The 72089-nt window shown below is 46.7% G+C and overlaps 2 protein-coding genes and 1 pseudogene across 3 annotated transcripts in view; 1 reads left to right on the forward strand and 2 right to left on the reverse strand.

Annotated features, from left to right (window-relative positions):
* Positions 1–3876, forward strand: part of LOC106572963 (plexin-B3) — a 17824-nt gene extending 13948 nt beyond the window's left edge. Inside the window, exons 6-8 of the mRNA XM_045696114.1 lie at positions 1029–1104; positions 1677–1751; positions 2472–3876. Coding sequence (XP_045552070.1) covers positions 1029–1104; positions 1677–1751; positions 2472–2576 — 256 coding nt within the window. The 3' untranslated portion in view covers positions 2577–3876. The remainder of the gene's footprint in view (positions 1–1028; positions 1105–1676; positions 1752–2471) is intronic.
* A 9707-nt stretch (positions 3877–13583) lies between these two features.
* Positions 13584–31229, reverse strand: LOC123727379 (transketolase-like; annotated as a pseudogene). The gene is made up of 13 exons (XR_006759377.1): positions 30927–31229; positions 25355–25472; positions 24901–25014; positions 24633–24730; positions 23223–23414; positions 22993–23120; positions 22271–22467; positions 22004–22169; positions 18976–19132; positions 18731–18859; positions 18018–18198; positions 15663–15782; positions 13584–15545 (listed from the first exon to the last, which is right to left on the reverse strand). The product of XR_006759377.1 is annotated as a transketolase-like (transcript).
* A 6601-nt stretch (positions 31230–37830) lies between these two features.
* LOC100380727 (transketolase) lies at positions 37831–55752 on the reverse strand. The gene is given in 14 exon segments (XM_045696558.1): positions 37831–40004; positions 40131–40250; positions 42504–42684; positions 43219–43349; positions 43466–43622; positions 46630–46794; positions 46898–47094; positions 47617–47744; positions 47852–48043; positions 49238–49335; positions 49503–49618; positions 49953–50022; positions 50024–50069; positions 55500–55752. Coding segments are annotated over 14 exon segments (1881 nt in total). The 5' UTR covers positions 55607–55752; the 3' UTR covers positions 37831–39831.
* Between the last annotated feature and the right edge of the window lie 16337 nt (positions 55753–72089).

Genomic DNA, 72089 nt, shown 5'->3' on the forward strand with positions numbered 1-72089 from the left:
ATAGTGTTCTGTGGGTATCGTTCCAGGTATTATAGTGTGTTCTGTGGGTATTGTTCCAGGTATTATAGTGTTCTGTGGGTATTGTTCCAGGTATTATAGTGTGTTCTGTGGGTATTGTTCCAGGTATTATAGTGTTCTGTGGGTATTGTTCCAGGTGTTACAGTGTTCTGTGGGTATTGTTCCAGGTGTTACAGTGTTCTGTGGGTATTGTTCCAGGTATTACAGTGTTCTGTGGGTATTGTTCCAGGTATTATAGTGTTCTGTGGGTATTGTTCCAGGTATTACAGTGTTCTGTGGGTATTGTTCCAGGTATTACAGTGTTCTGTGGGTATTGTTCCAGGTATTACAGTGTTCTGTGGGTATTGTTCCAGGTATTATAGTGTTCTGTGGGTATTGTTCCAGGTATTATAGTGTTCTGTGGGTATTGTTCCAGGTATTACAGTGTTCTGTGGGTATTGTTCCAGGTATTATAGTGTTCTGTGGGTATTGTTCCAGGTATTATAGTGTTCTGTGGGTATTGTTCCAGGTATTACAGTGTGTTCTGTGGGTATTGTTCCAGGTATTACAGTGTGTTCTGTGGGTATTGTTCCAGGTATTATAGTGTTCTGTGGGTATTGTTCCAGGTATTATAGTGTTCTGTGGGTATTGTTCCAGGTATTATAGTGTTCTGTGGGTATTGTTCCAGGTATTATAGTGTTCTGTGGGTATTGTTCCAGGTATTATAGTGTTCTGTGGGTATTGTTCCAGGTATTATAGTGTTCTGTGGGTATTGTTCCAGGTATTATAGTGTGTTCTGTGGGTATTGTTCCAGGTATTACAGTGTTCTGTGGGTATTGTTCCAGGTATTATAGTGTTCTGTAAGTATTGTTCCAGGTATTATAGTGTTCTGTGGGTATTGTTCCAGGTATTATAGTGTTCTGTGGGTATTGTTCCAGGTATTATAGTGTTCTGTGGGTATTGTTCCAGGTATTATAGTGTTCTGTGGGTATTGTTCCAGGTATTATAGTGTTCTGTGGGTATTGTTCCAGGTATTATAGTGACATCCACAGTGCAGCGTCTGGCTGTTACCAAGAGATGAACTCTACTCTAACAGAGCTGTCTGGGGTGAGTGGATTTACTACCTCTCCTCTCCTCCCCTCCTCACCCCCTCTCCTCTTCTCTCTTCCCCTCCTCACCACCTCTCCTCACCTCCTCTTCTCCTCTTCTCTCCTCCCCTCCTCTCCCCTCCTCCTCACCACCTCCCCTCTCCCCTCCTCCTCTCCCCTCCTCACCCCCTCTCCTCTTCTCTCCTCCCCTCCTCACCACCTCTCCTCACCTCCTCTTCTCCTCTTCTCTCCTCCCCTCCTCTCCCCTCCTCTCCTCTCCTCACCACCTCTCCTCTCCCCTCCTCCTCTCCCCTCCTCACCACCTCTCCTCTCCCCTCCTCCTCTCCTCTCCTCTCCCCTCCTCCTCTCCCCTCCTCACCCTCTCTCCCCTCCTCATCACCTCTCCTCTTCCCTCCCTCCCCCATCCTGTCCTCCTCTCCCCTCCTGTCCACTCTACTCCACCTAGCTCTGCTCTACTTTACTGTGAGATTATTATGGAGTCTATGCAGTTAAATATACATTATAGATCATGTTGTTGTGATGTCCAACACAGTAGATTGTAACATTGTGTTTCCATGTCTGACTTTTCAGAGTTTTGGATCAGACATGAACAGTCTGGTGGCTCTGCTTGAGTTGTATAAATACATCAACAAATACTACGACCAGGTATATATATATATATATACACACACACACTACACACACACTACACACACACCACCCCACCACCCCACCACCCCACCCCACCCCACCACACCACCCCACCACACCACCCCACCCCACCACACCACCCCACCCCACCACACCACCCCACCCCACCACCCCACCCCACCACACCACCCCACCCCACCACACCACCCCACCCCACCACACCACCCCACCACACCCCACCCCACCACACCCCACCACAGTCCACCCCACCACCCCACCCCACCCCACCCCACCACACCCCACCCCACCACAGTCCACCCCACCACCCCACCCCACCCCACCCCACCACACCCCACCCCACCCCACCACCACCCCACCACCCCACCCCACCCCACCCCACCACACCACCCCACCACACCACCCCACCCCACCACCACCCACCCCCCACCACACCACCCCACCCCCACCCCACCACACCACCCCACCACACACCACCCCACCACCCCACCCCACCACCCCCACCCCACCCCACCCCCCACCCCACCACACCCCACCCCACCACCCCACCCCACCACCCCACCCCACCACCCCACCCCACCCACCCCACCCCACCCCACCACACCACCCCACCCCCACCCCACCCCACACCACCCCACACCCCACCCCACCCCACCCACACCCCACACCACCCCACCCCACAGTCCTTTCTAGGTAGTAATGTTGTTGTCTCTGTAGATCATCACATCTCTGGAGGAGGATGGAGCTGGACAGAAGATGCAGCTGGCCTATCGTCTACAGCAGGTCGCCGCCCTGGTGGAGAACAAGGTCACTGACCTTTAACCCCTGATCTCTGACTCCTGGCCTATCGTCTACAGCAGGTCGCCGCCCTGGTGGAGAACAAGGTCACTGACCTTTAACCCCTGATCTCTGACCTGGTGGAGAACCACAGACGGACAGAGCTGCGTTTAGTACCACAGAACGTTACAGCAGAGAACGCGAAACACTCAGATCCACTTCCTCTCATGGGGTTCTTTTTTTTTCTCCCCGGGGCGGACCCACTCTCGTCTGCATATTGCTCCCGCCCGCGGAGGGGCTGCCTCAGAGCGAAACATCTCACGGGAAAAATAAATTCTGTTAAGGGGCGGAGTTGTTTCTGCGCCAGATATTATGGAGGAACTGAACTCAACGCGGGGAAAAGCACACTTACACAGACCATTTAAATAAACTATCTTCCTCATCCACCGTATATGCTTTATGTTGTGTGTGCGTGTGCGTGTGCGTGTGCGCGTGTGTGTGTGTACATGGTTCTGATGTTGCTTCCAGAGGCAGTTTGGAACTCGGTAGTGAGCGTTGCAACCGAGGACAGATGATTTTTACACGTTTCAGCACTCGGCTGTCCCGTTCTGTGAGCTTGTTGTGGCCTACCACTTTGTGGCTGTGCCGTTGTTGCTCCTAGACATTTCCATTTCACAATAACAGCACTTACAGTTGACCCGGGCAACTCTAGCAGGGCAGAAATGTGATGAACTGACTTGTTGGAAAGGTGGCATCCTATGATGGTGCCACGTTGAAAGTCACTGAGCTTTTCAGTAGGGTCCATTCTACTGCCAATGTTTGTCTATGGAGATTGCATGGTTGTGTGCTTAATGTTATCCACCTATCAGCAACGGGTGTTTCTGAAATATAATCCCCTAATTTGAAGGGGTGTCCACATACTGCTGTCATGGGTGTAGATGTATGTTCCAGGGCGTCTGTATTGCAGTCATGCTGCACAGATGATAACATCTGACACGGCCTATATTAACCCCCTGAGCTGTACAGGTCGACTGCAACGTGGACGTCCTGTAACGAGCCCACAGTCTAGTCTTAATGACAGTCTATAACCACCGTTTGGGGGCCTCCGCCCAGCAGCTCTCCAGCCTGTCAGACTCTCTCAGTACTCTACCTACAGATGGACGGTTTTTAGCAAAACCTTTCTTTATTAACAGTAGTTTTGTGAACATCTATATCCTTGAATACCAGGAAATACAAGCTCAATGTCTGGTGGTGTTGTAAAATGTTTTATTCCCACCCTCTCCCCCCTAATGTCTTGTTGTTTTGAAATCCATTTTCCAATTACACACTGAAGATTTTAAAGCAATTTAACCTGTGTGTTCTGTGCTGTCTTGTAGCTGACCACTGAACTCAAAACGAGATGTTTACTGCAGAACAGAGACGTCTTGTTGTTGTTACACATTTTCACCTGTTTCACTTCTCTGTTGGGGTCTGAACCTAGCCTGAGTACCAGTCTGTTGGGGTCTGAACCTAGCCTGAGTACCAGTCTGTTGGGGTCTGAACCTAGCCTGAGTACCAGTCTGTTGGGGTCTTTAAAGTGTTGTCTTGCCAAACAGGTGGAGCTGGAAATTACAGCCAATCCCTTCGAACACAACCCCCTGGTCGAACCGTAATACTGACTGAGTCTTAGAAAACGCATTTCTGTTTGATATAATCAAAGTTAAACCAAATGAACAGTTAATATACTACTACTTAGGCCAAATAGATTTCACAACAGGCAGTGGACACTAAATGTACAGCAATAAGTCTCGCAGGTACCATTTAAGGTTGTAACCGGCAACACCTGGTGTCGCCAGCAGAGGGGGGCTGACGAGGAGTTGAGACGAATTTGAGTCATTTTAAAACCAGCGTCTAGCAGGTTTGTTCTGTTGAACAGACTGACACTGTATAGAAAACTAACTTATTCTCTGTAAATAGTGCTTATTCATAATCCACACCAACGGTCTGTCGATGCCATCCTCCACTTTATTTCCTCTGAGGAGCCTCCACTGATAGCAACCAAATGTGCCTTCTTCTCGTAACTTTGTAAACGACTTACTGTGTAGAATTTGTTTTGGGGGAAGTTGGAAAACGTTTGCCAAATGAACTGACGTGGCAAACTAGTTTTGAATTTGTACTGTGGATGTGTAAAGGGTAGAGAGGTAGGGTAGAAAAAAAATTCCTGGAACTTTTAATACATCCACTGTTTTTCACCGGGTTGGAGGATTCCTGGAGTCAAGAAGTAAATAAGCATAAAATCCCCAAATCCAGGATTTAAACAGGGAACAGGTGTAAAAGACTGCAGTAGTTCTGCAGAACAGTAGTTAGACCCCCTGATCTTTACTGTTACAGGTTACCTAACAGCCAGGGTTGGGGAGTAACTGATTACATGGAATCTGATTACAAATAACAAAAATATGGACCTGTAATCAGTTACATTACCAGCAACAACAACAAAAATAATTATAATTTGTAATCAGATTTCATATACTTTTGGAAAAACTCGATTACTTCTTGGATTATTTTTTTTAAAATTCAGAATAGGCGTTTTGTGGGATAAAAGGGGCGAGTTTGATCCACCTGAGAGTCTGAGCACAAAACCACTATGATGACTCATCAAATGATGACCACCAATCAGAAACCACGATGATGACTCACCAAATGATGACCACCAATCAGAGATCACTATGATGACCACCAAATGATGACCACCAATCAGAGACAACTATGATGACTCATCAAATGATGACCACCAATCAGAGACCACTATGATGACCACCAATCAGAGACCACTATGATGACTCATCAAATGATGACCACCAATCAGAGACCACTATGATGACACACCAAATGATGACCACCAATCAGAGACCACTAATGATGACCACCAATCAGAAACCACGATGATGACACACCAAATGATGACCACCAATCAGAGACCACTATGATGACACACCAAATGATGACCACCAATCAGAGACCACTATGATGACTCACCAAATGATGACCACCAATCAGAGACCACAACGATGACTCACCAAATGATGACCACCAATCAGAGACCACTATGATGACTCACCAAATGATGACCACCAATCAGAGACCACTAATGATGACCACCAATCAGAGACCACAAGGATGACTCACCAAATGATGACCACCAATCAGAGACCACAACGATGACTCACCAAATGATGACCACCAATCAGAGACCACTATGATGACTCACCAAATGATGACCACCAATCAGAGACCACAACGATGACTCACCAAATGATGACCACCAATCAGAGAACAACAAACCTGTGTTTTTCCGGATCCTCCTTGTCCTCTTCAAATGCCTCTTAAGGGAAAAGTAATCTAAAAGTAACTGAATTACGTTACTGATTACAATGTTTTAAACAGGTAACTAGTAACTAACAGATTACATTCAGAAAAGTAACTTACCCAACTCCGCTAACTGCAATATTACCCGTCGGTCTCCTCTGACCCAGCAGGTTCAGTATCGCTATGGTTACTACGGCTACCCTTAATGGTTCCAAATGGCCCCCCTGTCCCCTACATAGTGCACTGCTTTTGAGCTGATCCCTAAAGTGGTCTCTTGTGGAAGCCTTGTGTTCCCATAGGGATGAATATAATTAACATATGCTATGGGCCCTGGTCTAAAGTAGTGTTCTATATATAGGGAATAGGGCCCTGGTCTATATAGGGAATAGGGCCCTGGTCTATATAGGGGATAGGGCCCTGGTCTATAGGGAATAGGCCCCTGGTCTAAAGTAGTGTTCTATATATAGGGAATAGGGCCCTGGTCTATATAGGGAATAGGGCCCTGGTCTAAAGTAGTGTCCTCTATATAGGGAATAGGGCCCTGGTCTATATAGGGAATAGGGCTCTGGTCTATATAGGGGATAGGGCCCTGGTCTAAAGTAGTGTCCTCTATATAGGGAATAGGGCCCTGGTATATATAGGGAATAGGGCCCTGGTCTAAAGTAGTGTTCTATATATAGGGAATAGGGCCCTGGTCTATATAGGGAATAGGGCCCTGGTCTATATAGGGAATAGGGCCCTGGTCTAAAGTAGTGTTCTATATATAGGGAATAGGGCCCTGGTCTATATAGGGAATAGGGCCCTGGTCTAAAGTAGTGTTCTATATATAGGGAATAGGGCCCTGGTCTATATAGGGAATAGGGCCCTGGTCTATAGGGAATAGGGCCCTGGTCTAAAGTAGTGTCCTCTATATAGGGAATAGGGCCCTGGTCTATATAGGGAATAGGGCCCTGGTCTATATAGGGAATAGGGCCCTGGTCTAAAGTAGTGTCCTATATATAGGGAATAGGGCCCTGGTCTATATAGGGAATAGGGCCCTGGTCTAAAGTAGTGTTCTCTATATAGGGAATAGGGCTCTGGTCTATATAGGGAATAGGGCCCTGGTCTAAAGTAGTGTCCTCTATATAGGGAATAGGGCCCTGGTCTATATAGGGAATAGGGCCCTGGTCTAAAGTAGTGTCCTATATATATATAGGGAATAGGGCCCTGGTCTATATAGGGAATAGGGCCCTGGTCTAAAGTAGTGTCCTCTATATAGGGAATAGGGCCCTGGTCTAAAGTAGTGTCCTATATAGGGAATAGGGCCCTGGTCTATATAGGGAATAGGGCCCTGGTCTAAAGTAGTGTCCTCTATATAGGGAATAGGGCCCTGGTCTATATAGGGAATAGGGCCCTGGTCTATATAGGGAATAGGGCACTGGTCTAAAGTAGTGTCCTCTATATAGGGAATAGGGCCCTGGTCTAAAGTAGTGTCCTCTATATAGGGAATAGGGCCCTGGTCTATATAGGGAATAGGGCCCTGGTCTAAAGTAGTGTTCTCTATATAGGGAATAGGGCCCTGGTCTATAGTAGTGTCCTATATATAGGGAATAGGGCCCTGGTCTAAAGTAGTGCACTATATAGGGAATAGGGCCCTGGTCTAAAGTAGTGCACTATATAGGGAATAGGGCCCTGGTCTAAAGTAGTGCACTATATAGGGAATAGGGCCCTGGTCTAAAGTAGTGCACTATATAGGGAATAGGGCCCTGGTCTAAAGTAGTGTCCTATATAGGGAATAGGGCCCTGGTCTAAAGTAGTGTCCTATATAGGGAATAGGGCCCTGGTCTATATAGGGAATAGGGCCCTGGTCTAAAGTAGTGTTCTCTATATAGGGAATAGGGCCCTGGTCTATATAGAGAATAGGGCCCTGGTCTAAAGTAGTGTTCTCTATATAGGGAATAGGGCCCTGGTCTATATAGGGAATAGGGCCCTGGTCTAAAGTAGTGTCCTATATAGGGAATAGGGCCCTGGTCTAAAGTAGTGTTCTCTATATAGGGAATAGGGCCCTGGTCTATATAGGGAATAGGGCCCTCGTCTAAAGTAGTGTCCTAAATAGGGAATAGGGTGCTATGACACGTTGATCATTGACCTTTGACCCCTGCTCCTGGTTTGAAGACGCCAACATTTAGTTAGTGTACATAGAGATCATTCATGTATTTATTTGTCTTGGGTTTGTAAAAGTGATTGTGTAGTTTTATATTGTTGAATGGTGATATTAATTCATTTTAACCCCTGACACGGAGTCTTGTTCATATCCCAGCATTTGTAGCTCTGTATGTATGGCTTGATTTAAATGGCACCCTATTCCCTATATAGTGCACTACTTTTGACCAGAATAGTGCACTATAAAGCGAGCAGAGTACCATTTGGCACAGATACAGTGTGATGTTAAAGGTTGGTTTTTTTTCCTGAAGCGTTAGTGTGTAAGACTTCCTTTAACAGCTGTATGAAGTATTTATCGGATTTCTGGGAGTTTGAGTCATGTTTATTATGTTGTCCTCCCCCCCACTTCTAACCCTTTCACACCTTAATAACACTTTGATTGAAGCATTTAAAGGTTAAAAAAAAAAAAAAATGTACTGAGGCAGTATTCAGTGTTCTGCCCTTATCGTGTGGTCTGAGGCAGCATTCAGTGTTCTGCCCTTATCGTGTGGTCTGAGGCAGCATTCAGTGTTCTGCCCTTATCGTGTGGTCTGAGGCAGCATTCAGTGTTCTGCCCTTATCGTGTGGTCTGAGGCAGCATTCAGTGTTCTGCCCTTATCGTGTGGTCTGAGGCAGCATTCAGTGTTCTGCCCTTATCGTGTGGTCTGAGGCAGCATTCAGTGTTCTGCCCTTATCGTGTGGTCTGAGGCAGCATTCAGTGTTCTGCCCTTATCGTGTGGTCTGAGGCAGCATTCAGTGTTCTGCCCTTATCGTGTGGTCTGAGGCAGCATTCAGTGTTCTGCCCTTATCGTGTGGTCTGAGGCAGCATTCAGTGTTCTGCCCTTATCGTGTGGTCTGAGGCAGCATTCAGTGTTCTGCCCTTATCGTGTGGTCTGAGGCAGCATTCAGTGTTCTGCCCTTATCGTGTGGTCTGAGGCAGCATTCAGTGTTCTGCCCTTATCGTGTGGTCTGAGGCAGCATTCAGTGTTCTGCCCTTATCGTGTGGTCTGAGGCAGCATTCAGTGTTCTGCCCTTATCGTGTGGTCTGAGGCAGCATTCAGTGTTCTGCCCTTATCGTGTGGTCTGAGGCAGCATTCAGTGTTCTGCCCTTATCGTGTGGTCTGAGGCAGCATTCAGTGTTCTGCCCTTATCGTGTGGTTTGAGGCAGTATTCAGTGTTCTGCCCTTATCGTGTGGTCTGAGGCAGCATTCAGTGTTCTGCCCTTATCGTGTGGTCTGAGGCAGTATTCAGTGTTCTGCCCTTATCGTGTGGTCTGAGGCAGCATTCAGTGTTCTGCCCTTATCGTGTGGTCTGAGGCAGCATTCAGTGTTCTGCCCTTATCGTGTGGTCTGAGGCAGTATAACTGCCTCATGATCGCTTCTGAAACTACAGGACACAGTTCCAGGTCAACTATATTGCAGTCGATGCATTGCATTAACATGAAATCTGGCGTCTGAAACATAGTCAGCCTGGAACGCGTCCGTTCAGTCTTCCTGTCAGTGAGTGTTGTGTTGCCTGTATTTTTCCTGAAAGGTTTTCTGCATGCGTGTGCTTTTTTACATCGTCTGGTCGTGTGTTTATGAACGTCTGATTCCTTAAAAGACTACAATCAGAGCAGAAACGCACCCTATCCCCTATATATATATATATATATGGCACTACTTTTGACCAGAGTCCTATGGGCCCTAGTCAAAAGTAGTGCACTATGTAGGGGATAGGGTGCTGTTGGGGATGTTGCAGCTCTGTGTGTGTGTGTGTGTGTGTGTGTGTGTGTTAGAAGGAAACATGACATTTGAAACATTTGCATGAGAGTGACAATTTTTGATAAACTTCCTCTTTTAAAAAAATAAAAATACTTATCCGAGAGGATTTGAAGTCCCGATGAAACTAAACACTGATTTGTTTCCTGACTCTGGGTGTCCTGATGGCAACCTATTCTCTATCTAGTGCACTACTTTTTGACCAGAGTCCTTATGTGCCATGGGTTGAAAGTAGTACACTTTTATTTTATTTTTTTTTTAAAAGGGAATGGGGTCCAATCAGCATCCAGGATCGAAACAACCAGTTTTATAACTGTTGTTATTCTACTTGTACAGTTTTATATTCCTTCCTGTTCTGGGTCGTAAACAATAAACATCAACACCACTGAAGAGGACCAAATGGGACCCTACTCCCTATCTAGTGCACTTCAGTTGGCCTGATCAGGCTACGGAATAGGGTGCCATATTCAGACTTTGATAAACAACAATCCAACTCCAAAATGTGACTCTTTATACAAGGAGCTGGAAACCAGCCTAATGTATTTGGTGAGTGTGTCGTTATAGTTTGATACCAGATGTGATAACGTGTTTGTAAATACATTATGAAGACAAATCGGTTGTTTCTCAACTTTGGAATTTAAAACTCTATGCTTTACAAGATGAAATTTTGGGAGCCAAAATGTGTCTGTTATCAAATGAACATTTGTATGGGGGGGGGGGGGGGAATAAAGTTATAATTTTAACATTGAATAGGCTTTGTGTCTGGCTGATTTTGTGCTCGTTACATTTTTCTATAGGAGATGTGCTGGTGTGGTTGATTGGGTAAAAACTGTACAACTGTCTTCATTAGGATCAATGTTGATAACCAAATGGTTCCTTCCTGCTCTGCTCCGATTGGACCGTTTCTACTCATCCTTCTTAAAGGAATCCAGTCTCAGGTTTGAATATATATTATATATTTGTATATTGCTCGATTCCAAACCAAATTTACTGAGCTTCAGCACTTTTTGTGTTGGTTGACTATTATTCTAAATTAATTACAGCTGGAATTGTTGCCATTGGTCACATATTTAACAGATGTGATTGGTCCATACACATTTAACAGATGTTATTGGTCCATACACATTTAACAGATGTTATTGGTCCATACACATTTAACAGATGTTATTGGTCCATACACATTTAACAGATGTTATTGGTCCATACACATTTAACAGATGTTATTGGTCCATATTTAACAGATGTTATTGGTCCATATTTAACAGATGTTATTGGTCCATATTTAACAGATGTTATTGGTCCATATTTAACAGATGTTATTGGTCCCTATTTAACAGATGTTATTGGTCCCTATTTAACAGATGTTATTGGTCCCTATTTAACAGATGTTATTGGTCCATATTTAACAGATGTTATTGGTCCATATTTAACAGATGTTATTGGTCCATATTTAACAGATGTTATTGGTCCATACATATTTAACAGATGTTATTGGTCCATACATATTTAACAGATGTTATTGGTCCATACATATTTAACAGATGTTATTGGTCCATATTTAGCAGATGTTATTGGTCCATATTTAGCAGATGTTATTGGTCCATATTTAACAGATGTTATTGGTCCATATTTAACAGATGTTATTGGTCCATACACATAATTAGCAGATGTTATTGTAGCGATATGCTTGTACTAACTCTGGGGTGTGAAGAAGTACACTACATGACCAAAAGTATGTGGACACCTGCTCGGCCAACATCTCATTCCAAAATCATGGGCATTAATATGGAGTTGGTCCCCCCCTTTGTTGCTATAACAGCCTCCACTCTTCTGGGAAGGCTTTCCATTCAGCCACAAGAGCATTAGTGATGTTGGGCGATTAGTCCTGGCTCGCAGTCGGCGTTCCAATTCATCTCGAAGGTGTTCGATGGGGTTGAGGTCAGGGCTCTTCCACACAGATCTCAAAAAACATTTCTGTATGGACCTCGCTTTGTGGCCGGGTTGGGCTTTCTCCCAACCTGTTGCCACAAAGTTGGAAGCACAGAATCATCTGTCATCATTGTATGCTGTAGCGTTAAGATTTCCCTTCCCTGGAACTAAGGGGCCTGAACCATGAAAAACAGCCCCAGACCATTATTCCTCCACCAAACTTTACACTACCTGCCCAAATGCATAGTGCCCTCCTGTCATCTGCCAAATCCAGATTCATCCATCAGACTGCCAGATGGTGAAGCGTGATTCACATCACTCCAGAGAACACATTTCCACTGCTCCAGAGTCCAATGGCGGCGAGCTTTACACCACTCCAGCCGACGCTTGGCGTTGCCCATGGTGATCTTAGGCTTGTGTGCGGCTGCTCGGCCACGGAAACCCCATTCCGACTAATAGTTGTGCTGACGTTGCTTCCAGAGGCAGTTTGGAATCGAGTGTTGCAACCGAGGACAGGTAATTAAGGGCGATGTGGTCCCGTTCTGAGAGTCGTCGTTGCTCCTAGATGTTTCCACTTCACAATAACAGCACTTACAGTTGACCGGGGGCAGCTCTAGCAGAGCAGAAATTTGACAAACTTACTTGCTGGAAAGGTGGCATCCTGTAACGGTGCCACGTTGAATGTCACTGAGCTCTTCAGTAGGGGCCGTTCTACTGTTAATGTTTGTCTATGGAGATTGCATGGCTTTGTGCTCAGGTATAGCTGAATCCTCTAATTCGAAGGGGTGTCCACATACTGCTGTCTGGGTGTAGACAGGGTATGTTCCAGGGCATCTGTATTGCAGTGTCCACGTCTGGGTGTAGAGACAGGGTATGTTCCAGGTCATCTGTATTGCAGTGTCCACATACTTTTGACCATGTAGTGTACTATTCTCCTCCCCTCTCTGTCATTACAGAGTCACTACAATGTTGTGGATACCATCCTCAGTTAATACTATATCTGCATCTGGACAATCAAGACAGCTTAAATTTTTCTAAATACATTTTTTTATTTTATTTTTTAAAGCTATTTAACTTTTACATTGAAAATGTGGAGCTTAAAAATCGAGATCTGTAGGACAAAAATTAGAAATCCTTTAGATTAAAATTTGAGGCAGCAAACTGTGAAAGGGGCGTAGACTTCCACTAGGCCCCGTCTTTTACCTAAAATGTAATCCCGCTTGATAGTAAAACAAAGGCAATTACTTTTAAAAAAAATGTGTAAATGCAAAGGTGCCCATGTACCTTCTCATACTTCAGATTGCCTCCTGGAGACTTCGAACGGCTTAGACTAACTTCTACACAGACCCAAAAAAATTTTTTTTTTAAAACGCAACAACTCCCAAAGATTTTAGTGAGTTAGTTCATAAGGAAATCCTGTCGGCACAGTCAGCGCTGGGAAGAAAAGACATGCATCTGTGGGGATATGAGTTCATGAAGAGATGTCAGAACAGAGTTGGTGTGTAACGTTTGCTGCTAACCGCCAGGGAAATTAACGTGAGCATCAACGTGAAGCAAATTGTGCAAATTAGCTGGGTGACATTGTAATTGCTACTCTTTCTCCAATACTTTTTACAGGAAAAACATTGCACCTGTAAAGTAGCCTAAACCCAAACTGCAATCCAGTGTATTGGTGTCTTCACAAGGTAAAATGTATTCTGGTGGCCAGATATAAAACCTTTACCAGTTCCACTTGGTTCTGACTGGCCTGCAGGGCTTTATAGGGGAAAATGTGACGTTGGTCCAGATATATATATATATTTTTTTTAAGAATTAAGAAGATTCCAAACAAGTAACATTGGGTCAAGTTGTAGTTTATTATTTTAGCATTACCATGGCAACGCAAACCAACCAACCATTGACTGGCAGCATCAGACATGACTGTGCAGAGATACGAGAGGTCAGATAATACCCAGAAAGCAACACGAGCCAGGTCATCACCACAACCAGCCTAGAAGAACACAGTAGGTCATATAGCAGTTTAAAGTTTACAACAAGTCATTACATAGAACTCAGGTCCATTGAATGTACATTTCCTGCATCAGTTTCACTGCTAATTAAGGCTATGAACCATTCAGTTCCTGGTGGAGCTGGCATGGTGTCTAACAGCGCTACGGAGAGGTTCATTATCAAGCAGGCGGAACCATTAGAACACGTGGAACGCAGAACCATTAGAACACATGGAACGCAGAACCATTAGAACACGTGGAATGCAGAACCATTAGAACACGTGGAACGCAGAACCATTAGAACACGTGGAATGCAGAACCATTAGAACACGTGGAACGCAGAACCATTAGAACACGTGGAACGCAGAACCATTAGAACACATGGAATGCAGAACCATTAGAACACATGGAACGCAGAACCATTAGAACACGTGGAACGCAGAACCATTAGAACACGTGGAACGCAGAACCATTAGAACACGTGGAATGCAGAACCATTAGAACACATGGAATGCAGAACCATTAGAACACATGGAACGAGATGAAGATGACTGTTAGCAGCTGGAATGTAAAAGAGACCAACCGAGAAACAGAAAGATGTGAACAGAAACACATTTAGTTTCATTTGAAACAGAGAGTTCAGCATCGTCTGGACGAGCAGAGAACACCACAAGCTCAAAACAAACCTCCTCCTATACCCAAGATGGGCCCCAGATCCACTTCCCTAGATCGTGAACGGTACGCCATATGGGACTGACCCCTACAGTAACCGTCAGTCAGCTACATCACTAACATCAAGGGGGACTAGAAAGCAGGTGGTCGAGCCCTGAAAGCCGTGGAACCAGACCAATATACCACAGCTATGATCAAACATGTCATTTTACTGTTATATTAATAAACAGCAGTAAGACCTCAGGGGTTATGATATATGACCAATATACCACAGCTAAGGGCTGTATCCAGGCTGTACACTCTGCAATATGTCGTGCCTAAGAACCGCCCTTATCCGTGGTATATCGGCCATATATCATAAACCCTTCAGGCCTTATTGCTCCATTACAGTTTAGCAGAAAACTAAATTAGACGGTTGATTAGAAGGAGGATGCATTAAGGTGGGTAAAGAGTTTATCTAGAAACATTACTGCATATTACCATCCACTTATCCCTCCCCGCTGAGAGCTGGCCTATTGGCTCTGCTGCTGCAACACTATACAGTACAGCAGGACAGAGCTGCACTCTGCCTTCCAGCCACAAGGGGCGCTAGACAGCCCTGTTCTGTTTAACACTAGTGGTAGATGGGAGGGAAGTAGGGGGTTTGAGACACAGAGAGACAGAGACAGAGAGAGACAGAGAGAGACAGAGACAGACAGAGACAGAGAGAGACAGAGAGAGACAGAGAGAGACAGAGAGAGACAGAGAGAGACAGAGAGAGACAGAGAGAGACAGAGAGAGACAGAGAGACAGAGAACATGAAGTTGGTAAATGTGTACAGACTTAAGGGAAAGAGACGTCCCCCAAATGGCACCCTATTCCCAATCTAGTGCACTAGCCCAAATAGGAAACCTGGTCAAAAGTAGTGCACTACGTAGGGAATATAGGGTGCCATTTTGGGAGACAAACGATGAGACGACCACCGTCTCAGTTGGCGAAGGTCTGGCGCACGGAGTCGACGATGTGTTTGGCGCTGATGCCGTACAGGTCCAGTAACTCCTGAGGTTTTCCACTCCGTGGGATCCGGTTCACCGCCAGGCGGGTCACTACGATACCAGGCTCCTCCCCTACTGCAGACAGCACCGCCTCCCCGAGACCCCCTGGACAGAGACACAGGTAAGACGTTGCACACCACCCCCCAGGGTTAGGGGGACCCCCCACCACCAAAGGGTTAAACACCGGATAAGAACGGTTAGCTGAAACAGTTCACCACCCACCCTCTCTGTAGTGGTCCTCGACGGTGATGATTCTCCCTCCGGTGATGCGGGCGCTCGACACGATGGTGGCAGCATCCAGGGGCTTGATGGTGAACGGGTCAATCACACGGATGTTCACTCCTACACACACGCCAATGAGCACAAAGTCTCGATCAAATGGCATTACATTATAGGATTTCATTATTAAAACCATAGGGCCTATCTATATCCATTTGATACAGTTCCTACAGGAAGTACTCATACCTCTGGACTTAAGCCACATTTTGTGGTTAAAGTCTGAATTTTAAATGGAATAAATTCTCATCCATCTACACTCAATACCTCAAATGACAAAGTGAACAGGTTTGTAGACATTTTTGCCACTGTTGAAAATGAAATGAAATTTACATAAAAATTCACACCCCCAAGTCACATCTTTGGCAGCAATTCGAGCTGTGAGGGAACCAGTACAGAGGCTATATACAGGGTATTACGGTACAGAGTCAATGTGGAGGCTATATACAGGGTATTACGGTACAGAGTCAATGTGGAGGCTATATACAGGGGGTACCGGTACAGAGTCAATGTGGAGGCTATATACAGGGGGTACCGGTACAGAGTCAATGTGGAGGCTATATACAGGGGGTACCGGTCCAGAGTCAATGTGGAGGCTATATACAGGGTGTTACGGTACAGAGTCAATGTGGAGACTATATACAGGGGGTACCGGTACAGAGTCAATGTGGAGGCTATATACAGGGGTACCGGTCCAGAGTCAATGTGGAGGCTATATACAGGGGGGTACCGGTCCAGAGTCAATGTGGAGGCTATATACAGGGGATACCGGTCCAGAGTCAATGTGGAGGCTATATACAGGGGATACCGGTCCAGAGTCAATGTGGAGGCTATATACAGGGGGTACCGGTCCAGAGTCAATGTGGAGGCTATATACAGGGGGGGTACCGGTCCAGAGTCAATGTGGAGGCTATATACAGGGGGGGTACCGGTCCAGAGTCAATGTGGAGGCTATATACAGGGGGTACCGGTCCAGAGTCAATGTGGAGGCTATATACAGGGGGGGTACCGGTCCAGAGTCAATGTGGAGGCTATATACAGGGGGGTACCGGTCCAGAGTCAATGTGGAGGCTATATACAGGGGGTATCGGTCCAGAGTCAATGTGGAGGCTATATACAGGGGGTATCGGTCCAGAGTCAATGTGGAGGCTATATACAGGGGGGTATCGGTCCAGAGTCAATGTGGAGGCTATATACAGGGGGGTATCGGTCCAGAGTCAATGTGGAGGCTATATACAGGGGGGTATCGGTCCAGAGTCAATGTGGAGGCTATATACAGGGGATACCGGTCCAGAGTCAATGTGGAGGCTATATACAGGGGGTACCGGTACAGAGTCAATGTGGAGGCTATATACAGGGGGTACCGGTACAGAGTCAATGTGGAGGCTATATACAGGGTGTTACGGTACAGAGTCAATGTGGAGGCTATATACAGGGGGTACCGGTACAGAGTCAATGTGGAGGCTATATACAGGGAACCGGTACAGAGCCAATGTGGAGGCTATATACAGGGGGCACCGGTACAGAGTCAATGTGGAGGCTATATACAGGGGGCACCGGTACAGAGTCAATGTGGAGGCTATATACAGGGGGTACCGGTACAGAGTCAAGGTGGAGGCTATATACAGGGGGTACCGGTACAGAGTCAATGTGGAGGCTATATACAGGGGGGTACCGGTACAGAGTCAATGTGGAGGCTATATACAGGGGGTACCGGTACAGAGTCAATGTGGAGGCTATATACAGGGGGTACCGGTACAGAGTCAATGTGGAGGCTATATACAGGGGGTACCGGTACAGAGTCAATGTGGAGGCTATATACAGGGGGTACCGGTACAGAGTCAATGTGGAAGCTATATACAGGGTGTTACGGTACAGAGTCAATGTGGAGGCTATATACAGGGGATACCAGTACAGAGTCAATGTGGAAGCTATATACAGGGTGTTACGGTACAGAGTCAATGTGGAGGCTATATACAGGGGATACCAGTACAGAGTCAATGTGGAAGCTATATACAGGGTGTTACGGTACAGAGTCAATGTGGAGGCTATATACAGGGGGTACCGGTACAGAGTCAATGTGGAGGCTATATACAGGGGGTACATGGACCAGGGAGACCTGACCCTGGGTCAGCAGTCCTACTCTTGAGACACAATGTCAGGAAGCCCAATTACTGTCAAAAGTCCAAATTGGGACAAAAAGATCAGATTAGTCCCACCTGTGTAAACAGCCTATGAATAAAGGCCCTGGACACTGTTTGTGGTGTAATTCCCTGCCAGGCCACCAGGAGGAGCTCTTACCCTCGCTGGCCAGCTGGTCAGCAGCAGCCAGGGCTTCATGCAGTGTCACTCCAGCTCCAATCACCGTCACCTTGTCGCTGTACGACTGACGTACCACCTTGGCCACGCCCACCTCGAACTTCTCGTCGGGGTCGTAGATCACTTTCAGTTCTGGTCTGGTGATGCGAATGAAACAGATTCCCTGAAACATATATAGACAGACACAAAGAGGCAGTCCAGGTTTATTAGTTCCCATGTATATTTCCCATGGATTTGTATAGTGGTGTTTTATCTACAGTGTGTACTGTATGTAGAGGCTATAATGAAGGCTGATGAATATATTCCTGTATATTCTGGTACTTGATATTAAAAATCAGCTGCACAAAGTCACGTCTCTTAACAACTTCAGTTGGTACGGGCAACAAACTATTAAAGCTCACATTGTATATAGACTTATTTTTCTACTGTATGTTTGTTTTACTCCATGTGTAACTGTGTTGTTGTTTGTGTCGAACCACTTTGCTTTATCTTGCCCAGGTCACAATTGTAAATGAGAACTTGTTTTCAACTTGCCTACCTGGTTAAATAAAGGTGAAATAAATAAATAAATGTGGTGTGGATCTGTTGGTGTTATTGACTACAGTGTTGGGTTGACAGTCGCTGGACCCGGTCCGAGTCCAGGTTGGGGATAACTCCCCATAATTCCCTACGTTGAATAGGTGTGTGGTTCTTACCTTGGTGTTAGCAGCCAACTCCACAGACCTCTCAGCAGAGACGCCGTCGCTGGGGTAGAACACAGTGCATGTTGGGATAGCGGAACATAGCAATGTCCTCCAACGCCATCTGGGAGGGGCCATCCTCACCTGGGGCCAGGAAGTACAGTGTGATTGGTCAAAGGAAAGGGAAGTTTGATTGTTGGAGGGAAAGGCGGGACAGGTGAGATTTGAGACGCAGAGATCGACAGACACACAGTACTGACCGATGGAGACGCCGCAGTGAGAACCAGCCAAGTTGATGTTAGACTCCGAGACAGCGGCCATTCTGATGTGGTCGTAGGCCCTGGACAGGAAGGCAGCGAAGGTGCTGGCAAACGCCACTGTGCGGTCTCTCGTGGCACAGCCAATCGCCACGCTCACCTAAACAATTATATGGATGGATGTGAGAGTAGTGGTCTGAGGTAACACACTAAATGTATTGTAGATATGAGGTAGTAGTGGTCTGAGGTAACACACTAAATGTATTGTAGATATGTGGTCTGAGGTAACACACTAAATGTATTGTAGATATGTGGTCTGAGGTAACACACTAAATGTATTGTAGATATGAGGTAGTAGTGGTCTGAGGTAACACACTAAATGTATTGTAGATATGAGGTAGTAGAGGTCTGAGGTAACACACTAAATGTATTGTAGATATGAGGTAGTAGTGGTCTGAGGTAACACACTAAATGTATTGTAGATATGTGGTCTGAGGTAACACACTAAATGTATTGTAGATATGTGGTCTGAGGTAACACACTAAATGTATTGTAGATATGAGGTAGTAGTGGTCTGAGGTAACACACTAAATGTATTGTAGATATGAGGTAGTAGTGGTCTGAGGTAACACACTAAATGTATTGTAGATATGAGGTAGTAGAGGTCTGAGGTAACACACTAAATGTATTGTAGATATGAGGTAGTAGTGGTCTGAGGTAACACACTAAATGTATTGTAGATATGAGGTAGTAGAGGTCTGAGGTAACACACTAAATGTATTGTAGATATGAGGTAGTAGTGGTCTGAGGTAACACACTAAATGTATTGTAGATATGTGGTCTGAGGTAACACACTAAATGTATTGTAGATATGTGGTCTGAGGTAACACACTAAATGTATTGTAGATATGTGGTCTGAGGTAACACATTAAATGTATTGTAGATATGAGGTAGTAGAGGTCTGAGGTAACACACTAAATGTATTGTAGATATGTGGTAGTAGTGGTCTGAGGTAACACACTAAATGTATTGTAGATATGTGGTCTGAGGTAACACACTAAATGTATTGTAGATATGTGGTAGTAGTGGTCTGAGGTAACACACTAAATGTATTGTAGATATGTGGTCTGAGGTAACACACTAAATGTATTGTAGATATGAGGTAGTAGAGGTCTGAGGTAACACACTAAATGTATTGTAGATATGTGGTCTGAGGTAACACACTAAATGTATTGTAGATATGTGGTCTGAGGTAACACTAAATGTATTGTAGATATGTGGTCTGAGGTAACACACTAAATGTATTGTAGATATGAGGTAGTAGAGGTCTGAGGTAACACACTAAATGTATTGTAGATATGTGGTCTGAGGTAACACACTAAATGTATTGTAGATATGTGGTAGTAGTGGTCTGAGGTAACACACTAAATGTATTGTAGATATGAGGTAGTAGTGGTCTGAGGTAACACACTAAATGTATTGTAGATATGTGGTAGTAGAGGTCTGAGGTAACACACTAAATGTATTGTAGATATGTGGTAGTAGTGGTCTGAGGTAACACACTAAATGTATTGTAGATATGAGGTAGTAGAGGTCTGAGGTAACACTAAATGTATTGTAGATATGTGGTAGTAGAGGTCTGAGGTAACACACTAAATGTATTGTAGATATGTGGTCTGAGGTAACACACTAAATGTATTGTAGATATGTGGTCTGAGGTAACACACTAAATGTATTGTAGATATGTGGTCTGAGGTAACACACTAAATGTATTGTAGATATGAGGTAGTAGAGGTCTGAGGTAACACACTAAATGTATTGTAGATATGAGGTAGTAGAGGTCTGAGGTAACACACTAAATGTATTGTAGATATGTGGTCTGAGGTAACACACTAAATGTATTGTAGATATGAGGTAGTAGAGGTCTGAGGTAACACACTAAATGTATTGTAGATATGTGGTAGTAGAGGTCTGAGGTAACACACTAAATGTATTGTAGATATGTGGTCTGAGGTAACACACTAAATGTATTGTAGATATGAGGTAGTAGAGGTCTGAGGTAACACACTAAATGTATTGTAGATATGTGGTAGTAGTGGTCTGAGGTAACAGGACAGACTAGGTTATGGCTACTCCTGGACTGAAAGATGGCTTCAGTCTTACTACGTTACCAGTCTCTTCAGCGAACATTCAACTCCTTGCCGAAGAGTCTGGGTTTTTCAGCTGGATTTACAGCAGGGTTGCTCAATGGAAATGACAATATTGTCCTTGACAAGATGTGGAGCCTCAAATTTAGAATTATAACAGTTTAAAAAAAAAAAGAAGCATGTTGTATTTTTAGGTTTAAAACTAAGCGGTTTTGTGGTTGTATGTATTTACTTTGAAGTCAACTAGCTACTTTAGACAGACTGGTTTCATCTGGACAAACGGTTGCTTAGCAACTGATACCAATGTGTTCTGTGGAGGGAAAAAAACAATAAGATTTCCAATTGGATAATCATTGTGAGGGGATAGCAAATCAGGATCGATTTTCTTCCTCTCTCCGTCCCTCCCTCCCTCCCTCCCTCCATCCATCCATCCCCCATGTTCTACCTCTCCCCTTCATCCATCCACCCTCATGTTCTACCTCTCTCCCCCAGTATGTTCTACCTCTCTCCCCTTCATCCATCCCCCATGTTCTACCTCTCTCCCCCAGTATGTTCTACCTCTCTCCCCCAGTATGTTCTACCTCTCTCCCCCAGTATGTTCTACCTCTCTCCCCCAGTATGTTCTACCTCTCTCACCCAGTATGTTCTACCTCTCTCCCCCAGTATGTTCTACCTCTCTCCCCCAGTATGTTCTACCTCTCTCCCCCAGTATGTTCTACCTCTCTCCCCCAGTATGTTCTACCTCTCTCCCCAGTATGTCCTACCTCTCTCCCCCAGTATGTTCTACCTCTCTCCCCCAGTATGTCCTACCTCTCTCCCCAGTATGTTCTACCTCTCTCCCCAGTATGTCCTTCCCCTCCCCCCAGTCTCTCCCTCCATCTCACCATGTTTTGTTCAGCGATGAAGCACTCCACGGAAGCGTTCAGGGAAGGCCTTGTGAAACATGTCAGAGAAGGTCGAGTTCTTCATGTCAGCGTCCAGAGCGACCACCCTCTGACTGGACTGACCCAGTTTAGCCAGGGCCACGCCATACGCCTTACGAGTAGCCACCTAGGGAGAGAGAGAGAGAGGAGAGAGGGGTTAACTAACCGGGGGCCCCTCTCTACGGGGGAGATGGGGGGCCCCTCTCTACGGGGGAGATGGGTGTTCACCTTATCCCCAATCTTGTAGTTAGGCGGGGAGGGCAGGCTGATAGGTGAAAGGTCAGCGGGGGCGGTATCTTCTTTAGGAAGCTCGGGGCAGATGGTCTTGTTGGGGTTCTGAATCAGAGCCTCCAAGTCTTTAATCGCCTCCTCGGCCCGGTCCTTAGGCATGGGTTTACCATGCCAGTACTCCATGTCCTCAATGCCTGGAGAAGAATCGACAGACTTAATGAAATAAATGTCAGAGACACAGAATAACAGGTGTAGACATTACCTTAAAATGCTCAATTAAAAGCCCTTATTAACCAACAATGCAGAGTTTAAATAAAACAAAGGGAAAAATCTTAACAAAAAAAGCGGTGCTTCCTCTAAAACAAACACACCACTCCTTGACACAATGACCACTTAACCCGGAAGCCAGACGCACCAATGTGTCGGAGGAAACAGTTTACATCTGGAGACCGTGTCAGCGTGTACTGCGCCCCGGCCCGCCACAGGAGTCGCTAGAGCGCGACGGGACAAGGAAATCTCGGCCTGCCAAACCCTCCCCTAACCCAGACGAAGCTGGACCGAATTGTGCACCGCCTCATGGGTCTCCCAGTCACAGCCAAGGATCGAACCCGGGTCTGTTGTCACACCTCCTGTCACACATCCTGATTGGCACAGACCACTGTGCCAATCAGGATGCCTCCCCAGGCCCCTCCCCTTGCTCCCCCAGGCCCCTCCCATACCTTTGAGTCCTCTACCCTTGAAGGTCTTGGCCAGGATCATGGTGGGTTTTCCCTTCACCTGCTGGGCCTGCCACAACGCTTTACACAGCTCCTCAACATCATGACCATCCACCACATACGTGTTCCACCTGCACAGTTAAAGAATTAGAGACAGGGCAGTGTGGAAGAGAGTGGAAGAGAGGGGAGGACAGGAGGGGACAAGACAAGAGGGGACAAGAGGGGACACAGACCCAAATGCTTCGCAGCGTTTGCGGTATACGTCCATGTCGTGTTTGAGAGGAGCAGCTTCACTCTGTCCCAGGCGGTTCGCGTCGATAATAGCCACCAGGTTATCCAGGTTGTAGTGGGAACCAAACGCCATGGCTTCCCAGACAGCCCCCTCCGAACACTCCCCGTCACCCAGCATGCAGTACACACGGTAACTAGGGGGATACAGAAATTACTTTTTTTTTTTTTTACATATTCGGAAACAGATTGTCACTCAAATGATGTTCAAGATGGTACCAGTCATTAAAAGTCTTCATTCCTGCACCTCTGTTTTGAATGTTTGGTTTCCGGTCGACCTATTATTTGGCCAGATCCGATAAAAGTAGATTTTCAACCCGGGCCTGATATTCTAAGAGCTGATTCAGGTTGGCTTATGGTTTGCATAACATTGTAACTTAATGTTTGAGACCAAGACGTGGCCATGGCTGAGAGAAGACTGTACCTCTGACAGAACTAGATTCATCTTCTGTGATCCCTCCCTGCTCTGATTGACATGAACCTACAACTCCTTGTTCCAGCGTTACAATTCATTTATTTCCTTATAGAGTCATAGCCGTACGAAGGGTACTGGACGAGACGCAGAACCCCCTTGATTAATCCAAATACATTTACCAAAGCCAGAGAGAATAACTGTCTGTTCAGAAAGAGTACACAATGCTCTTTTACCCTGACCTGTTCACCGGACGTGCTACCTGCTGGAACCCTGACCTGTTCACCGGACGTGCTACCTGTCCCAGACCTGCTGTCCCAGACCTGCTGGAACCCTGACCTGTTCACCGGACGTGCTACCTGTCCCAGACCTGCTGTCCCAGACCTGCTGGAACCCTGACCTGTTCACCGGACGTGCTACCTGTCCCAGACCTGCTGTTTTCTACTCTCTAGAGACAGCAGGAGCGGTAGAGATACTCTCAAAGATCAGCTATGAAAAAGCCAACTGACACTTACTCTTGAGTTGCTGACTTGTTGCACCCTCGACAACTACTATGATTATTATTATTTGACCATGCTGGTCATTTATGAACATTTTAACCATGTTCTGTTATAATATCCACCCGGCACAGCCAGAAGAGGACTGGCCACCCCTCATAGCCTGGTTCCTCTCTAGGTTTCTTCCTAGGTTTTTGGCCTTTCTAGGGAGTTTTTCCTAGGGAGTTTTTCCTAGCCACCGTGCTTCTACACCTGCATTACTTGCTGTTTGGGGTTTTAGGCTGGGTTTCTGTACAGCACTTTGAGAATATCAGCTGATGTAAGAAGGGCTATAGAAATACAATTGATTTTACAAAGTCAACACCCTCTGTGGGTACCCCTTAACCTTCTGAGAACATCACAGCTGGGTGACAGGTTTTGGAGGATGTGTGTGTGTGTGTGTGTACCTGGACTTGTCGAAGTGTTTCCCGGTGTAAGCCATCCCGCAGGCAGCCCCCAGCCCCTGTCCCAGAGAACCCGTTGCCACGTCAACAAACTCCAGTTTCTGTAGAACAGTCAGTCAGAGTTAGTCAAACCTGAGCTGGACAAAGTGCATTAAGGCGTCGCCAATGAAAACATTTCAAAACATTTTTTTTTGCAACTACAGGAAAAACACAAGGTAGTCCGATTCCCGTTTATCAGTTCTTCAGTACATTGGGGTCAGGGGTTACTTACAGGTGTGGGGTGACCCTCCAGGTCAGAGTCCAGCTTCCTCAGGTTGACCAGGTCAGCCTCCTTCACAAAGCCCGCCTCCGCCCAGGCAGCGTACAGGATTGGTGCAGCGTGACCCTGGAGGAACGCAGCAGCCAATCAGAACACCGTAAACGACGCAGAGGAGAGCATGGGAAAATGTAGTGCAAATGGAAGAGAAGCCTTGACAGGTGAATCGTGTGTGTAAAGTGTGCGAGTGTGTGTGTGGGTTGGGGAAGGCATGTAAGTGTGTATGGAAGAGCGCGGGCGGGCGGGATCACCTTAGACAGCACGAAGCGGTCATTACACTGGTTACGTGGGTGTAAGTGTGTATGGAAGAGCGCGGGCGGGCGGGATCACCTTAGACAGCACGAAGCGGTCATTACACTGGTTACGTGGGTGTAAGTGTGTATGGAAGAGCGCGGGCGGGCAGGATCACCTTAGACAGCACGAAGCGGTCATTACACTGGTTACGTGGGTCAGCAGCTTTGTACCGCATCGTGTGGAAGAACAGCACGGACATGAGCTCTGCTGCACTGCAACATGTGGTGGGGTGACTGGAGAGAGGGAGAGAGAGAGAGGGGGGGAGAGAGAGAGGGGGAGAGAGAGAGGGGGAGAGAGAGAGGGGGAGAGAGAGAGGGGGAGAGAGAGAGGGGGGAGAGAGAGAGGGGGAGAGAGAGAGGGGGGAGAGAGGGCAGTCTGTTAGTGAAACATGACATCACAACCAGCTGTAATGGCAACCCAAACCACTCGTTAGAGTTGCATGCACAGTCGCAAAGTATTCAGACCCCTTGACTTTTTCAACATTGTTACGTTACAGCCTTATTCTAAAATGGATTAAATAGAAAATGTCCTCAATCTACACATAATCCCTCAATGACAAAGCGAACAGGTTTAGAAGTTGTACAAATTTAAACATGGAAATGCCTTTCCATCAGTATTCAGACCCTTTGCTAGGAGACTAAATTGAGTTCAGGTGCTTCCTGTTTTCATTGATCATCCTTGATGTTTCTACATCTTGATTGGGGTCCACATGTGGTAAATTCAATTGATTGGACATGATTTGGAAAGGCACACACCTGTCTATATAATGTCCCACAGTTGACAGGGCAGGTCAGAGCAAAAACCAAGCCATGAGGTGGAAGGAATTGTCCGTAGAGCTCTGAGACAGGATTGTGTCGAGGCTCAGATCTGGGGAAGGGAACCACATTTTATTGCAGCATTGAAGATCCCCAAGAACACAGTGGCCTCCATCATTCTGAAATGGAAGAAGTTTGGAACCACCAAGACTCTTCCTAGAGCTGGCCGTCTGGCCAAATTGAGCCATCGGGGGAGAAGGGCCTTGGTCAGGGGAGGTGACCAAGAACCCGATGGTCACTCTGACAGAGCTCCAGAGTTCCTCTGTGGAGAATGTGTCTTCAACTCTGAAGCATTTATTTTGGGCTGTAATCTGAGGTGCAGTTAGTTAACTAATGAACTTATCCTCTGCAGCAGAGGTAACTCTGGGTCTTCCTTTCCTGTGGCGGTCCTCATGAGAGCCAGTTTCATCATAGCGCTTGATGGTTTTAATGACTGCACTTGAATTAACTTTCAAAGTACTTGAAATTTGGGCACAAAAATACATCTGAAACATCCACAAAACGGGACCAAATACTTTACTACACAAGTGAATTTGTCCCAATACTTTTGGTTCCATAAAATGGGGACTAAGTGCAAAAAGTCCAAACGGTTCACCCGATTTGGATGAAAATATCCTGAAATTAAATCTGACAGTCTGCACGCCTTTTCTAATCTAAAGCGCTGGTGTACAGAGACAAAACAAAATGTCACTGTCCCAAACACTTGTTGCTCACTGGATATTTTCCCAGTGAAGACAACACTGATCACAAGCAGCAAAGCCCTGGACTTCATGAGGGAGACAGAGGCCTCATACCCAGGAGAGACTTATGACTCAGCAGGACAGTCTCTCCACAGTGAAGCCAAGCAGCGTGGTAACAGTTATTTGCAGGAGGACAGTGGTGGTTAAGAATTACAAAATCTGGTCGTTTTAAAAAAGCCATGCATTGACTAATAGTATCGCCACTTCCTGTAATCTCATGCGTCGTTGACCAATAGCATATCTACTTCCTGATAACCTGAACATGTCAACACTCCAGTCCCTATGGGGTCATTCAGTGGAACGTGTAAGGCTGCGTCCCAAATGGCCATAGTCTTTAGAGTGCACTACTTTCGACCAGGGCCCCTAGGGTTCTGTATGAATAGGATGCCATTTGGGACGAGCTGTTAGTAGTGTTAACACATTATCATTCAAACAGTCACTGCATTCTTCACCATTAAAAAACGACAACAGAATGGCAAAGGACCATTTAACCCACAAGGTGATATTCCAGTATCAGACACCTGCTGAAAACAGAACAGTTTAGTCAGAGTTACCACTAAATACAAACAGCTGAAGCATTTGGGGAAATATTTGAAATTATACATTTTTTTTTTTTTAAATAAAATAAAACACTAGTTTCTGTAAAATAAGTTTTGATTCAGCAAAAACATCCTATAAAATGTGTTTCAAATAAAAGACAAAGCATTCTTACATCTGTGTAGAAGAGGAGCAATAAAACACCATGAGTGGCAGACCGGGGTTGCGTTCAATACGACAGAACGGTGTACAATGTTTAATAGAACGGAAACGGTACAGAAACAGCCAGTTGAGGCGTTATTATGGCGGCCCATAAGGTGCGCTGGACGAGTTCTACCAGTTCAGATAATCATCCTTATATTGACCCACCACACGGGAGGAAAAACGCACCTCAAAAAAGGTTGTTGAAGAACAGTGAGCTCCGTTTTGGGGGGGGGAAACGTGTCATTCCGCACAAATCATCTAGAAACATTGATAACTGAACGCACCCCAGGTCCACCTATATGCCGACTTCTAAAAAAATAAACAGGCTACTCTTCATTTCTCTAAGAAAAGCCTAAACCTGATAAACCATGAAGGTTATTGGATTTCATTGTGGGCAACTGTCTGAATACCAGGAAGTGACAAAACATTTTTATTTTTTTTGTATTTAGCAATAACAGGTTAGTCTTCACCATACTTCAAACTGGTTCCCTTTTCTGGACAGTACATGAGGTGTGCAATCACAGCCAGTCAGAAGGAAGTTATCAGTCTGAACTGAAGAGGAGCCACACAGGCCATATTTCTGGTTTCTCCCCGTTGTTCAGGATAAAGGAGCTGGGCAGGTTCAGCCTGCTCTGAGGTGGTCTTCATTGGCTAGGTGACGTTTATTACTGAAAACAGGGAGAAAGTGACACCAGGAAATACCCCATCTTATAACAGAAAACATTTTTTTTTTTTTTAAGTTTCCACCTTTAAGGGAGATTAAACGTGTAAAAACAAGTTTAAGTGAGATCTCTTTTTTCTGTTAAGTGATTTTAAGCTTTTAAAACATGACAAAAACGCAACAGTTTCTCTTCTCCAGTGGTGAAGACATGGACGTCTCATGGTTTGCAAAATGGATCAACTTCAAGCGACCGTAATGTTTTGGCATTCAGGTTCAATAACCACTTCTTCCATGGGCAAGCATGTATGGACAGTTGTGTTTAAACCACAGGGGATGCTGTCCAAAAATAAAATGAACTTGATTTAACTCAAATAGATTTACCCATAAACTGAAACGGTGCAAGATAATTAAGCATACAATATAATAACATAGCTATGTATTGTAGTAGTCAGTAACAAAAAAAATTAAAAAATCAATGATTTAATGAATAGTAGCCTAGGCCTAATGGAAAAAACTCTCCTCCTAATCTATGCCTATATTTGGGAAGTAGACTAGACCGATTTAACCCATTAATACCCAACGTGGTGTTCATTTAAGCCAAAGGCAGCTTACGTTATCTAAAAAATAAACACAACTAGGAAACTGAACTAGTGCAGAATCAGGGCTGGATACTGTTGATGTGGACAACTGGGCATCTCTGACAGACCAGGAAGTGATTATCAACAGGTTTGGTCCTTCATACCTGAAAATGATCATTTCCTCATTAGGGTCATCTTACGAAGTGAAAACAAGCCAAATAAACATTCTGTCTCCACCCACATTGTTTAATTGAAAGACCGGCCCTTATCTAAGCCACGGGTGAGGTTCTCTCTACCTAATGTTGTAAGCATTACAAAACATATACAATAAAATCTGGCCTGGAAAGATACTGTCTCATGAATTCAAAAAGGAATCTGCATTTTTGAGAACTACATTTAATTCTTAGCAACAGTGGAGTTGCTTTCGCCTGGTCCCAGATCTGTCTGAGCTCATACCAACTCCATAGTGACAAGGAGTTGGCATCACGATGGCAGACAGACCGGCTAGAACTGCTCTGGGGTTGACAAACTTACCGATGGGGACAACTTATTTTGTAACCTTTCAGTACTGTCCCTTACCCACACACTAACAGAATGTAGATTATATGTAACAAATGGCATATATATATATATTGCAATTTTAAAAGAAATGTCTGGTCAAAATGTATTGCACTAGCCTAAATAGTGATTAGGTTGTAATTTCAGGCACATAAAACCACAGTGTCCCCCCTTCTTTCTCCACACAGTGACAAACACATTCAGAATGTCATGTTGAGAATGAACCACTTCTGTACTGTGGCAATAACGGTGAGAAAAAGTGTAGTTCGACTCGGCTTAAATACTTCTCTGCAATGAGAGAGGAGCCCAATTTACATTTATTTACATCAATACCCCTGCGCTGCAGGTAGCTAGAGCAGAAGTCCATGACTCAGCAGATTCCAAGCTTGAAGAGAGAACAAACAGTTAATGTGGGACAGAAGCTCATTTCTAACCCTCCTCCCCACCAAACACTCATTCTTTAGTCAGTATTTTTACTAGGATGCTGTCTGGACGCATGGTGGGACTCAATCTTTAAATCAAAGACACAAGGCCACCACATAAGTCCATGTGATGTTTTACCTTTGCTAAAATGTTTAAAAAAGAAAAAAGATATTCCACATGGTCATGATGCCAGTGGGGTATTCAATTCATCTGATTCTGTTTAACGGATGCGAACCGGGAGGGACAATTGAAAAACGCGAAACATTGGAATGAATGAATATACCCAGATTCTATCTAATCAAAGTTAACCAAAAGCAAGGCTGGATGGTGCATCCATAAAAATGTACGGTCATTTAAAACGATACCAGTTTTACGCAGGATGTCTAGCTAGCAATATTAGCCAGCTACTTTAGCTAGGTAACATCGAACACTTTACAAATTACAATGTGTTTGTGTCCTTACCTTGAAAGCAGTGTATGGACAAGGAGACTGAACTTGTGTTCTGGTTACACACAGCCATTAAATATAGTTTCATGTGCATGGCTCAGTTGGTAGAGCATGGTGTTTGCAACGCCAGGGTTGTGGGTTTGATTCCCACGGGGGGGGCAGTACGGAGAAAGGAAATGAAATGTATGCATTCACTACTGTAAGTCGCTCTGGATAAGAGCGTCTACTAAATGACTAAATTGTAAAAGTGTCAAAATGTAGAGCCTTGGTCCCATCACGTGTCACAAAACGTTACACCTGAGAACAGGGATAAATCCCTTCTACCGACCGTTTCTCCCCGTCTCATTACTGTCTGAATAAAATGTCAAACCTCAAACATTTTGAAGAATGTAAAAAAAAAAGTACTAACAAAGTCGTCAAATGTTAAGTTTATTTAAAATGTTCAAAGCATCCCGAATATAGCTGACCTGTGGTTTTATTTCATTCCCTCGTCTATGTAGAGGTAATACCAACCTCAACACCAAACTTCCTTCAAACACTGGCAACCCTGAATTACACCTGTAAAAAGGAAACGTCGTGTACTTGGTTTAACTAACTAACTAAACCAAAGATAACCAGCCCATATGAAATACAGCACGTCCACGCAGTTCAATGTATCATGTTAACTAACAAGATACATTAACTCCAACCTTTATAAAGTGGTTTTAAAAAAGAAACCACTCACCCGGAGTTGGAGGCGCATGTTGCCTTGACGGAGTTGATCCGCAGCTTGTTAGCGATGTCTCTCAGCCCCTGCAGGGTCTTCTCGTCGGGTTTATGGTAACTAGCCATGACTGAGGTAAATGGAAACCGCTTGGCTAGAAGAGCTGCACAGCTTCGGTGTCGGTTCAACTCGGGAAGACTAGCTGAACATTCAACAGATGCTATAAACGAGGAGGAAAAAGGGGAATGAGACACAGGTTTTATATTTAATTATCCTGGACGCCGTAGGAACGGGGCGGTCACCACACGTTTTCATTGGTTGAGGCGCATTCTCATTCCACCACGCTCGACACAACGTAACCTGCGTAATTTAAACGTCATAACGTAACCTGCGTAATTTCAACGTCAGCGCGTACATAACGTTACGGCTAATATATTTATTTTAGTTGCAATATTATTATTAGAAGGATTACTTTTTCCTATCCCAGGTATTCCTTAAAGAGGTGGGGTTTCAGGTGTCTCCGGAAGGTGGTGATTGACTCCGCTGTCCTGGCGTCGTGAGGGAGCTTGTTCCACCATTGGGGTGCCAGAGCAGCGAACAGTTTTGACTGGTTACTAATACATCATGAGTAGCCTATAGTTGTCTAGCTCAACCAATAGAGGCCAAGTCTTTGAGTGCATTCATCCTCCAAAGATGGAGGGACAGTTCATGGCTTGATCAGAAGAAGGTGGTCAGGGAGATTGTTGATGAGTCATGTAGAGGGATACACTGGGAACCAGTCTGAGTCATGTAGAGGAATACACTGGGAACCAGTCTGAGTCATGTAGAGGGATACACTGGGAACCAGTCTGAGTCATGTAGAGGGATACACTGGGAACCAGTCTGAGTCATGTAGAGGAATACACTGGGAACCAGCCTGAGTCATGTAGAGGAATACACTGGGAACCAGTCTGAGTCATGTAGAGGGTCACACTGGGAACCAGCCTGAGTCATGTAGAGGAATACACTGGGAACCAGTCTGAGTCATGTAGAGGGATACACTGGGAACCAGTCTGAGTCATGTAGAGGAATACACTGGGAACCAGCATGAGTCATGTAGAGGGATACACTGGGAACCAGTCTGAGTCATGTAGAGGGATACACTGGGAACCAGTCTGAGTCATGTAGAGGAATACACTGGGAACCAGCCTGAGTCATGTAGAGGAATACACTGGGAACCAGTCTGAGTCATGTAGAGGGTCACACTGGGAACCAGCCTGAGTCATGTAGAGGAATACACTGGGAACCAGTCTGAGTCATGTAGAGGGATACACTGGGAACCAGTCTGAGTCATGTAGAGGAATACACTGGGAACCAGCATGAGTCATGTAGAGGGATACACTGGGAACCAGTCTGAGTCATGTAGAGGGATACACTGGGAACCAGTCTGAGTCATGTAGAGGGATACACTGCCCTTATCGTGTGGTCTGAGGCAGCATTCAGTGTTCTGCCCTTATCGTGTGGTCTGAGGCAGCATTCAGTGTTCTGCCCTTATCGTGTGGTCTGAGGCAGCATTCAGTGTTCTGCCCTTATCGTGTGGTCTGAGGCAGCATTCAGTGTTCTGCCCTTATCGTGTGGTCTGAGGCAGCATTCAGTGTTCTGCCCTTATCGTGTGGTCTGAGGCAGCATTCAGTGTTCTGCCCTTATCGTGTGGTCTGAGGCAGCATTCAGTGTTCTGCCCTTATCGTAGTAACCAAAGAGGCAGCATTCAGTGTCTCCGCCCTTATCGCAGGTCTGAGGCAAGTATCGCGTTCTGCCCATCGTGGTCTGAGGCAGCATTCGGTGTTCTGCCCTTATCGTGTGGTCTGAGGCAGCATTCAGTGTTCTGCCCTTATCGGTGTGGTCTGAGGCAGCATTCAGTGTTCTGCCCTTATCGGTGTGGTCTGAGGCAGCATTCAGTGTTCTGCCCTTATCGTGTGGTCTGAGGCAGCATTCAGTGTTCTGCCCTTATCGTGTGGTCTGAGGCAGCATTCAGTGTTCTGCCCTTATCGTGTGGTCTGAGGCAGCATTCAGTGTTCTGCCCTTATCGTGTGGTCTGAGGCAGCATTCAGTGTTCTGCCCTTATCGTGTGGTCTGAGGCAGCATTCAGTGTTCTGCCCTTATCGTGTGGTCTGAGGCAGCATTCAGTGTTCTGCCCTTATCGTGTGGTCTGAGGCAGCATTCAGTGTTCTGCCCTTATCGTGTGGTCTGAGGCAGCATTCAGTGTTCTGCCCTTATCGTGTGGTCTGAGGCAGCATTCAGTGTTCTGCCCTTATCGTGTGGTCTGAGGCAGCATTCAGTGTTCTGCCCTTATCGTGTGGTCTGAGGCAGCATTCAGTGTTCTGCCCTTATCGTGTGGTCTGAGGCAGCATTCAGTGTTCTGCCCTTATCGTGTGGTCTGAGGCAGTATTCAGTGTTCTGCCCTTATCGTGTGGTCTGAGGCAGCATTCAGTGTTCTGCCCTTATCGTGTGGTCTGAGGCAGCATTCAGTGTTCTGCCCTTATCGTGTGGTCTGAGGCAGCATTCAGTGTTCTGCCCTTATCGTGTGGTCTGAGGCAGTATTCAGTGTTCTGCCCTTATCGTGTGGTCTGAGGCAGCATTCAGTGTTCTGCCCTTATCGTGTGGTCTGAGGCAGCATTCAGTGTTCTGCCCTTATCGTGTGGTCTGAGGCAGCATTCAGTGTTCTGCCCTTATCGTGTGGTCTGAGGCAGTATAACTGCCTCATGATCGCTTCTGAAACTACAGGACACAGTTCCAGGTCAACTATATTGCAGTCGATGCATTGCATTAACATGAAATCTGGCGTCTGAAACATAGTCAGCCTGGAACGCGTCCGTTCAGTCTTCCTGTCAGTGAGTGTTGTGTTGCCTGTATTTTTCCTGAAAGGTTTTCTGCATGCGTGTGCTTTTTTACATCGTCTGGTCGTGTGTTTATGAACGTCTGATTCCTTAAAAGACTACAATCAGAGCAGAAACGCACCCTATCCCCTATATATATATATATATATATATGGCACTACTTTTGACTAGAGTCCTATGGGCCCTAGTCAAAAGTAGTGCACTATGTAGGGGATAGGGTGCTGTTGGGGATGTTGCAGCTCTGTGTGTGTGTGTGTGTGTGTGTGTGTGTGTGTGTGTGTGTGTGTGTTAGAAGGAAACATGACATTTGAAACATTTGCATGAGAGTGACAATTTTTGATAAACTTCCTCTTTTAAAAAAAATAAAAATACTTATCCGAGAGGATTTGAAGTCCCGATGAAACTAAACACTGATTTGTTTCCTGACTCTGGGTGTCCTGATGGCAACCTATTCTCTATCTAGTGCACTACTTTTTGACCAGAGTCCTTATGTGCCATGGGTTGAAAGTAGTACACTTTTTTTTTTTTTTTTTTAAAAGGGAATGGGGTCCAATCAGCATCCAGGATCGAAACAACCAGTTTTATAACTGTTGTTATTCTACTTGTACAGTTTTATATTCCTTCCTGTTCTGGGTCGTAAACAATAAACATCAACACCACTGAAGAGGACCAAATGGGACCCTACTCCCTATCTAGTGCACTTCAGTTGGCCTGATCAGGCTACGGAATAGGGTGCCATATTCAGACTTTGATAAACAACAATCCAACTCCAAAATGTGACTCTTTATACAAGGAGCTGGAAACCAGCCTAATGTATTTGGTGAGTGTGTCGTTATAGTTTGATACCAGATGTGATAACGTGTTTGTAAATACATTATGAAGAGAAATCGGTTGTTTCTCAACTTTGGAATTTAAAACTCTATGCTTTACAAGATGAAATTTTGGGAGCCAAAATGTGTCTGTTATCAAATGAACATTTGTATGGGGGGGGGAATAAAGTTATAATTTTAACATTGAATAGGCTTTGTGTCTGGCTGATTTTGTGCTCGTTACATTTTTCTATAGGAGATGTGCTGGTGTGGTTGATTGGGTAAAAACTGTACAACTGTCTTCATTAGGATCAATGTTGATAACCAAATGGTTCCTTCCTGCTCTGCTCCGATTGGACCGTTTCTACTCATCCTTCTTAAAGGAATCCAGTCTCAGGTTTGAATATATATTATATATTTGTATATTGCTCGATTCCAAACCAAATTTACTGAGCTTCAGCACTTTTTGTGTTGGTTGACTATTATTCTAAATTAATTACAGCTGGAATTGTTGCCATTGGTCACATATTTAACAGATGTGATTGGTCCATACACATTTAACAGATGTGATTGGTCCATACACATTTAACAGATGTTATTGGTCCATACACATTTAACAGATGTTATTGGTCCATACACATTTAACAGATGTTATTGGTCCATACACATTTAACAGATGTTATTGGTCCATACACATTTAACAGATGTTATTGGTCCATACACATTTAACAGATGTTATTGGTCCATACACATTTAACAGATGTTATTGGTCCATACACATTTAACAGATGTTATTGGTCCATACACATTTAACAGATGTTATTGGTCCATACACATTTAACAGATGTTATTGGTCCATATTTTGCACATTTAACAGATGTTATTGGTCCATATTTAACAGATGTTATTGGTCCATATTTAACAGATGTTATTGGTCCATATTTAACAGATGTTATTGGTCCATATTTAACAGATGTTATTGGTCCATATTTAACAGATGTTATTGGTCCATAATTTAACAGATGTTATTGGTCCATATTTAGCAGATGTTATTGGTCCATATTTAGCAGATGTTATTGGTCCATATTTAACAGATGTTATTGGTCCATATTTAACAGATGTTATTGGTCCATACACATAATTAGCAGATGTTATTGTAGCGATATGCTTGTACTAACTCTGGGGTGTGAAGAAGTACACTACATGACCAAAAGTATGTGGACACCTGCTCGGCCAACATCTCATTCCAAAATCATGGGCATTAATATGGAGTTGGTCCCCCCCTTTGTTGCTATAACAGCCTCCACTCTTCTGGGAAGGCTTTCCATTCAGCCACAAGAGCATTAGTGATGTTGGGCGATTAGGCCTGGCTCGCAGTCGGCGTTCCAATTCATCTCGAAGGTGTTCGATGGGGTTGAGGTCAGGGCTCTTCCACACAGATCTCAAAAAAACATTTCTGTATGGACCTCGCTTTGTGGCCGGGTTGGGCTTTCTCCCAACCTGTTGCCACAAAGTTGGAAGCACAGAATCATCTGTCGTCATTGTATGCTGTAGCGTTAAGATTTCCCTTCCCTGGAACTAAGGGCCCTGAACCATGAAAAACAGCCCCAGACCATTATTCCTCCTCCACCAAACTTTACACTACCTGCCCAAATGCATAGTGCCCTCCTGTCATCTGCCAAATCCAGATTCATCCATCAGACTGCCAGATGGTGAAGCGTGATTCACATCACTCCAGAGAACACATTTCCACTGCTCCAGAGTCCAATGGCGGCGAGCTTTACACCACTCCAGCCGACGCTTGGCGTTGCGCATGGTGATCTTAGGCTTGTGTGCGGCTGCTCGGCCACGGAAACCCATTCCGACTAATAGTTGTGCTGACGTTGCTTCCAGAGGCAGTTTGGAATCGAGTGTTGCAACCGAGGACAGGTAATTAAGGGCGATGTGGTCCCGTTCTGAGAGTCGTCGTTGCTCCTAGATGTTTCCACTTCACAATAAACAGCACTTACAGTTGACCGGGGGCAGCTCTAGCAGAGCAGAAATTTGACAAACTTACTTGCTGGAAAGGTGGCATCCTGTAACGGTGCCACGTTGAATGTCACTGAGCTCTTCAGTAGGGGCCGTTCTACTGTTAATGTTTGTCTATGGAGATTGCATGGCTTTGTGCTCAGGTATAGCTGAATCCTCTAATTCGAAGGGGTGTCCACATACTGCTGTCTGGGTGTAGACAGGGTATGTTCCAGGGCATCTGTATTGCAGTGTCCACGTCTGGGTGTAGAGACAGGGTATGTTCCAGGTCATCTGTATTGCAGTGTCCACATACTTTTGACCATGTAGTGTACTATTCTCCTCCCCTCTCTGTCATTACAGAGTCACTACAATGTTGTGGATACCATCCTCAGTTAATACTATATCTGCATCTGGACAATCAAGACAGCTTAAATTTTTCTAAATAAATTTTTTTATTTTATTTTTTAAAGCTATTTAACTTTTACATTGAAAATGTGGAGCTTAAAAATCGAGATCTGTAGGACAAAAATTAGAAATCCTTTAGATTAAAATTTGAGGCAGCAAACTGTGAAAGGGGCGTAGACTTCCACTAGGCCCCGTCTTTTACCTAAAATGTAATCCCGCTTGATAGTAAAACAAAGGCAATTACTTTAAAAAAAATTTGTAAATGCAAAGGTGCCCATGTACCTTCTCATACTTCAGATTGCCTCCTGGAGACTTCGAACGGCTTAGACTAACTTCTACACAGACCCAACAGACGCAACAACTCCCAAAGATTTTAGTGAGTTAGTTCATAAGGAAATCCTGTCGGCACAGTCAGCGCTGGGAAGAAAAGACATGCATCTGTGGGGATATGAGTTCATGAAGAGATGTCAGAACAGAGTTGGTGTGTAACGTTTGCTGCTAACCGCCAGGGAAATTAACGTGAGCGTCAACGTGAAGCAAATTGTGCAAATTAGCTGGGTGACATTGTAATTGCTACTCTTTCTCCAATACTTTTTACAGGAAAAACATTGCACCTGTAAAGTAGCCTAAACCCAAACTGCAATCCAGTGTATTGGTGTCTTCACAAGGTAAAATGTATTCTGGTGGCCAGATATAAAACCTTTACTGTTTACCAGTTCCACTTGGTTCTGACTGGCCTGCAGGGCTTTATAGGGGAAAATGTGACGTTGGTCCAGCTATATATAATTTTTTTTTAAGAATTAAGAAGATTCCAAACAAGTAACATTGGGTCAAGTTGTAGTTTATTATTTTAGCATTACCATGGCAACGCAAACCAACCAACCATTGACTGGCAGCATCAGACATGACTGTGCAGAGATACGAGAGGTCAGATAATACCCAGAAAGCAACACGAGCCAGGTCATCACCACAACCAGCCTAGAAGAACACAGTAGGTCATATAGCAGTTTAACGTTTACAACAAGTCATTACATAGAACTCAGGTCCATTGAATGTAAATTTCCTGCATCAGTTTCACTGCTAATTAAGGCTATGAACCATTCAGTTCCTGGTGGAGCTGGCATGGTGTCTAACAGCGCTACGGAGAGGTTCATTATCAAGCAGGCGGAACCATTAGAACACGTGGAACGCAGAACCATTAGAACACGTGGAACGCAGAACCATTAGAACACGTGGAACGCAGAACCATTAGAACACGTGGAACGCAGAACCATTAGAACACATGGAACGCAGAACCATTAGAACACATGGAACGCAGAACCATTAGAACACATGGAATGCAGAACCATTAGAACACATGGAATGCAGAACCATTAGAACACATGGAATGCAGAACCATTAGAACACATGGAATGCAGAACCATTAGAACACATGGAATGCAGAACCATTAGAACACGTGGAATGCAGAACCATTAGAACACATGGAATGCAGAACCATTAGAACACATGGAACGAGATGAAGATGACTGTTAGCAGCTGGAATGTAAAAGAGACCAACCGAGAAACAGAAAGATGTGAACAGAAACACATTTAGTTTCATTTGAAACAGAGAGTTCAGCATCGTCTGGACGAGCAGAGAACACCACAAGCTCAAAACAAACCTCCTCCTATACCCAAGATGGGCCCCAGATCCACTTCCCTAGATCGTGAACGGTACGCCATATGGGACTGACCCCCTACAGTAACCGTCAGTCAGCTACATCACTAACATCAAGGGGGACTAGAAAGCAGGTGGTCGAGCCCTGAAAGCCGTGGAACCAGACCAATATACCACAGCTATGATCAAACATGTCATTTTACTGTTACATTAATAAACAGCAGTAAGACCTCAGGGGTTATGATATATGACCAATATACCACAGCTAAGGGCTGTATCCAGGCTGTACACTCTGCAATATGTCGTGCCTAAGAACCGCCCTTATCCGTGGTATATCGGCCATATATCATAAACCCCTTCAGGCCTTATTGCTCCATTACAGTTTAGCAGAAAACTAAATTAGACGGTTGATTAGAAGGAGGATGCATTAAGGTGGGTAAAGAGTTTATCTAGAAACATTACTGCATATTACCATCCACTTATCCCTCCCCGCTGAGAGCTGGCCTATTGGCTCTGCTGCTGCAACACTATACAGTACAGCAGGACAGAGCTGCACTCTGCCTTCCAGCCACAAGGGGCGCTAGACAGCCCTGTTCTGTTTAACACTAGTGGTAGATGGGAGGGAAGTAGGGGGTTTGAGACAGAGAGAGACAGAGAGAGACACAGAGAGAGAGACAGAGAGAGACAGAGAGAGACAGAGAGAGACAGAGAGAGACAGAGAGAGACAGAGAGAGACAGAGAGAGACAGAGAGAGACAGAGAGAGACAGAGAGAGACAGAGAGAGACACAGAGACACAGAGACAGAGAGAGACAGAGAGAGACACAGAGACACAGAGACACAGAGACAGAGAGACAGAGAGACAGAGAGACAGAGAGACACAGAGACACAGAGACACAGAGACACAGAGACACAGAGACACAGAGACACAGAGACACAGAGACACAGAGAGACAGAGAGACAGAGAGACAGAGAGACACAGAGACAGAGAGACAGAGAACATGAAGTTGGTAAATGTGTACAGACTTAAGGGAAAGAGACGTCCCCCAAATGGCACCCTATTCCCAATCTAGTGCACTAGCCCAAATAGGAAACCTGGTCAAAAGTAGTGCACTACGTAGGGAATATAGGGTGCCATTTTGGGAGACAAACGATGAGACGACCACCGTCTCAGTTGGCGAAGGTCTGGCGCACGGAGTCGACGATGTGTTTGGCGCTGATGCCGTACAGGTCCAGTAACTCCTGAGGTTTTCCACTCCGTGGGATCCGGTTCACCGCCAGGCGGGTCACTACGATACCAGGCTCCTCCCCTACTGCAGACAGCACCGCCTCCCCGAGACCCCCTGGACAGAAAGACACAGGTAAGACGTTGCACACCACCCCCCCAGGGTTAGGGGAACCCCCCCCCCCCACCACCAAAGGGTTAAACACCGGATAAGAACGGTTAGCTGAAACAGTTCACCACCCACCCTCTCTGTAGTGGTCCTCGACGGTGATGATTCTCCCTCCGGTGATGCGGGCGCTCGACACGATGGTGGCAGCATCCAGGGGCTTGATGGTGAACGGGTCAATCACACGGATGTTCACTCCTACACACACACGCCAATGAGCACAGTCTCGATCAAATGGCATTACATTATAGGATTTCATTATTAAAACCATAGGGCCTATCTATATCCATTTGATACAGTTCCTACAGGAAGTACTCATACCTCTGGACTTAAGCCACATTTTGTGGTTAAAGTCTGAATTTTAAATGGAATAAATTCTCATCCATCTACACTCAATACCTCAAATGACAAAGTGAACAGGTTTGTAGACATTTTTGCCACTTTGTTGAAAATGAAATGAAATTTACATAAAAATTCACACCCCCAAGTCACATCTTTGGCAGCAATTCGAGCTGTGAGGGAACCAGTACAGAGGCTATATACAGGGTATTACGGTACAGAGTCAATGTGGAGGCTATATACAGGGGGTACCGGTCCAGAGTCAATGTGGAGGCTATATACAGGGGGTACCGGTCCAGAGTCAATGTCGGAGGCTATATACAGGGGGGTACCGGTCCAGAGTCAATGTGGAGGCTATATACAGGGGGGTACCGGTCCAGAGTCAATGTGGAGGCTATATACAGGGGGTACCGGTCCAGAGTCAATGTGGAGGCTATATACAGGGGGGTACCGGTCCAGAGTCAATGTGGAGGCTATATACAGGGGGGTACCGGTCCAGAGTCAATGTGGAGGCTATATACAGGGGGGTACCGGTCCAGAGTCAATGTGGAGGCTATATACAGGGGGGTACCGGTCCAGAGTCAATGTGGAGGCTATATACAGGGGGTACCGGTCCAGAGTCAATGTGGAGGCTATATACAGGGGGGTACCGGTCCAGAGTCAATGTGGAGGCTATATACAGGGGGGTACCGGTCCAGAGTCAATGTGGAGGCTATATACAGGGGGGTACCGGTCCAGAGTCAATGTGGAGGCTATATACAGGGGGGTACCGGTCCAGAGTCAATGTGGAGGCTATATACAGGGGGGGTACCGGTCCAGAGTCAATGTGGAGGCTATATACAGGGGGGTACCGGTCCAGAGTCAATGTGGAGGCTATATACAGGGGGGTACCGGTCCAGAGTCAATGTGGAGGCTATATACAGGGGGGTACCGGTCCAGAGTCAATGTGGAGGCTATATACAGGGGGGTACCGGTCCAGAGTCAATGTGGAGGCTATATACAGGGGGGTACCGGTCCAGAGTCAATGTGGAGGCTATATACAGGGGGGGTACCGGTCCAGAGTCAATGTGGAGGCTATATACAGGGGGGTACCGGTCCAGAGTCAATGTGGAGGCTATATACAGGGGGGTACCGGTCCAGAGTCAATGTGGAGGCTATATACAGGGGGGTACCGGTCCAGAGTCAATGTGGAGGCTATATACAGGGGGTTACCGGTCCAGAGTCAATGTGGAGGCTATATACAGGGGGGTACCGGTACAGAGTCAATGTGGAGGCTATATACAGGGTTTACTCGGTACAGAGTCAATGTGGAGGCTATATACAGGGGGTACCGGTACAGAGTCAATGTGGAGGCTATATACAGGGGGTACCGGTACAGAGTCAATGTGGAGGCTATATACAGGGGGTACCGGTACAGAGTCAATGTGGAGGCTATATACAGGGGGTACCGGTACAGAGTCAATGTGGAGGCTATATACAGGGGGTACCGGTACAGAGTCAATGTGGAGGCTATATACAGGGGGTACCGGTACAGAGTCAATGTGGAGGCTATATACAGGGGATTACCGGTACAGGTCAATGTGGAGGCTATATACAGGGGGGTACCGGTACAGAGTCAATGTGGAGGCTATATACAGGGGGTACCGGTACAGAGTCAATGTGGAGGCTATATACAGGGTATTACGGTACAGTCAATGTGGAGGCTATATACAGGGGGTACCGGTACAGAGTCAATGTGGAGGCTATATACAGGGGGTACCGGTACAGAGTCAATGTGGAGGCTATATACAGGGGGTACCGGTACAGAGTCAATGTGGAGGCTATATACAGGAGGTACCGGTACAGAGTCAATGTGGAGGCTATATACAGGGGGTACCGGTCCAGAGTCAATGTGGAGGCTATATACAGGGGGTACATGGACCAGGGAGACCTGACCCTGGGTCAGCAGTCCTACTCTTGAGACACAATGTCAGGAAGCCCAATTACTGTCAAAAGTCCAAATTGGGACAAAAAGATCAGATTAGTCCCACCTGTGTAAACAGCCTATGAATAAAGGCCCTGGACACCGTTTGTGGTGTAATTCCCTGCCAGGCCACCAGGAGGAGCTCTTACCCTCGCTGGCCAGCTGGTCAGCAGCAGCCAGGGCTTCATGCAGTGTCACTCCAGCTCCAATCACCGTCACCTTGTCGCTGTCCGACTGACGTACCACCTTGGCCACGCCCACCTCGAACTTCTCGTCGGGGTCGTAGATCACTTTCAGTTCTGGTCTGGTGATGCGAATGAAACAGATTCCCTGAAACATATATAGACAGACACAAAGAGGCAGTCCAGGTTTATTAGTTCCCATGTATATTTCCCATGGATTTTTTATAGTGGTGTTTTATCTACAGTGTGTACTGTATGTAGAGGCTATAATGAAGGCTGATGAATATATTCCTGTATATTCTGGTACTTGATATTAAAAATCAGCTGCACAAAGTCACGTCTCTTAACAACTTCAGTTGGTACGGGCAACAAACTATTAAAGCTCACATTGTATATAGACTTATTTTTCTACTGTATGTTTGTTTTACTCCATGTGTAACTGTGTTGTTGTTTGTGTCGAACCACTTTGCTTTATCTTGCCCAGGTCACAATTGTAAATGAGAACTTGTTCTCAACTTGCCTACCTGGTTAAATAAAGGTGAAATAAATAAATAAATGTGGTGTGGATCTGTTGGTGTTATTGACTACAGTGTTGGGTTGACAGTCGCTGGACCCGGTCCGAGTCCAGGTTGGGGATAACTCCCCCATAATTCCCTACGTTGAATAGGTGTGTGGTTCTTACCTTGGTGTTAGCAGCCAACTCCACAGACCTCTCAGCAGAGACGCCGTCGCTGGGGTAGAACACAGTGCATGTTGGGATAGCGCGGAACATAGCAATGTCCTCCAACGCCATCTGGGAGGGGCCATCCTCACCTGGGGCCAGGAAGTACAGTGTGATTGGTCAAAGGAAAGGGAAGTTTGATTGTTGGAGGGAAAGGCGGGACAGGTGAGATTTGAGACGCAGAGATCGACAGACACACAGTACTGACCGATGGAGACGCCGCAGTGAGAACCAGCCAAGTTGATGTTAGACTCCGAGACAGCGGCCATTCTGATGTGGTCGTAGGCCCTGGACAGGAAGGCAGCGAAGGTGCTGGCAAACGCCACTGTGCGGTCTCTCGTGGCACAGCCAATCGCCACGCTCACCTAAACAATTATATGGATGGATGTGAGAGTAGTGGTCTGAGGTAACACACTAAATGTATTGTAGATATGAGGTAGTAGTGGTCTGAGGTAACACATTAAATGTATTGTAGATATGTGGTAGTAGTGGTCTGAGGTAACACACTAAATGTATTGTAGATATGTGGTCTGAGGTAACACACTAAATGTATTGTAGATATGTGGTCTGAGGTAACACACTAAATGTATTGTAGATATGAGGTAGTAGAGGTCTGAGGTAACACACTAAATGTATTGTAGATATGAGGTAGTAGTGGTCTGAGGTAACACACTAAATGTATTGTAGATATGTAGGTAACACAGTAGATTGGTCTGAGGTAACACACTAAATGTATTGTAGATATGAGGTAGTAGTGGTCTGAGGTAACACACTAAATGTATTGTAGATATGAGGTAGTAGTGGTCTGAGGTAACACACTAAATGTATTGTAGATATGAGGTAGTAGAGGTCTGAGGTAACACACTAAATGTATTTTAGATATGTGGTCTGAGGTAACACACTAAATGTATTGTAGATATGTGGTCTGAGGTAACACACTAAATGTATTGTAGATATGAGGTAGTAGAGGTCTGAGGTAACACACTAAATGTATTGTAGATATGTGGTAGTAGAGGTCTGAGGTAACACACTAAATGTATTGTAGATATGTGGTCTGAGGTAACACACTAAATGTATTGTAGATATGAGGTAGTAGAGGTCTGAGGTAACACACTAAATGTATTGTAGATATGTGGTCTGAGGTAACACACTAAATGTATTGTAGATATGTGGTAGTAGTGGTCTGAGGTAACACACTAAATGTATTGTAGATATGTGGTCTGAGGTAACACACTAAATGTATTGTAGATATGAGGTAGTAGAGGTCTGAGGTAACACACTAAATGTATTGTAGATATGTGGTCTGAGGTAACACACTAAATGTATTGTAGATATGTGGTAGTAGTGGTCTGAGGTAACACACTAAATGTATTGTAGATATGTGGTCTGAGGTAACACACTAAATGTATTGTAGATATGTGGTCTGAGGTAACACACTAAATGTATTGTAGATATGAGGTAGTAGAGGTCTGAGGTAACACACTAAATGTATTGTAGATATGAGGTAGTAGAGGTCTGAGGTAACACACTAAATGTATTGTAGATATGTGGTCTGAGGTAACACACTAAATGTATTGTAGATATGTGGTAGTAGAGGTCTGAGGTAACACACTAAATGTATTGTAGATATGTGGTCTGAGGTAACACACTAAATGTATTGTAGATATGAGGTAGTAGAGGTCTGAGGTAACACACTAAATGTATTGTAGATATGTGGTCTGAGGTAACACACTAAATGTATTGTAGATATGAGGTAGTAGAGGTCTGAGGTAACACACTAAATGTATTGTAGATATGTGGTCTGAGGTAACACACTAAATGTATTGTAGATATGTGGTCTGAGGTAACACACTAAATGTATTGTAGATATGTGGTAGTAGTGGTCTGAGGTAACACACTAAATGTATTGTAGATATGTGGTAGTAGTGGTCTGAGGTAACACACTAAATGTATTGTAGATATGTGGTACAAGTAGATGGTCTGAGGTAACACACTAAATGTATTGTAGATATGTGGTAGTAGTGGTCTGAGGTAACACACTAAATGTATTGTAGATATGAGGTAGTAGAGGTCTGAGGTAACACACTAAATGTATTGTAGATATGTGGTAGTAGAGGTCTGAGGTAACACACTAAATGTATTGTAGATATGTGGTAGTAGAGGTCTGAGGTAACACACTAAATGTATTGTAGATATGTGGTAGTGGTCTGAGGTAACACACTAAATGTATTGTAGATATGTGGTAGTGGTCTGAGGTAACACACTAAATGTATTGTAGATATGTGGTAGTAGAGGTCTGAGGTAACAGGACAGACTAGGTTATGGCTACTCCTGGACTGAAAGATGGCTTCAGTCTTACTACGTTACCAGTCTCTTCAGCGAACATTCAACTCCTTGCCGAAGAGTCTGGGTTTTTCAGCTGGATTTACAGCAGGGTTGCTCAATGGAAATGACAATATTGTCCTTGACAAGATGTGGAGCCTCAAATTTAGAATTATAACAGTTAAAAAAAAAAGAAGCATGTTGTATTTTTAGGTTTAAAACTAAGCGGTTTTGTGGTTGTATGTATTTACTTTGAAGTCAACTAGCTACTTTAGACAGACTGGTTTCATCTGGACAAACGGTTGCTTAGCAACTGATACCAATGTGTTCTGTGGAGGGAAAAAAACAATAAGATTTCCAATTGGATAATCATTGTGAGGGGATAGCAAATCAGGATCGATTTTCTTCCTCTCTCCGTCCCTCCCTCCCTCCCTCCCTCCATCCATCCATCCCCTCATGTTCTACCTCTCCCCTTCATCCATCCCCCCATGTTCTACCTCTCTCCCCTTCATCCATCCCCCCATGTTCTACCTCTCTCCCCTTCATCCATCCCCCCATGTTCTACCTCTCTCCCCTTCATCCATCCCCCATGTTCTACCTCTCTCCCCAGTCCCCATGTTCTACCTCTCTCCCCAGTCCCCATGTTCTACCTCTCTCCCCCCCAGTCCCATGTTCTACCTCTCTCCCCCAGTCCATGTTCTACCTCTCTCCCCTTGTCTCCTCTCTCCCCAGTTTCCCCCCCCAGTATGTTCTACCTCTCTCCCCCACCTCTCTCCCCATCCCCCCTCCCCCCAGTATGTTCTACCTCTCTCCCCCAGTGTTTCTCCTCTCTCCCCCAGTATGTTCTACCTCTCTCCCCCCCAGTATGTTCTACCTCTCTCCCCAGTATGTTCTACCTCTCTCCCCCAGTATGTTCTACCTCTCTCCCCCAGTATGTTCTACCTCTCTCCCCAGTTTCTCTCTCCCCCAGTATGTTCTACCTCTCTCCCCAGTCATGTTCTACCTCTCTCCCCTTCTTCTCCCCCAGTCTCCCTCTCCCCTCCATCTCACCATGTTTTGTTCAGCGATGAAGCACTCCACGAAGCGTTCAGGGAAGGCCTTGTGAAACATCTCAGAGAAGGTCGAGTTCTTCATGTCAGCGTCCAGAGCGACCACCCTCTGACTGGACTGACCCAGTTTAGCCAGGGCCACGCCATACGCCTTACGAGTAGCCACCTAGGGAGAGAGAGAGAGAGAGGAGAGAGGGGTTAACTAACCGGGGGCCCCTCTCTACGGGGGAGATGGGGGGCCCCTCTCTACGGGGGAGATGGGTGTTCACCTTATCCCCAATCTTGTAGTTAGGCGGGGAGGGCAGGCTGATAGGTGAAAGGTCAGCGGGGGCGGTATCTTCTTTAGGAAGCTCGGGGCAGATGGTCTTGTTGGGGTTCTGAATCAGAGCCTCCAAGTCTTTAATCGCCTCCTCGGCCCGGTCCTTAGGCATGGGTTTACCATGCCAGTACTCCATGTCCTCAATGCCTGGAGAAGAATCGACAGACTTAATGAAATAAATGTCAGAACACAGAATAACAGGTGTAGACATTACCTTAAAATGCTCAATTAAAAGCCCTTATTAACCAACAATGCAGAGTTTAAATAAAACAAAGGGAAAAATCTTAACAAAAAAGCGGTGCTTCCTCTAAAACAAACACACCACTCCTTGACACAATGACCACTTAACCCGGAAGCCAGACGCACCAATGTGTCGGAGGAAACAGTTTACATCTGGAGACCGTGTCAGCGTGTACTGCGCCCGGCCCGCCACAGGAGTCGCTAGAGCGCGACGGGACAAGGAAATCTCGGCCTGCCAAACCCTCCCCTAACCCAGACGAAGCTGGACCGAATTGTGCACCGCCTCATGGGTCTCCCAGTCACAGCCAAGGATCGAACCCGGGTCTGTTGTCACACCTCCTGTCACACATCCTGATTGGCACAGACCACTGTGCCAATCAGGATGCCTCCCCAGGCCCCTCCCCTTGCTCCCCCAGGCCCCTCCCATACCTTTGAGTCCTCTACCCTTGAAGGTCTTGGCCAGGATCATGGTGGGTTTTCCCTTCACCTGCTGGGCCTGCCACAACGCTTTACACAGCTCCTCAACATCATGACCATCCACCACATACGTGTTCCACCTGCACAGTTAAAGAATTAGAGACTGGGCAGTATGGAAGAGGGGACAAGACAAGAGGGGACAAGACAAGAGGGGACAAGACAAGAGGGGACAAGAGAGGACACAGACCCAAATGCTTCGCAGCGTTTGCGGTATACGTCCATGTCGTGTTTGAGAGGAGCAGCTTCACTCTGTCCCAGGCGGTTCGCGTCGATAATAGCCACCAGGTTATCCAGGTTGTAGTGGGAACCAAAGGCCATGGCTTCCCAGACAGCCCCCTCCGAACACTCCCCGTCACCCAGCATGCAGTACACACGGTAACTAGGGGGATACAGAAATTACTTTTTTTTTTTTTACATATTCGGAAACAGATTGTCACTCAAATGATGTTCAAGATGGTACCAGTCATTAAAAGTCTTCATTCCTGCACCTCTGTTTTGAATGTTTGGTTTCCGGTCGACCTATTATTTGGCCAGATCCGATAAAAGTAGATTTTCAACCCGGGCCTGATATTCTAAGAGCTGATTCAGGTTGGCTTATGGTTTGCATTACATTGTAACTTAATGTTTGAGACCAAGACGTGGCCATGGCTGAGAGAAGACTGTACCTCTGACAGAACTAGATTCATCTTCTGTGATCCCTCCCTGCTCTGATTGACATGAACCTACAACTCCTTGTTCCAGCGTTACAATTCATTTATCTCCTTATAGAGTCATAGCCGTACGAAGGGTACTGGACGAGACGCAGAACCCCCTTGATTAATCCAAATACATTTACCAAAGCCAGAGAGAATAACTGTCTGTTCAGAAAGAGTACACAATGCTCTTTTACCCTGACCTGTTCACCGGACGTGCTACCTGCTGTCCCAGACCTCCTGGAACCCTGACCTGTTCACCGGACGTGCTACCTGCTGTCCCAGACCTCCTGGAACCCTGACCTGTTCACCAGACGTGCTACCTGTCCCAGACCTGCTGTTTTCAACTCTAGAGACAGCAGGAGCGGTAGAGATACTCTGAATGATCAGCTATGAAAAGCCAACTGACATTTACTCCTGAGGTGCTGACCTGTTGAACCCTCTACAACCACTGGGATTATTATTATTTGACCCTGCTGGTCATTTATGAACATTTGAACATCTTGGCCATGTTCTGTTATAATCTCCACCCGGCACAGCCAGAAGAGGACTGGCCACCCCTCATAGCCTGGTTCCTCTCTAGGTTTCTTCCTAGGTTTTTGGCCTTTCTAGGGAGTTTTTCCTAGGGAGTTTTTCCTAGCCACCGTGCTTCTACACCTGCATTGCTTGCTGTTTGGGGTTTTAGGCTGGGTTTCTGTACAGCACTTTGAGAATATCAGCTGATGTAAGAAGGGCTATAGAAATACATTTGATTTGACAAAGTCAACACCCTCTGTGGGTACCCCTTAACCTTCTGAGAACATCACAGCTGGGTGACAGGTGCTTTGAGGGATAATGTCCAAGGTTTTGGAGGATGTGTGTGTGTGTGTGTGTGTGTGTACCTGGACTTGTCGAAGTGTTTCCCGGTGTAAGCCATCCCGCAGGCAGCCCCCAGCCCCTGTCCCAGAGAACCCGTTGCCACGTCAACAAACTCCAGTTTCTGTAGAACAGTCGTCGGTTAGTCAAACCTGAGCTGGACAAAGTGCATTAAGGCGTCGCCAATGAAAACATTTCAAAACATTTTTTTTTGCAACTACAGGAAAAACACAAGGTAGTCCGATTCCCGTTTATCAGCTCTTCAGTACATTGGGGTCAGGGGTTACTTACAGGTGTGGGGTGACCCTCCAGGTCAGAGTCCAGCTTCCTCAGGTTGACCAGGTCAGCCTCCTTCACAAAGCCCGCCTCCGCCCAGGCAGCGTACAGGATTGGTGCAGCGTGACCCTGGAGGAACGCAGCAGCCAATCAGAACACCGTAAACGACGCAGAGGAGAGCATGGGAAAATGTAGTGCAAATGGAAGAGAAGCCTTGACAGGTGAATCGTGTGTGTAAAGTGTGCGAGTGTGTGTGTGGGTTGGGGAAGGCATGTAAGTGTGTATGGAAGAGCGCGGGCGGGGCGGGATCACCTTAGACAGCACGAGCGGTCATTACACTGGTTACGTGGGTGTAAGTGTGTATGGAAGAGCGCGGGCGGGCGGGATCACCTTAGACAGCACGAAGCGGTCATTACACTGGTTACGTGGGTGTAAGTGTGTATGGAAGAGCGCGGGCGGGCAGGTTAGACAGCACGAAGCGGTCATTACACTGGTTACGTGGGTCAGCAGCTTTGTACCGCATCGTGTGGAAGAGACAGCACGGACATGAGCTCTGCTGCACTGCAACATGTGGTGGGGTGACTGGAGAGAGGGAGAGAGAGAGAGAGGGGGAGAGAGAGAGGGGGAGAGAGAGAGGGGGGGAGAGAGAGAGAGGGGGAGAGAGAGAGGGGGAGAGAGAGAGGGGGAGAGAGAGAGGGGGAGAGAGGGGGCAGTCTGTTAGTGAAACATGACATCACAACCAGCTGTAATGGCAACCCAAACCACTCGTTAGAGTTGCATGCACAGTCGCAAAGTATTCAGACCCCTTGACTTTTTCAACATTGTTACGTTACAGCCTTATTCTAAAATGGATTAAATAGAAAATGTCCTCAATCTACACATAATCCCTCAATGACAAAGCGAACAGGTTTAGAAGTTGTACAAATTTAAACATGGAAATGCCTTTCCATCAGTATTCAGACCCTTTGCTAGGAGACTAAATTGAGCTCAGGTGCTTCCTGTTTTCATTGATCATCCTTGATGTTTCTACATCTTGATTGGAGTCCACATGTGGTAAATTCAATTGATTGGACATGATTTGGAAAGGCACACACCTGTCTATATAATGTCCCACAGTTGACAGGGCATGTCAGAGCAAAAACCAAGCCATGAGGTGGAAGGAATTGTCCGTAGAGCTCCGAGACAGGATTGTGTCGAGGGTCAGATCTGGGGAAGGGAACCACATTTTATTGCAGCATTGAAGATCCCCAAGAACACAGTGGCCTCCATCATTCTGAAATGGAAGAAGTTTGGAACCACCAAGACTCTTCCTAGAGCTGGCCGTCTGGCCAAATTGAGCAATCGGGGGAGAAGGGCCTTGGTCAGGGAGGTGACCAAGAACCCGATGGTCACTCTGACAGAGCTCCAGAGTTCCTCTGTGGAGAATGTGTCTTCAACTCTGAAGCATTTATTTTGGGCTGTAATCTGAGGTGCAGTTAGTTAACTAATGAACTTATCCTCTGCAGCAGAGGTAACTCTGGGTCTTCCTTTCCTGTGGCGGTCCTCATGAGAGCCAGTTTCATCATAGCGCTTGATGGTTTTAATGACTGCACTTGAATTAACTTTCAAAGTACTTGAAATTTGGGCACAAAAATACATCTGAAACATCCACAAAACGGGACCAAATACTTTACTACACAAGTGAATTTGTCCCAATACTTTTGGTTCCATAAAATGGGGACTAAGTGCAAAAAGTCCAAACGGTTCACCCGATTTGGATGAAAATATCCTGAAATTAAATCTGACAGTCTGCACGCCTTTTCTAATCTAAAGCGCTGGTGTACAGAGACAAAACAAAATGTCACTGTCCCAAACACTTGTTGCTCACTGGATATTTTCCCAGTGAAGACAACACTGATCACAAGCAGCAAAGCCCTGGACTTCATGAGGGAGACAGAGGCCTCATACCCAGGAGAGACTTATGACTCAGCAGGACAGTCTCTCCACAGTGAAGCCAAGCAGCGTGGTAACAGTTATTTGCAGGAGGACAGTGGTGGTTAAGAATTACAAAATCTGGTCGTTTTAAAAAAAGCCATGCATTGACTAATAGTATCGCCACTTCCTGTAATCTCATGCGTCGTTGACCAATAGCATATCTACTTCCTGATAACCTGAACATGTCAACACTCCAGTCCCTATGGGGTCATTCAGTGGAACGTGTAAGGCTGCGTCCCAAATGGCCATAGTCTTTAGAGTGCACTACTTTCGACCAGGGCCCCTAGGGTTCTGTATGAATAGGATGCCATTTGGGACGAGCTGTTAGTAGTGTTAACACATTATCATTCAAACAGTCACTGCATTCTTCACCATTAAAAAACGACAACAGAATGGCAAAGGACCATTTAACCCACAAGGTGATATTCCAGTATCAGACACCTGCTGAAAACAGAACAGTTTAGTCAGAGTTACCACTAAATACAAACAGCTGAAGCATTTGGGGAAATATTTAAAATTATACATTTTTTTTTTTTAAATAAAATAAACACTAGTTTCTGTAAAAGCAGTTTTGATTCAGCAAAAACATCCTATAAAATGTGTTTCAAATAAAAGACAAAGCATTCTTACATCTGTGTAGAAGAGGAGCAATAAAACACCATGAGTGGCAGACCGGGGTTGCGTTCAATACGACAGAACGGTGTACAATGTTTAATAGAACGGAAACGGTACAGAAACAGCCAGTTGAGGCGTTATTATGGCGGCCCATAAGGTGCGCTGGACGAGTTCTACCAGTTCAGATAATCATCCTTATATTGACCCACCACACGGGAGGAAAACGCACCTCAAAAAAGGTTGTTGAAGAACAGTGAGCTCCGTTTTGGGGGGGGAAACGTGTCATTCCGCACAAATCTCTAGAAACATTGATAACTGAACGCACCCCAGGTCCACCTATATGCCGACTTCTAAAAAAATAAACAGGCTACTCTTCATTTCTCTAAGAAAAGCCTAAACCTGATAAACCATGAAGGTTATTGGATTTCATTGTGGGCAACTGTCTGAATACCAGGAAGTGACAAAACATTTTTTATTTTTTTGTATTTAGCAATAACAGGTTAGTCTTCACCATACTTCAAACTGGTTCCCTTTTCTGGACAGTACATGAGGTGTGCAATCACAGCCAGTCAGAAGGAAGTTATCAGTCTGAACTGAAGAGGAGCCACACAGGCCATATTTCTGGTTTCTCCCCGTTGTTCAGGATAAAGGAGCTGGGCAGGTTCAGCCTGCTCTGAGGTGGTCTTCATTGGCTAGGTGACGTTTATTACTGAAAACAGGGAGAAAGTGACACCAGGAAATACCCCATCTTATAACAGAAAACATTTTTTTTTTTTTTAAGTTTCCACCTTTAAGGGAGATTAAACGTGTAAAAACAAGTTTAAGTGAGATCTCTTTTTTCTGTTAAGTGATTTTAAGCTTTTAAAACATGACAAAAACGCAACAGTTTCTCTTCTCCAGTGGTGAAGACATGGACGTCTCATGGTTTGCAAAATGGATCAACTTCAAGCGCCGTAATGTTTTGGCATTCAGGTTCAATAACCACTTCTTCCATGGGCAAGCATGTATGGACAGTTGTGTTTAAACCACAGGGGATGCTGTCCAAAAATAAAATGAACTTGATTTAACTCAAATAGATTTACCCATAAACTGAAACGGTGCAAGATAATTAAGCATACAATATAATAACATAGCTATGTATTGTAGTAGTCAGTAACAAAAAAAAATTAAAAAATCAATGATTTAATGAATAGTAGCCTAGGCCTAATGGAAAAAAACTCTCCTCCTAATCTATGCCTATATTTGGGAAGTAGACTAGACCGATTTAACCCATTAATACCCAACGTGGTGTTCATTTAAGCCAAAGGCAGCTTACGTTATCTAAAAAAATAAACACAACTAGGAAACTGAACTAGTGCAGAATCAGGGCTGGATACTGTTGATGTGGACAACTGGGCATCTCTGACAGACCAGGAAGTGATTATCAACAGGTTTGGTCCTTCATACCTGAAAATGATCATTTCCTCATTAGGGTCATCTTACGAAGTGAAAACAAGCCAAATAAACATTCTGTCTCCACCCACATTGTTTAATTGAAAGACCGGCCCTTATCTAAGCCACGGGTGAGGTTCTCTCTACCTAATGTTGTAAGCATTACAAAACATATACAATAAAATCTGGCCTGGAAAGATACTGTCTCATGAATTCAAAAAGGAATCTGCATTTTTTGAGAACTACATTTAATTCTTAGCAACAGTGGAGTTGCTTTCGCCTGGTCCCAGATCTGTCTGAGCTCATACCAACTCCATAGTGACAAGGAGTTGGCATCACGATGGCAGACAGACCGGCTAGAACTGCTCTGGGGTTGACAAACTTACCGATGGGGACAACTTATTTTGTAACCTTTCAGTACTGTCCCTTACCCACACACTAACAGAATGTAGATTATATGTAACAAATGGCATATATATATATATATGCAATTTTAAAAGAAATGTCTGGTCAAAATGTATTGCACTAGCCTAAATAGTGATTAGGTTGTAATTTCAGGCACATAAAACCACAGTGTCCCCCCTTCTTTCTCCACACAGTGACAAACACATTCAGAATGTCATGTTGAGAATGAACCACTTCTGTACTGTGGCAATAACGGTGAGAAAAAGTGTAGTTCGACTCGGCTTAAATACTTCTCTGCAATGAGAGAGGAGCCCAATTTACATTTATTTACATCAATACCCCTGCGCTGCAGGTAGCTAGAGCAGAAGTCCATGACTCAGCAGATTCCAAGCTTGAAGAGAGAACAAACAGTTAATGTGGGACAGAAGCTCATTTCTAACCCTCCTCCCCACCAAACACTCATTCTTTAGTCAGTATTTTTACTAGGATGCTGTCTGGACGCATGGTGGGACTCAATCTTTAAATCAAAGACACAAGGCCACCACATAAGTCCATGTGATGTTTTACCTTTGCTAAAATGTTTAAAAAGAAAAAGATATTCCACATGGTCATGATGCCAGTGGGGTATTCAATTCATCTGATTCTGTTTAACGGATGCGAACCGGGAGGGACAATTGAAAAACGCGAAACATTGGAATGAATGAATATACCCAGATTCTATCTAATCAAAGTTAACCAAAAGCAAGGCTGGATGGTGCATCCATAAAAATGTACGGTCATTTAAAACGATACCAGTTTTACGCAGGATGTCTAGCTAGCAATATTAGCCAGCTACTTTAGCTAGGTAACATCGAACACTTTACAAATTACAATGTGTTTGTGTCCTTACCTTGAAAGCAGTGTATGGACAAGGAGACTGAACTTGTGTTCTGGTTACACACAGCCATTAAATATAGTTTCATGTGCATGGCTCAGTTGGTAGAGCATGGTGTTTGCAACGCCAGGGTTGTGGGTTCGATTCCCACGGGGGGGGCAGTACGGAGAAAGGAAATGAAATGTATGCATTCACTACTGTAAGTCGCTCTGGATAAGAGCGTCTACTAAATGACTAAATTGTAAAAGTGTCTTGGTCCCATCACGTGTCACAAAACGTTACACCTGAGAACAGGGATAAATCCCTTCTACCGACCGTTTCTCCCCGTCTCATTACTGTCTGAATAAAATGTCAAACCTCAAACATTTTGAAGAATGTAAAAAAAAAAAAGTACTAACAAAGTCGTCAAATGTTAAGTTTATTTAAAATGTTCAAAGCATCCCGAATATAGCTGACCTGTGGTTTTATTTCATTCCCTCGTCTATGTAGAGGTAATACCAACCTCAACACCAAACTTCCTTCAAACACTGGCAACCCTGAATTACACCTGTAAAAAGGAAACGTCGTGTACTTGGTTTAACTAACTAACTAAACCAAAGATAACCAGCCCATATGAAATACAGCACGTCCACGCAGTTCAATGTATCATGTTAACTAACAAGATACATTAACTCCAACCTTTATAAAGTGGTTTTAAAAAAGAAACCACTCACCCGGAGTTGGAGGCGCATGTTGCCTTGACGGAGTTGATCCGCAGCTTGTTAGCGATGTCTCTCAGCCCCTGCAGGGTCTTCTCGTCGGGTTTATGGTAACTAGCCATGACTGAGGTAAATGGAAACCGCTTGGCTAGAAGAGCTGCACAGCTTCGGTGTCGGTTCAACTCGGGAAGACTAGCTGAACATTCAACAGATGCTATAAACGAGGAGGAAAAAGGGGAATGAGACACAGGTTTTATATTTAATTATCCTGGACGCCGTAGGAACGGGGCGGTCACCACACGTTTTCATTGGTTGAGGCGCATTCTCATTCCACCACGCTCGACACAACGTAACCTGCGTAATTTAAACGTCATAACGTAACCTGCGTAATTTAAACGTCAGTGCGTACATAACGTTACGGCTAATATATTTATTTTAGTTGCAATATTATAATAATCATTCTAATTTATTAAATGTATATAGCGCTTTTCATAATAATCTCAAAGCCATCAAAAGCAACAAAAAAAACAACCAATACATCATGAGTAACCTATTGTTGTCTAGGTAACCAATACATCATGAGTAGCCTTTCGTTGTCTTGGTAACCAATAATACATTTACATTTACATTACATTTAAGTCATTTAGCAGACGCTATTATCCAGAGCGACTTACAAATTGGTGCACTCACCTTATGATATCCAGTGGAACAACCACTTTACAATAGTGCATCTAAATCTTTTAAGGGGGGGAAGGGGGGGGGGGGGGGTTAGAAGGATTACTTAATCCTATCCCAGGTATTCCTTAAAGAGGTGGGGTTTCAGGTGTCTCCGGAAGGTGGTGATTGACTCCGCTGTCCTGGGGTCGTGAGGGAGCTTGTTCCACCATTGGGGTGCCAGAGCAGCGAACAGTTTTGACTGGTTACTAATACATCATGAGTAGCCTATAGTTGTCTAGCTCAACCAATAGAGGCCAAGTCTTTGAGTGCATTCATCCTCCAAAGATGGAGGGACAGTTCATGGCTTGATCAGAAGAAGGTGGTCAGGGAGATTGTTGATGAGTCATGTAGAGGGATACACTGGGAACCAGTCTGAGTCATGTAGAGGAATACACTGGGAACCAGTCTGAGTCATGTAGAGGGATACACTGGGAACCAGTCTGAGTCATGCAGAGGGATACACTGGGAACCAGTCTGAGTCATGTAGAGGGATACACTGGGAACCAGTCTGAGTCATGTAGAGGGTCACACTGGGAACCAGTCTGAGTCATGTAGAGGGATACACTGGGAACCAGCCTGAGTCATGTAGAGGAATACACTGGGAACCAGTCTGAGTCATGTAGAGGGATACACTGGGAACCAGCCTGAGTCATGTAGAGGGATACACTGGGAACCAGTCTGAGTCATGTAGAGGGATACACTGGGAACCAGCCTGAGTCATGTAGAGGAATACACTGGGAACCAGTCTGAGTCATGTAGAGGGATACACTGGGAACCAGCCTGAGTCATGTAGAGGAATACACTGGGAACCAGTCTGAGTCATGTAGAGGGATACACTGGGAACCAGTCTGAGTCATGTAGAGGAATACACTGGGAACCAGCCTGAGTCATGTAGAGGGATACACTGGGAACCAGTCTGAGTCATGTAGAGGGATACACTGGGAACCAGTCTGAGTCATGTAGAGGGATACACTGGGAACCAGCCTGAGTCATGTAGAGGGATACACTGGGAACCAGTCTGAGTCATGTAGAGGGATACACTGGGAACCAGTCTGAGTCATGTAGAGGGATACACTGGGAACCAGTCTGAGTCATGTAGAGGGATACACTGGGAACCAGTCTGAGTCATGTAGAGGGATACACTGGGAACCAGTCTGAGTCATGTAGAGGGATACACTGGGAACCAGCCTGAGTCATGTAGAGGGATACACTGGGAACCAGCCTGAGTCATGTAGAGGAATACACTGGGAACCAGCATGAGTCATGTAGAGGGATACACTGGGAACCAGTCTGAGTCATGTAGAGCGTTACACTGGGAACCAGTCTGAGTCATGTAGAGGGATACACTGGGAACCAGTCTGAGTCATGTAGAGGAATACACTGGGAACCAGTCTGAGTCATGTAGAGGGATACACTGGGAACCAGTCTGAGTCATGTAGAGGGATACACTGGGAACCAGCCTGAGTCATGTAACTGCTGAACTTCTCCTTCACAGTGACCCACTTGGGCGATACCTCAGCAGCTCTGGGCACCAGAAAGCTCACCACACACAGTTCAGAGTAGTAGCCAGTGGTCCTCACTACGAGCCATCTGCCTCAGCCCTGCATTCCTTTACTGCTCCCGTTCCTGTCAAGTTTCAGGTGACTTTTCAATTTACGTTTTCAAAAGATCAGGAACCAGCATCTAATATGTAACCGCAGATAGAACAATGAGCAAATAAATCTCTGATATAACTTTTTTGGGGTGACTCGACCAAATTCACATAGAAATGTGTTATAGATATGTAATTCTCATTGAAAGCAAGTCTAAGAAGCGGTCGATCTGTTCTATGTGAGCTATTTCTATGCTTTCCTTTCTTATGTTTATTTTTTTGCGTTTTTGTACATCAGCTTCAAACACCTGAAAATACAATATTTTTGATTATGGAAAATAGCGGTTTGGATGGTACAATGATTTCCTGCACTAAATTTGCTTGTTTTGTCACAAACTGAAAATAAGCCAAACTATAATAATTTTTTTATAATTTTTGGGGGGGTGATTTTTGCATAGTGCATCTTTAAAGCAATTCAAAATATACAATACAGAGAAAACCACATGTAAACAACGAACAAACATTACAAACAGTCAGGAGGAATACAGACAACAATCTAGCTGGTCGTCATAGTTACTACAGCCACAAATGGCTTAACCCAGCCAATTTCTACAATTTTCTTATTTTTTTACATTTTTTTATTTAACCTTTATTTAACTAGGCAAGTCAGTTAAGAACAAATTCTTAATTACAATGATGGCCTACCAAAAGACAAAATGATGGGGGTTAAAACTAAAATAAATATAAATATAGGACGAATCACACATCACAACAAGAGAGACAACACAACAGGACATAAAGAGAGACCTAAGACAACAACATAGCAAGGCAGCAACACATGACAACACAGCATGGTAGCAACACAACATGACAACAACATGGTAGCAACACAACATGGTATCAGCACAAAACGCGGCACAAACATTATTGTCCACAGACAACAGCACAAAGGGCAAGAAGATAGAGACAACAATACATCACGCAAAGCAGCCACAACTGTCAGTAAGAGTGTCCATGATTGAGTCTTTGAATGAAGAGATGGAGATAAAACGGTCCAGTTTGAGTGTTTGTTGCAGCTCGTTCCAGTCGCCAGCTGCAGCGAACTGAAAAGACGAGCAACCCAGGGATGTTTGTGCTTTGGGGACCTTTAACAGAATGTGACTGGCAGAACAGGTGTTCTGCCCCAGGTGTCTTTCACGACTCTGACGAGCCCGAGGCAGAGGATATACGGCTCCCCTCGGGAACAGGCCCCGACCCCCGTGATCTGCGTGAAGAGAAGGCGGAGAAAGAGAGGCCGGAGGGCCGGCTGCCATCTGAGGAGTAGGAGGCGATTGAAAAAACCTCCGGCTCCCCTCAATTCTGCTCGCAAACATGTAATCTTTGGACAATAAAATGGACGAGTTGTTGGGAAGATTAAACTACCAACAGGACATTCAAAACTGTAATATCTTATGCTTCACGGAGTCGTGGCTAAATGACAACAATATCATCATACAGCTGGCTGGTTATACGCTGTATAGGCAGGATAGAACAGCGGCGTCTGGTAAGACAAGGGGGGGGGTGGACTATGTGTATTTGTAAATAACAGCTGGTGCACGATATCTAAGGAAGTCTCGAGGTTTTGCTCGCCTGAGGTAGAGTATCTCATGATAAGCTGTAGACCACACTATCTACCTAGAGAGTTTTCATCTATATTCTTTGTAGCTGTTTACATACCACCACAGTCAGAGGCTGGCACTAAGACAGCATTGAATGAGCTGTATTCCGCCATAAGCAAACAAGAAAACGCTCACCCAGAGGCAACGCTCCTAGTAGCCGGGGACTTTAATGCAGGGAACCTTGAATCTGTTTTACCTCATTTCTATCAACATGTTAAATGTGCAATTTGGGGGGAAAAAACTCTGGACCACGTTTACTCCACACACAGAGACGCATACAAAACTCTCCCTTGCCCTCCATTTGGCAAATCTGACCATCATTCTATCCTTCTGATTCCTGCTTACAAGCAAAACTAAAAACAGGAAGCACCAGTGACTATATCAATATGGAAGTGGTCAGATGAAGCAGATGCTAAGCTACAGGACTGTTTTGCTATCACAGACTGGAACATGTTCCGGGATTCCTCCAATGGCATTGAGGAGTACACCACATCAGTCATTGGCTTCATCAATAAGTGCATCGATGACGTCGTCCCCACAGTGACCGTACGTACATACCCCAACCAGAAACCATGGATTACAGGCAACATCCGCACTGAGCTAAAGGCTAGAGCTGCCGCTTTCAAGGAGCAGGACTCTAACCCAGAAGCTTATAAGAAATCCCGCTATGCCATCCGACGAGCCATCAAACAGGCAAAGTGTCAATACAGGACTAAGATCGAGTTGTACTACACCGGCTCTGACGCTCGTCGGATGTGGCAGGGCCTGTAAACCCTTACACACCACAAAGGGAAGCACAGCCGAGAGCTGCCCAGTGACACAAGCCTACTGGACGAGCTAAACTACTTCTATGCTCGCTTCGAGGCAAATAACACTGAAACATGCATGAGAGCACCAGCTGTACCAGAAGATTGTGTGAACACGCTCTCCGCAGCCAATGTGAGTAAGACCTTTAAACAGGTCAACATTCACAAGGCCGCAGGGCCAGACGGATTACCAGGATGTGTACTGCGAGCATGTACTGACCAACTAGCAAGTGTCTTCACTGACATTTTCAACCTCTCCCTGGCCGAGTCTGTAATACCAACATGTTTTAAGCAGACCACCATAGTGCCTGTGCCCAAGAACACTAAGGTAACCTGCCTAAATGACTACTGACCCGTAGCACTCACGTCTGTAGCCATGAAGTGCTTTGAAAGGCTGGTCATGGCTCACATCAACACCATCATCCAAGACACCCTAGACCCACTCCAATTTGCATACCGCCCCAACAGATCCACAGATGATGCAGCCTCTATTGCACTCCACACTGCCCTTTCCCACCTGGACAGAAGGAACACCTATGTGAGAATGCTATTCATTGACTACAGCTCAGCGTTCAACACAATAGCGCCCTCAAAGCTCATCAATAAGCTAAGGACCCTGGGACTAAACACCTCCCTCTGCAACTGGATCCTGGACTTCCTGACGGGCCGCCCCCAGTTGATAAGGGTAGGTAACAACACATCCCCCACTCTGATCCTCAACACAGGGGCCCCCCAGGGGTGCGTGCTCAGCCCTCTCCTGTACTCCCTGTTCACTCATGACTGCATGGCCAGGCACGACTCCAACACCATCATTACATTATGCACTGTACAGCCTTACCTATGGACTGTGTACACATGGAATGTGGTATCAGTTTACTCAGTGACACCCACAGAACACAACTAACTCTGAAACCACTGTGAAATGAGCCACATTAGCTCACCAGTCAACCTACTATTTGTATTGAACATTCAGAGCTAACGTGGCTCATTTCACAGTGGTTTCAGAGTCCTGCAATAGAGATAAAATGCTAATGTTTATGTAAACTCTACATGTGTGCACAGTCCATAGGTAAGGCTGTAGAGTGCATATAAGTATGCCCCCAATGTAATTATACAGTCTAATAAATCCACTGTGGGATTTCAACCGTTTTTTTTCTGTTTATTGTCAAACTAATTAACCAATTACTGTAATTAATTATTGTATTTAATCTTAAATTATGTAACAACATTCCAACCTTGTTTAGCATTATCATATGGCACGATTCTACTATTTATGTCCGTTTACATCACTTTCAACGAGGGATGTTTATTCTGAAGGCAAACCGCAAATTCCACTATTGTGGCTAATCGTTATTGTGACTAGTTTCACATAGGTCGGGACAATGGGGTAGGTACCAGGACCAAGTTCAGCAGGACGGACAGACACAACGTTCAGATACACATTTATTATGTAGAACAAACATATCGCTCTGACTCTAAGCAATCATGTCAGTTGTACTTTATGCAACTTCTATCTGCAACGTAGGCGAACGCACTGAGCTATATGAACCCACCTCTGCCAATCGATTGTCTGTCTGAAAAGCCTCCGCAAATGAAAATGTGGTGGGCGACAGCCAAGGAAGGAAAGGAAATCGTTCTGGCAGACAGGAAGTGGTGAACACCAAAATCTTTGGAAATGTTGCCAATTCCAATACCCATGATGCATTATGGGATGATGATGGGATGATCATGATGGGAACATTAGTGTTAACAGCATTATAATTCTAGAAAATTATGAGAAAATGTGGAATTCACATAAAGTCAATGAACTGAAAGGCATCAAAACATTGTAGAATTGTTATTCTGTAAAAACTGTTCTTGAAAAGGCAATTTTTTTACAAATTTACAAACGATAGTGCAAATTGGTGGTAGAGTTAGTGAGTTGGTGTAATTGGTGCTAAGAGACTGTCTGCAGTCCTAGTCTCCTCTCGCTGCTAAGAGACTGTCTGCAGTCCTAGTCTCCTCTCGCTGCTAAGAGACTGTCTGCAGTCCTAGTCTCCTCTCACTGCTAAGAGACTGTCTACAGCCCTAGTCTCCTCTCACTGGAGACTGTCTGCAGTCCTAGTCTCCTCTCGCTGCTAAGAGACTGTCTGCAGCCCTAGTCTCCTCTCGCTGCTAAGAGACTGTCTGCAGCCCTAGTCTCCTCTCGCTGCTAAGAGACTGTCTGCAGTCCTAGTCTCCTCTCACTGGAGACTGTCTGCCCTCCTAGTCTCCTCTCGCTGCTAAGAGACTGTCTGCAGTCCTAGTCTCCTCTCACTGCTAAGAGACTGTCTGCAGTCCTAGTCTCCTCTCGCTGGAGACTGTCTGCAGTCCTAGTCTCCTCTCACTGCTAAGAGACTGTCTGCAGTCCTAGTCTCCTCTCACTGCTAAGAGACTGTCTGCAGTCCTAGTCTCCTCTCGCTGCTAAGAGACTGTCTGCAGTCCTAGTCTCCTCTCGCTGGAGACTGTCTGCAGTCCTAGTCTCTTCTCACTGCTAAGAGACTGTCTGCAGTCCTAGTCTCCTCTCGCTGCTAAGAGACTGTCTGCAGTCCTAGTCTCCTCTCGCTGCTAAGAGACTGTCTGCAGTCCTAGTCTCCTCTCGCTGCTAAGAGACTGTCTGCAGCCCTAGTCTCCTCTCGCTGCTAAGAGACTGTCTGCAGTCCTAGTCTCCTCTCGCTGGAGACTGTCTGCAGTCCTAGTCTCTTCTCACTGCTAAGAGACTGTCTGCAGTCCTAGTCTCCTCTCACTGCTAAGAGACTGTCTGCAGCCCTAGTCTCCTCTCGCTGCTAAGAGACTGTCTGCAGTCCTAGTCTCCTCTCACTGCTAAGAGACTGTCTGCAGTCCTAGTCTCCTCTCGCTGTTAAGAGACTGTCTGTGAAACATAATTGGGTATTTGGAGATGGAGACCCTAAAATATTAACCCATGTGATTGGTATCTGCTTCTATTATTTATCTCTCTTTTTTAATTTTATTTCACCTTCATTTAAAAAGGCAAGTCAGTTAAGAACAAATTCTTATTTACAATGACGGCCTAGGAACAGTGGGTTAACTGCCTTGTTCAGGGGGCAGAACGACAGATTTTTACCTTGTCAGCTCAGGGATTCGATCTAGCAACATTTTGGTTACTGGTCCAACACTCTAACCACTAAGCTACCTGCTGCCCCTCCACTCTAACCACTAGGCTACCTGCCGCCCCTCCACTCTAACCACTAGGCTACCTGCCGCCCCTCCACTCTAACCACTAGGCTACCTGCCGCCCCTCCACTCTAACCACTAGGCTACCTGCCTCCTCTACACTCTAACCACTAGGCTACCTGCCACCCCTCCACACTAACCACTAGGCTACCCTGCCGTCCCTCCACTCTAACCACTATAATACCTGCCGCCCCTACACTCTAACCACTAGGCTACCTGCCTCCCCTACACTCTAACCGCTAGACTACCTGCCGCCCCTCCACTCTAACCACTAGACTACCTGCCGCCCCTCCACTCTAACCACTAGACTACCTGCCGCCCCTCCACTCTAACCACTAGGCTACCTGCCTCCTCTCCACTCTAACCACTAGACTACCTGCCACCCCTCCACTCTAACCACTAGGCTACCTGCCTCCTCTCCACTCTAACCACTAGACTACCTGCCGCCCCTCCACTCTAACCACTAGACTACCTGCCGCCCCTCCACTCTAACCACTAGGCTACCTGCCTCCTCTCCACTCTAACCACTAGACTACCTGCCACCCCTCCACTCTAACCACTAGGCTACCTGCCGTCCCTACACTCTAACCACTAGGCTACCTGCCTCCCCTACACTCTAACCACTAGACTACCTGCCGCCCCTCCACTCTAACCACTAGGCTACCTGCCTCCCCTACACTCTAACCACTAGGCTACCTGCCGCCCCTCCACTCTAACCACTAGGCTACCTGCCACCCCTCCACTCTAACCACTAGACTACCTGCCACCCCTCACTCTAACCACTAGACTACCTGCCACCCCTCCACTCTAACCACTAGGCTACCTGCCGCCCCTACACTCTAACCACTAGGCTACCTGCCGCCCCTCCACTCTAACCACTAGGCTACCTGCCGCCCCTCCACTCTAACCACTAGGCTACCTGCCGCCCCTACACTCTAACCACAAGAATACCTGCCGCCCCTACACTCTAACCACTAGACTACCTGCCGTCCCTACACTCTAACCACTAGACTACCTGCCGCCCCTCCACTCTAACCACTAGGCTACCTGCCGCACCTCCACTCTAACCACTATGCTACCTGCCGCCCCTCCACTCTAACCACTAGGCTACCTGCCACCCCTCCACTCTAACCACTAGGCTACCTGCCTCCTCTACACTCTAACCACTAGGCTACCTGCCTCCTCTACACTCTAACCACTAGGCTACCTGCCACCCCTCCACTCTAACCACTAGGCTACCCTGCCGTCCCTCCACTCTAACCACTATGCTACCTGCCGCCCCTACACTCTAACCACTAGGCTACCTGCCTCCCCTCCACTCTAACCACTAGACTACCTGCCGTCCCTCCACTCTAACCACTATGCTACCTGCCGCCCCTACACTCTAACCGCTAGACTACCTGCCGCCCCTCCACTCTAACCACTAGACTACCTGCCGCCCCTCCACTCTAACCACTAGGCTACCTGCCGTCCCTACACTCTAACCACTAGGCTACCTGCCTCCCCTCCACTCTAACCACTAGGCTACCTGCCGCCCCTCCACTCTAAAAACTAGGCTACCTGCCTCCTCTCCACTCTAACCACTAGGCTACCTGCCGCCCCTACACTCTAACCACTAGGCTACCTGCCTCCCCTACACTCTAACCACTAGGCTACCTGCCGCCCCTACACTCTAACCACTAGGCTACCTGCCTCCCCTACACTCTAACCACTAGGCTACCTGCCGCCCCTCCACTCTAACCACTAGGCTACCTGCCTCCTCTCCACTCTAACCACTAGACTACCTGCCGCCCCTCCACTCTAACCACTAGGCTACCTGCCTCCCCTACACTCTAACCACTAGGCTACCTGCCGCCCCTACACTCTAACCACTAGGCTACCTGCCACCCCTCCACTCTAACCACTAGGCTACCTGCCACCCCTCCACTCTAACCACTAGACTACCTGCCACCCCTCACTCTAACCACTAGGCTACCTGCCGCCCCTCCACTCTAACCGCTAGACTACCTGCCGCCCCTCCACTCTAACCACTAGACTACCTGCCGCCCCTCCACTCTAACCACTAGGCTACCTGCCGTCCCTACACTCTAACCACTAGGCTACCTGCCTCCCCTACACTCTAACCACTAGACTACCTGCCGCCCCTCCACTCTAACCACTAGGCTACCTGCCTCCCCTACACTCTAACCACTAGGCTACCTGCCGCCCCTACACTCTAACCACTAGGCTACCTGCCACCCCTCCACTCTAACCACTAGGCTACCTGCCACCCCTCCACTCTAACCACTAGACTACCTGCCACCCCTCACTCTAACCACTAGGCTACCTGCCGCCCCTCCACTCTAACCACTAGGCTACCTGCCGCCCCTACACTCTAACCGCTAGACTACCTGCCGTCCCTACACTCTAACCACTAGACTACCCTGCCGCCCCTCCACTCTAACCACTAGGCTACCTGCCGCCCCTACACTCTAACCACTAGACTACCTGCCGCCCCTCCACTCTAACCACTAGACTACCTGCCTCCCCTACACTCTAACCACTAGCCTACCTGCCGCCCCTACACTCTAACCACTAGACTACCTGCCGCCCCTACACTCTAACCACTAGACTACCTGCCGTCCCTACACTCTAACCACTAGACTACCTGCCGCCCCTCCACTCTAACCACTAGGCTACCTGCCTCCTCTACACTCTAACCACTAGACTACCTGTCACCCCTCCACTCTAACCACTAGACTACCTGCCACCCCTCCACTCTAACCACTAGACTACCTGCCTCCGATACACTCTAACCACTAGACTACCTGCCTCCCCTACACTCTAACAACTAGGCTACCTGCCGTCCCTCCACTCTAACCACTATGCTACCTGCCGCCCCCTACACTCTAACCACTAGGCTACCTGCCTCCTCTACACTCTAACAACTAGGCTACCTGCCACCCCTCCACTCTAACCACTAGGCTATCCTGCCGTCCCTCCACTCTAACCACTATGCTACCTGCCGCCCCTACACTCTAACCACTAGGCTACCTGCCTCCTCTACACTCTAACCACTAGGCTACCTGCCGCCCCTACACTCTAACCACTAGGCTACCTGCCACCCCTCCACTCTAACCACTAGGCTACCTGCCACCCCTCCACTCTAACCACTAGACTACCTGCCACCCCTCACTCTAACCACTAGGCTACCTGCCGCCCCTCCACTCTAACCACTAGGCTACCTGCCGCCCCTACACTCTAACCACTAGACTACCTGCCGTCCCTACACTCTAACCACTAGGCTACCTGTCACCTCTACACTCTAACCACTAGACTACCTGTCACCCCTCACTCTAACCACTAGGCTACCTGTCACCTCTACACTCTAACCACTAGACTACCTGTCACCTCTACACTCTAACCACTAGACTACCTGCCTCCTCTCCACTCTAACCACTAGACTACCTGTCACCTCTACACTCTAACCACTAGGCTACCTGCCTCCTCTCCACTCTAACCACTAGACTACCTGCCTCCCCTCCACTCTAACCACTAGGCTAACTGCCTCCCCCTACACTCTAACCACTAGACTACCTGCCTCCCCTCCACTCTAACCACGAGGCTACCTGCCACCCCCTCCACTCTAACCACTAGCCTACCTGCCGTCCCTACACTCTAACCACTAGGCTACCTGCCTCCCCTCCACTCTAACCACTAGGCTACCTGCCGCCCCTACACTCTAACCACTAGGCTACCTGCCACCCCTCCACTCTAACCACTAGGCTACCTGCCACCCCTCCACTCTAACCACTAGGCTACCTGCCGCCCCTACACTCTAACCACTAGGCTACCTGCCGCCCCTCCACTCTAACCACTAGGCTACCTGCCACCCCTCCTCTCTAACCACTAGGCTACCTGCCACCCCTCCACTCTAACCACTAGACTACCTGCCGCCCCTCCACTCTAACCACTAGGCTACCTGCCGCCCCTCCACTCTAACCACTAGACTACCTGCCGCCCCTCCACTCTAACCACTAGACTACCTGCCGCCCCTCCACTCTAACCACTAGGCTACCTGCCACCCCTCCACTCTAACCACTAGGCTACCTGCCGCCCCTCCACTCTAACAACTAGACTACCTGCCGCCCTCCACTCTAACCACTAGACTACCTGCCGCCCCTCCACTCTAACCACTAGGCTACCTGCCGTATCTACACTCTAACCACTAGGCTACCTGCCTCCTCTACACTCTAACCACTAGGCTACCTGCCACCCCTACACTCTAACCACTAGCCTACCTGCCGCCCCTCCACTCTAACCACTAGGCTACCTGCCTCCTCTACACTCTAACCACTAGGCTACCTGCCACCCCTACACTCTAACCACTAGCCTACCTGCCGCCCCTCCACTCTAACCACTAGGCTACCTGCCTCCTCTACACTCTAACCACTAGGCTACCTGCCGTCCCTACACTCTAACCACTAGCCTACCTGCCGCCCCTACACTCTAACCACTAGGCTACCTGCCGCCCCTCCACTCTAACCACTAGGCTACCTGCCGCCCCTACACTCTAACCACTAGGCTACCTGCCGCCCCTCCACTCTAACCACTAGGCTACCTGCCACCCCTCCACTCTAACCACTAGACTACCTGCCTCCTCTACACTCTAACCACTAGGCTACCTGCCACCCCTCCACTCTAACCACTAGGCTACCTGTCACCTCTCCACTCTAACCACTAGTCTACCTGCCGCCCCTACACTCTAACCACTAGTCTACCTGCCGCCCCTCCACTCTAACCACTAGTCTACCTGCCGCCCCTACACTCTAACCACTAGACTACCTGCCGCCCCTACACTCTAACCATTAGGCTACCTGCCGCCCCTCCACTCTAACCACTAGGCTACCTGCCTCCCCTACACTCTAACCACTAGTCTACCTGCCGCCCCTACACTCTAACCACTAGGCTACCTATCACCTCTCCACTCTAACCACTAGTCTACCTGCCGCCCCTACACTCTAACCACTAGTCTACCTGCCGCCCCTCCACTCTAACCACTAGACTTCCGGCCGCCCCTACACTCTAACCACTAGGCTACCTGCCTCCCCTCCACTCTAACCACTAGGCTACCTGCCGCCCCTCCACTCTAACCACTAGTCTACCTGCCGCCCCTACACTCTAACCACTAGGCTACCTGCCTCCCCTACACTCTAACCACTAGACTTCCTGCCGCCCCTCCACTCTAACCACTAGGCTACCTGCCTCCTCTCCACTCTAACCACTAGGCTACCTGCCGCCCCTCCACTCTAACCACTAGTCTACCTGCCGCCCCTACACTCTAACCACTAGGCTACCTGCCTCCTCTCCACTCTAACCACTAGGCTACCTGCCGCCCCTCCACTCTAACCACTAGTCTACCTGCCGCCCCTACACTCTAACCACTAGGCTACCTGCCTCCTCTCCACTCTAACCACTAGGCTACCTGCCTCCCCTCCACTCTAACCACTAGTCTACCTGCCGCCCCTACACTCTAACCACTAGGCTACCTGCCTCCCCTCCACTCTAACCACTAGACTACCTGCCTCCCCTCCACTCCTAACCACTAGGCTACCTGCCACCCCTCCACTCTAACCACTAGACTACCTGCCTCCCCTCCACTCTAACCACTAGACTACCTGCCTCCCCTCCACTCTAACCACTAGGCTACCTGCCTCCCCTCCACTCTAACCACTAGTCTACCTGCCGCCCCTACACTCTAACCACTAGGCTACCTGCCTCCCCTCCACTCTAACCACTAGGCTACCTGCCGCCCCTACACTCTAACCACTAGGCTACCTGCCAACCCTACACTCTAACCACTAGACTACCTGCCTCCTCTCCACTCTAACCACTAGACTACCTGCCTCCTCTCCACTCTAACCACTAGACTACCTGCCTCCCCTCCACTCTAACCACTAGGCTACCTGCCTCCTCTCCACTCTAACCACTAGGCTACCTGCCTCCTCTCCACTCTAACCACTAGGCTACCTGCCACCCCTCCACTCTAACCACTAGACTACCTGCCACCCCTCCACTCTAACCACTAGGCTACCTGCCTCCCCTCCACTCTAACCACTAGACTACCTGCTGCCCCTCCACTCTAACCACTAGACTTCCTGCCTCCTCTACACTCTAACCACTAGGCTACCTGCCGCCCCTCCACTCTAGCCACTAGACTTCCTGCCTCCTCTACACTCTAACCACTAGGCTACCTGCCGCCCCTCCACTCTAGCCACTAGACTACCTGTCACCTCTACACTCTAACCACTAGTCTACCTGCCGCCCCTCCACTCTAACCACTAGACTTCCTGCCGCCCCTCCAGTCTAACCACTAGGCTACCTGCCGCCCCTCCACTCTAGCCACTAGACTTCCTGCCTCCTCTCCACTCTAGCCACTAGACTTCCTGCCACCCCTACACTCTAACCACTAGGCTACCTGCCGCCCCTACACTCTAACCACTAGGCTACCTGCCTCCTCTCCACTCTAGCCACTAGACTTCCTGCCACCCCTACACTCTAACCACTAGGCTACCTGCCGCCCCTCCACTCTAGCCACTAGACTTCCTGCCTCCCCTACACTCTAACCACTAGGATACCTGCCTCCTCTCCACTCTAACCACTAGGCTACCTGCCTCCTCTCCACTCTAACCACTAGGCTACCTGCCGCCCCTCCACTCTAACCACTAGGCTACCTGCCGCCCCTCCACTCTAACCACTAGGCTACCTGCCTCCTCTACACTCTAACCACTAGGCTACCTGCCACCTCTACACTCTAACCACTAGGCTACCTGCCGCCCCTCCACTCTAACCACTAGGCTACCTGCCTCCCCTCCACTCTAACCACTAGGCTACCTGCCTCCTCGACACTCTAACCACTAGGCTACCTGCCTCCTCTACACTCTAACCACTAGGCTACCTGCCGCCCCTCCACTCTAACCACTAGGCTACCTGCCGCCCCTCCACTCTAACCACTAGGCTACCTGCCTCCTCTCCACTCTAACCACTAGGCTACCTGCCGCCCCTCCACTCTAACCACTAGGCTACCTGCCACCCCTCCACTCTAACCACTAGACTACCTGCCTCCTCTCCACTCTAACCACTAGGCTACCTGCCTCCTCTCCACTCTAACCACTAGGCTACCTGCCGCCCCTCCACTCTAACCACTAGGCTACCTGCCGCCCCTCCACTCTAACCACTAGGCTACCTGCCTCCCCTCCACTCTAACCACTAGGCTACCTGCCTCCCCTACACTCTAACCACTAGGCTACCTGCCGCCCCTCCACTCTAACCACTAGGCTACCTGCCGCCCCTCCACTCTAACCACTAGGCTACCTGCCTCCCCTCCACTCTAACCACTAGGCTACCTGCCTCCCCTCCACTCTAACCACTAGGCTACCTGCCACCCCTCCACTCTAACCACTAGACTACCTGCCTCCTCTACACTCTAACCACTAGACTACCTGCCACCCCTACACTCTAACCACTAGACTACCTCCCTCCTCTACACTCTAACCACTAGACTACCTGCCACCCCTCCACTCTAACCACTAGGCTACCTGCCACCCCTCCACTCTAACCACTAGACTACCTGCCACCCCTCCACTCTAACCACTAGACTACCTGCCTCCCCTCCACTCTAACCACTAGACTACCTGCCTCCTCTACACTCTAACCACTAGGCTACCTGCCACCCCTCCACTCTAACCACTAGACTACCTCCCTCCTCTACACTCTAACCACTAGACTACCTGCCTCCCCTCCACTCTAACCACTAGGCTACCTGCCACCCCTCCACTCTAACCACTAGGCTACCTGCCTCCCCTCCACTCTAACCACTAGGCTACCTGCCACCCCTACACTCTAACCACTAGGCTACCTGCCTCCTCTACACTCTAACCACTAGGCTACCTGCCACCCCTACACTCTAACCACTAGGCTACCTGCCGCCCCTCCACTCTAACCACTAGGCTACCTGCCACCCCTCCACTCTAACCACTAGGCTACCTGACTCCCCTCCACTCTAACCACTAGACTACCTGCCTCATCTCCACTCTAACCACTAGGCTACCTGCCTCCTCTACACTCTAACCACTAGACTACCTGCCTCCCCTCCACTCTAACCACTAGGCTACCTGCCTCCCCTACACTCTAACCACTAGACTACCTGCCGCCCCTCCACTCTAACCACTAGGCTACCTGCCTCCCCTCCACTCTAACCACTAGGCTACCTGCCTCCCCTACACTCTAACCACTAGGCTACCTGCCTCCTCTCCACTCTAACCACTAGACTACCTGCCGCCCCTCCACTCTAACCACTAGGCTACCTGCCGCCCCTACACCTCTAACCACTAGTCTACCTGCCTCCTCTACACTCTAACCACTAGGCTACCTGCCGCCCCTACACTCTAACCACTAGTCTACCTGCCTCCTCTACACTCTAACCACTAGGCTACCTGCCTCCCCTACACTCTAACCACTAGGCTACCTGCCTCCCCTACACTCTAACCACTAGGCTACCTGCCTCCCCTCCACTCTAACCACTAGGCTACCTGCCTCCCCTCCACTCTAACCACTAGGCTACCTGCCTCCTCTCCACTCT

Source organism: Salmo salar, chromosome ssa15 (genome assembly GCF_905237065.1).
Source record: "Salmo salar chromosome ssa15, Ssal_v3.1, whole genome shotgun sequence".
Taxonomy (NCBI): Eukaryota; Metazoa; Chordata; class Actinopteri; order Salmoniformes; family Salmonidae; genus Salmo; species Salmo salar.